Source organism: Rhododendron vialii, chromosome 8a (assembly GCF_030253575.1).
Source record: "Rhododendron vialii isolate Sample 1 chromosome 8a, ASM3025357v1".
Lineage (NCBI taxonomy): Eukaryota > Viridiplantae > Streptophyta > Magnoliopsida > Ericales > Ericaceae > Rhododendron > Rhododendron vialii.
This window is the reverse complement of record NC_080564.1, coordinates 14,349,804-14,421,237: the sequence shown is the minus strand read 5'-3', so window position 1 is coordinate 14,421,237 and position 71,434 is coordinate 14,349,804. Positions and strand designations below refer to the sequence as shown.

Below are 71,434 nucleotides of genomic sequence, written 5' to 3'. Positions count from 1 at the left end.
ATTCTCCATGAAATAAAGCAAAAAGAAAAAAAATCCATCAGGCTTGGAATAGATGTTTGTGGCACATGGTTTGGTGGAAAACATATTAATTATTTGTTTTTGTGAAAATGGTGGAAACATATTAATCATTTGTTATTGTGAAATAAATTTTTAATACAATAGTAATTCGAGCCAAGAGACATTTAGCCCAATAACATAAGGCGTGCACTTAAATGCGAGAAGAAAGGACGCCAGAAATGCAACGTTTCTTATTAATTTTGATTTGATAAAAAAATACAGGTCAAAGACACAGGTCAATAGAAAATATTCTGGTATATCTATATGATTATCTTAAATTATCTTAAGTGAATTGATTAAACGGAGGATCAAATTGGTTTGTTTTCAGCAGAGTTTAGGCCCAACTAAACATCGACAAATCGCTAACCCAACGGAAACAAAAGAACCCCCCCCACAGGCCACCTCTCTCGGAACTGAACAGACGACGAAGAATACTCCTGCGGCCCTACATGCATTCATTCCACTGTGATTTCCGAAGCTCCTTGAACAAATCAAATCACCAGTGGTTCTTTTCCAATTGGCAAAATTCGCCGCGTAGCCAGATGTACACACATCTCCAAACCCTAAAATGCGGACACCACTGACGGAGATCGCATCACCAACCTCTAACCCTACCCACCATCATAATCATCATCACCTGCTGCTATGGCGAAACATCCGGCGGGATGGGGGGTGGCCCTCCTTCACAACAAGCGCTGGCTCTTGCCCCTCCTCGTCGCCCTCTCCGTCTCCACCGCCCTCGCCTTCATTCTTAGGGCCGCGTTCGACTCTTCCTGCGATCGGCACCACTTCGAGGTCCCGAAGACGCGGTTTCACCCGGCGACCAGAACCGCAGCTGGAGCGGCGGCTCCGAGTCCGCTCGGTTTCATGAAGTCTAAGCACGTTCTACTCGTTTCTCACGAGCTCTCGCTTTCTGGTATTCTCTTTTTGCTCTCACACTCACTCCACGTTTTCAAATTAGACTTGATTTTTTGAATCGCAAATTAGGAGCGGGACCATCCAGAAATTTAGTTCAGGGCGACGACACAAACGTAAAGAGAACTTTTTGGTTGGAGATTGATATCTTTTTTCTTTTCGTTTTTTGTCAATTGATAGGGGATATCTTTATGTAAAAGTATAAACTCTGCCGGACACTACGTCAATTGTGAAAGTCCATGAGATAACCAAGCCTAACAACTTCAATACAAGAAATAAGTCCATCATAGGTAAGAAACACAAGAAAGAAAGGAATAGCCCATCTAAGGGAGAACACTCACATGCAGGTAAGAAGATTCGAACTCCTAATCTCCTAATGAGATGCAAGAGTCTAACTGAGCTAGCTCCGGACCCCAATTTGCTAATGTTGATAATAGCTCCAGCCCCCAATTTGCTAATGTTGATAATATACTGGGCCTATGATACAAACTCATGGGTAGAACTCACCCTTGGAAATCAGCTTACAAGGGGAGGGTGCCCAAGAGCTTATATACATTATGCCAAGCCCATGCTTAGGCGATGTGGGACTTTAGGATCGTAACAACCTAGTTTATTTTGTTTTCTACTTACTCCAAAAATTTAGTTGATTTTTGATTTACTTTTGGCTTCGTGCGTGTTGACAACATTAATGAAAAATCGAATTATATGTAAAGAGATACAAATTTTAGTACATTTTTTAAAATCGGTGGTTGAACCCCCTCATTATACGCTAGAGCTGCCCTTGACGCAAGTATATACATATATATTGAGTTTATCAGATTTTTGTGGTTGTAAGGGCTGATTTATGTAAATTTAGCTGATAAATGTGGTTGTGTGATCGGAGTGCTATTAGCTATGATCTTTGCTTATCATGTAAGTTGTTTTCATGTAGTTAGTCCTATGAGCTGGAACTTTATGCAACTCTCCTTGAAATCTTTTTACCTCCGAGTGTTTTAAATTGTGTATTTTTATGGTTAGAAATCGTAGTATATTTTCGTAGAATAGATTATTCATTGGTAGAATGAGGAGAATTAAAGGATGAAGGGCCCACAGGGATTTGTTTGGGAACTGAATCATAGACTGATATCCGAGAAGAAGGCAGGCCTTTGGGAACTAGTCTCTCAGGGATTTTCTGGTCCTTTTGTATGAGTTGGCTCCTTCATGTCTGTTTAGGGGTTTTTATACAACACCGAGTTTTGCAGCTGATGTATTAGCTCTTTATGCGGTAAATGCGTTTCTGCTTTGTAGAGATTAATGCCTTGTTTGGATGGTATTTTGGAAAAAAAATTCCAACTCAAAAAAACACTCATTTCCCCTACTTCCAATCATTACTCTCATTTCTCTCTTCTCTCTCCAATCATTATTCTTATTTCTCTCTCTATCTCTCTCCACTCATTACCCCTATCTCCAATTATTACCCTAATTTTTTTCTCCACTCATTACCCAAAAATCAAACTCAAAAATTTTCAAAACACCATCCAAACAAGGCATAAGAAAGTGATGTGCTCAGCCGGCTGACGAAAGTTATATCATACAAAATTAATATATAGAGTCAGCCAATGACCATTTGTGAATGGAATAGTGACATCCGTAACTACAAGAATTATGCTCATGAAGTTTTTTTTTTGACAACGTGGTCTCAAGGAAACAAATAACGAGATCCCAGGTGTCGAAGGATTGGAAGCTCCTATTTTTGGATTATGGTTTTGGGAGTTAGGGATCCTGTTCTAACGTAAGTGGTTCACTTGTGGATTCAATTTAACTCGAGCCATAAATGAGAACAGGACAAAATAGGAATGCCATGTTTGCTGTATGACTATTCATTGGTAGATTGGAAATAATTAGAGGAATAAGGGCTCACAACGATTGTTGGGGAACTCACAGATTTGTAGGACGGTTAGGGGAGAGGAGGGATTTGAACCCCCGACATGTACTTCATAGCCATGTGCTCTAAACCCCCGACACTGTAGTTCGTAGCTTGTTTGGGTCACAATCGCACCAAGGATTTAAGTTGAATGTTTTTCATCTGGTTTTCCTTCAGAATAAATCATATCGATATGCCTTAGGATCAGATAGATACAAAATACTCATGTAAACTAGGTTGGATATTGGCTTGCCTTATATTTTGTACCAATTCTAATTCAGGGAAGAACATTTTGGTTTAGAAGCTTGGATTTCTCCTAATTGTCATTGTTGAGTAAAATGTTGAAGTAATGCAACCAATCAGTACTTCATATAGTAACAATTAAGACATGATTTTTTCCTTGTTTGATCTTAAACCCGAATATGTAGATATTACGTGGCTATCAAAGAAAGAATCCAATTGTTGCCCGCACATTTCTTCTGTCCCTCCTCTCTTTAAGTTGCTTTTTAGAACACTTTTTCCTTTCTTTATAGGGCGCTTTTGGTCCTATTGCAGGTCAATATTTCCTGCTAAAAATTTCGTCGTTGAATAATTTCTTCAGGTGGGCCATTGTTGCTGATGGAGTTAGCATTTCTATTAAGAGGTGTTGGTGCTGAAGTTTGTTGGATTACAAACCAGAAACCTTCAGAAAGAGATGAGGTGGTACACAGTTTGGAACATAAGATGTTGGGCAGAGGAGTACAGGTCATACACACTGCTTTTAGCTTCTCTGACTGCTTATAATTTGAGGTTTTGGTGTTTGCATCGTCATTCACTTACCATGAATGTGTTGGAAGTTTCTTTATTGGGTATTATTATTGTTCTCTGTTTTTATTTTAAAATCTTATCGACAAACATTAGCTTGAGAACTCCAATCGTCATAAGATGCTGACTGAAGCTTGCATAGTTTCATTAGTTGCTATCCTGTGTATTAAGAGTTGAATAGTTACATAAGTTGTGGTTTTCCTGTGTATTCAGAGTTGAGGTACTGATAGATACGAAATGAATAGGCCATTGTTTATAGTGAATTTTTCTCTGAATGATTGTCTCTCAATTAGGAATTCTGGAAAATTAGATAAGCATGGTTGGCGCCATACCTTTCTTACTGTACCTAGCAGTGTCATTATGTAACATCACAGTCTTGGGAATCTGTGATGCCGTGCTGGTGTTTTGTGTTGCAGTTTGATTTGTGTTTCTTATGGTTCCTTTTTTCTTTTTATCTACTTTTCCTATCTAGGGGGCAAGGAATAAGAATTGGGTTGCGCCATATGTATGAAAGAGAGTACATTAATGATGTATTTGGTGAATCAAATACCATCGTGAGCTAATAAAGCTGTCTGATTAGCTGATAATATTAGTATTAATTAAGAATTTTTTGAAAGATCCCTGTGAAAAGTTTCATTAACTACTCATTCATATCAAGTAGACCCTGCTGTTGTGATAATTAATTAATTATTAATTCATGAGTTGTAGGGAGGGGTTTCTGGATAGGGTATACTCCTTTTGTTTACAACTTTATCAAAGACTCAGTGACTTGGGAAGTCCCGAGACCAGGATCAAGCTACAACCTGTGGATCATAATCACAAGGATTATTGGAAAACCTCCGATTGTCAAGCACAAAAATGCACGTTTAACTTTTATGGTAGCTATTTTATTGCAAATGAAGTGTTTTTTTTTTTTTTGTTGTCCACCTCACGACACCCCAGGGACAGTTTGGGATATGCAACGTGTCATGTCCATTAAATTCAGTTAGTTTTAAACAGGGTACACACTGAGAGGCAAGAACTCTCGTGTCTCAATTTGACACGGATGAAAACATGACACGGATCAATTCATAATATTGAAAAGCTTATATCAGGGGTATGATATTCCAAAAATATGAGGAAAAAACTACAAACATAAGAGCTATCAGCCTATCACCAAATAAAACCCTCGTTCAATTTGTAATATTTTAAAAGGAAACAATAAGAATTGTTAAGATACTATTGGTTTTGGTTATTTCCAGATCGAATGTTTATCTGAATAATAACTTATGGTGTATCCTAATGTGTATGCAAAATATTTGGCGTGTCGCCGTGTCCCTTGTCGTGTCCGTGTCCCCATTTGCTTAGAATTGTCGTGTCCTGTATCAATGTCCGTGTCCGTGTCCATTTCCGTATTTGTGCTTCTTAGGTTGGACTAATTGGTATCCATCTCAAGGATACAGAGAGCTGTCAAAAGATTCAAAGTGGTTTGTACATTTGTTTATTTCCTTGGACAAATGGTGTATACTTGGTTCCTTTGGGGCATATTATGCATAATATCCAAGAATTTGGTATAGTTAAAGGTACCTTCGAATTTAGAAAAATGTTTGCCAATAATGTCAAACAAAATACATGAACTTTCGAAAACCCATACCGTTTTCCGAGTGTGACTGTGCTTTCTTCATTTAGAATCTATTTGGATGGTCTCTACATGTACTCCTGTAATTATGGTGCTCGTGGTCTTGGAAGAAGCCATTATGTCTGTGATCTAAAATTTTGAAGCAGAAGTCTAAGATGAATTTCATTGCAACTATATCCTAGTAGGTAGTACCAGCTGTTGGCGTAGGTTGCATTTCCCCCATAAAGAGACTCCAATTCGCGTCATCTTAAGTTACCTATCAAAAGAATTCCTTCTATGGCTGCTATACTGTAGCCTGTGTTGCATTTTCATGCGGATTATGGTGAACAAACTTGTTTCTCTTGGAACTGTTTGATCCTGCTGTGTCGCTTTTTCACCAAGTTTCTGACTATGGTTTTCCTCTAATTGTTAGGTCCTTTCTGCAAAAGGTCAAGAAGCTGTAGATAGAGCTCTAAAAGCAGATTTGGTTGTTTTGAACACTGCCGTTGCTGGGAAGTGGCTGGATGCTGTTCTCAAGGAAAATGTTCCCCGAGTTATCCCGAAGGTGTTGTGGTGGATTCATGAAATGCGAGGTCATTATTTCAAAATGGAGTACCTTAAGCACCTCCCTATGGTTGCTGGTGCTATGATCGATTCACATGTAACAGCAGAATACTGGAAGAACAGGACTCAAGAGCGGTTGAAGTATGCCTCCAATATATTTGTTGCTTTCTGTGTGAGGGCTACACATGGTTGTGGATACTTTGGTGGAGAAGGGTTTGCTTAGGAATCTCCACCTGATATGAGCAAAACATGATCATATATGTGGCTTAGTTCATCTTTCACTTGTTTTGGTAGATTTTTGGTTTGATCAATGGTGATTATCCTTTCTCTGTAGGATTAAAATGCCTCAGACTTATGTTGTTCACCTCGGCAATAGCAAGGAACTAATGGATGTTGCTGAAGATAATGTAGCAAAAAGGGTTTTGCGCGAGCACGTTCGGGAGTCTCTTGGAGTAACTAATGAAGATATAGTGTTTGCTCTCATAAACAGTATGCCTTTACCTGTTGAGAATGCCTTTATCAATTTGTCTCCGCTTGCTGTAGATTTGCGCGTTAGTAGAAATCTGTTACCTGCATTGACAGATCCAGTTACTCCATTTAGTTAAATGTTCAAATGCTATTGGTTTAATAATATGTCAGTTCCTCCAAAAGGATCCTAAACATTTATATGTTTATGCAGGCTGCTAGCAATTTTCTATCCTAGCTATTAATATCTAGCTATGTATTTGCTAATACTTTTGACATCTATATTTTCTGATCACGATAATGTTATGAACGGCAGGTGTTTCACGTGGAAAAGGCCAAGATTTATTTCTCCGTGCATTTTATGAGAGTCTGCAATTGATCCAAGAACAGAAATTACAGGTGCCATCACTGCATGCAGTTATTGTAGGAAGTGACATCACTGCACAGACCAAGTTTGAGTCAGAACTTCGAGACTTCGTGGCACAGAAGAAAATCCAGAATCGTGTCCATTTTGTAAATAAAACTTTGACAGTAGCCCCTTATTTAGCTGCTATTGATGTCCTTGTTCAGAATTCCCAGGTAGGTTGACTCTCATTTGTTTAATATTGCGTCTTTTCTGTTTCCCTTTATATGAGGCAGTCTTGGGTTTATTGTTCATATGAATGTTTGCTTATTCGTTGATCCGCTGTGTCACTAACGTCCTTTCATACTCTGAAATTTAATGACAATCATTTTCTGATGCTGGTGAAGTTCTCACTGAGGCATGGTTAATATAGGCCTTGACCCTTTGTTACCTCAAATGTGGCTTCCCTACTGTCACTTTCCTCGTTTTGTAGGCTCAAGGAGGGATAGATCATCAGTAAGGAAATACTTGAGCACATATTACCAATGCTAACCTTATGCAAAGTATGGTTTTAGTTTGTACATGTTGTGTAAACAAGAAGCAATTTCACAGCCTAAATGGAGTTTATAAAATTAAAAACCATTTGCTGATGATACTTACACTACTTCTATTGCTTTTTCTCATATTACTTAACATGTCCTGAGAATACCAAGTGCTGAAAAAATTGGATTCTCACGATCAAAGTAGTTGGTGAAGAGATGAATGAATAACAAATTAACAATGATTTCGATACGATGAAAATGATAATGTTCCTAATTGGACATAGTTAGATGGGCTCAGGAAAATCTCTGTTAAGCAAATGTTATTTATGATCTTTGGGAGTTTCTGATGAGGCTCCTAAGGGTCGTTTTGCTCACAAGAAAGATGAAAGAGTGTCTGGATTGAAAATCTTAATGGTCTCTACAGTCTAATCTGAAAGATAAGGTTTCTTAACTGGTATTTTACTCATAACTTGATACTTGGCGCGTGCAACCTACCTCTCTGGGATAATGGTTTATCAAATGATGGCTGTTACAATCCTATATACTGGGATGGTTGAACACTTGTACTTCTGCTGACCCCACTGTCCTAGAGTAGGTGTTATGCGGGAGTTTATTTATTGGACATAGAAATTTTCAGCTTACGGTGTGTAGTTCAGAATGTTCCTGGTTAGGAGGTTGTTCTTTGTAAGAAAAATGTAGGTTGCACATTCTACCGTTGGACAGTTGCTTTTGGTTGGTTAAAACGTGACAAGAATCTGATCTTTGGCATTATGACTCTATTTAATTTTTGCCTCATTTTCTCATTTTGTAGTCTATCTTGGTATTATTCTTGGCTACTTTCTATGGTTTTAATGTTTTTTAGTAGTAGGTTTAGTCCAGGTTAGTTATTTTGGAGATTTCTTGGGGGTGCTAAAATGCAACTTACCATTGATTCTTTTGTCTTTTTCTCGTCTTTCTCTCTATTTAGGCTCGGGGAGAGTGCTTTGGGAGGATAACCATTGAAGCCATGGCATTTCAGCTACCTGTTCTGGTAATTATTGGAGTTTCCTTGTTTATTGCTTTTGTTTTACGGAAAATAGAGTTGTAATTTGTGAAGTTTGTTTTAGTTTTGGTTCTTGGTTGCATGTTTTAAGGGCACAAGATATACATGTGAATATTTATGTTACATCACATGACCGGAATACTTAAGCTTCTGATTTGGTTGATCATTTTTGAGAAAGATCACGGCCAGTAGCGGACGAAAGAATATCATAAATAGGGTGCCAAATATAAATAGGGTATATTATTGTGAAACAAAAAGCCAATTTTAAAGGGGCTAAAGTAAAACTATTGAAGGAGGCAAAGCACCATGTTATAAGGAGAATACCACAAATACATGAGGAAAATAAGGTTAAATGAATGTTTGGGGTGCTGTGGCCCCTGCTCGCACTGGTCACAGTTATAAAGGCACTGCCTGAGCCTTCACTCAATCACCCCGTGAGAGAAAGAGAGACTCTGATACTGCACTCACTTGACCCCATAAAATACCAGCCACTAATAGATCATGGAGTAAACAATCTTATGATGCCTTCCTTCATGTTAGTTTTGAAAACTTAACTCCTCTATTAACTAAGTTGACAAATCACTTCGCCAGTATCTATCATCCAGCGACTACAACTAAGAATACCTAATCAAACCAAACCGGCTCTTAAGTCCCAATCAGTTGGGATGTGCTACATGAACCAGTTATGTTCTGTTGGGGACATCATTTGCCAATATCCAAGAGATTCCATGATATCTGTTGTCTCCATATGTTGATTTTTTCGAATTACAAATCCAAAAACTGTTTCCTTCCACTTGCTGAGTGTATGCAAGGAAACTGCATTTGGATGTGTAGTATTTTCTTCGAAAGAACACAATTTGACTTTGGTTTGATTTTTTCAAGGTTCTGGATAGAATTGATGTTATTGTTGTGGGCTAGTAGGTTGCCCCTTTTTCATCGATTTTTGCAACCTTAATTGTTCTCTTCACTTTTTACTTGTCATATGTATGTTTTGTGTGACGCATGCCAGGGAACATCAGCGGGAGGCACTACAGAGATTGTAGTGAACGGATCCACAGGTTTGCTGCATCCAATTGGGAAAGAAGGCGTTACTCCTCTTGCAAAAAACATTGTCAAACTCGCCACTCATGTGGAGAGAAGGCTTACAATGGGAAAGAGGGGTTATGAGAGGGTGAAGTCGATGTTCCTAGAACGCCACATGGCACATAGAATTGATGCTGTTCTTAAGGAAGTTCTGCGAAAGGCAAAGAACCAACATTCTTAGACACCTCCCGACCCTTTCACTAACAAGCAGAGACTTTCTATTACCAGCCAGCCATGCATTGTTTCTCTCAGCAGAATATTACTATGTGATATATGGTTGGCCAGTTATTATGAAAAGAAAGCTCGGCTGGTAGAGCTTGAAGTTATGCCTATACCACCAAAACCACTGACTTTTTCAACTCTTTTGGAAGAGCTGGACATGTAAATAGGAAAACAATATCCTAGTTGCTAGTGTATAAGCTTTGATGTTATCAACGAGTTATTAGAAGCTTCTTTTTGTGTATTTGTGGTAAGGTGGTGCGGGTTTTTATAGCAGAGTAAGGAGTAGATGAAAGACTATATTATTTAGGTGGTATCATAGAGTTCGAAATTGTGACGCCATGATATGTAGGCATGGAGCGAGTTTTGGGACCTTTTTTTATAAAGAGAATGTGTATACTGGAAAATGATTAATGTTGGGAACAACTTCTAGCAGTTTGTTCTACCAGAGTTAATTTGAATCTTTACTTTGTAGAATCCGTCAGAGTCCAGAATCCAGTCGCGCACTTTTTCTTGAATGTGGTGATATCTTGCCTTCTTTCACTGTGATTTGTTGAAAACCTGACTCATTTTATGAGCTGATCAACTCATAAAAAGGGCTTCTTGGTGAATGAGACTTCCGCTACTGTAGAGCTTGCAGAAAGATTGGATGTCCACATAAGAAATCATCCTTTCTTTTTGATAAGCATGATAATGGACAAGTTCCAGCACTATGCTGGTTTACAGAAAATCCATCGTTTCTTTTTTATAAACGTGATCTGGAGATGGTTCCAGCGCTATGTTAAGCTGGTTCACACAAAATTAAAGAAAACCGTCGTTCCTATTTGATAAACGTGATCTCGGGCAAGTTATGTTAAGCAGGTTCACACAAAATTCTTCCTCTTTAATATCTTTTCCCTATCTTTGAAATTGTTTTGGCGAGTGGTGGTTCTGCAGTGTCCTGTAGCAATCTCATGAAGTTGAATGGTAAATCCGGCTGCTGTCATTGGATTGAAATTATTAGGCCGACAGGCCCAACAGTCTGTGAGCACAGAATTTTGAACGACTGGGTGGGCAAGATTGGTTAGTTTTGGGAATCATTAGTTTTGGGAATCAAGTATATACACTATCAATTTTAAAGAACACCAAACTGATTCTCTCCCTTTCCATAGAAGAGTAGAAAAATAGAATATAGGATTTTTAATTTGGAACGACGACCATGATAAGGGTAACCATGGGGAAAAAGGTTAGCTTCAATAAATAAAAATAAATAAATGTTAACTAAAGCCCATTGGACTTTGTATAATAGCAAAAAAAAGCATTAATATTTGCAAAAAATGCGTCATCAATCAATTAATTAATTCATACTCTATGCAAATGTATTTGTGCCTCCCAAAACAAACCCCCATCCCTAATTTTATTATTATTATCTTTTGTTTAAATTTTAAAGTTTGAAAACAGAGAGAGAGGACGTGCGAGGGGATGGGAGAGAAAGCGTGGAGAGAAGGTGAGAGAAAGGGGAGACAGATTTTAGGGGAATTGAGAAAAAATTATCCAAAGTCCTAATGACATTTTTACACAATCACCCAACTCATCTCTCAACCACACGTTTGTGTGATTTTCACTTCAAAGTGTTAAGTCCGCACAAATAATTTTCTCTTGTTTCATACATTGAACGGGTACAACGCTTTTAGATATTTGTCAAAATGCATTTATACGTGTGAAAGCTGTATTGGAATTTCAAGTTCTAAGGGGGTGTTTGGGAAGCCTCCTGTCCCGATTGTTTCTTCTTTTCCGTACGCTACTCCCTCCCTCCATCCCTCCCTCTCTTGTCTCTCTCTCCATAACTCTCTCTCTCTCTCCTGGAGCTGCGGCGGCTGCGGCGCCTTCTTCTCCCCGGCATCTCAGCGTTACAGCAATCGGAAGAAACGCAAACGACTTGATCGTCAGGAAATGACGATTCGGATACCGACGGCGACGGCGACAAAATTACTACTGCGAACCAATAGATAAGGCAAATCTGCAGTTTAAGTGTCAAATCCTAAAACCTTACAGCTAACCCAGTGAATGCCGAGAGAAATTGGTGCTCCCTAAGTATATTAACTCATCAATATACTTAGGGAGGTGAGTTCTGAACTACCTTTCGTCTGGCGAAATGGGGTTCGGAGAGATTTCAGGACGGGTCGGAGTGCCGGTGGAGCTCGGTGGTGGGAGGTGATTTCGGCCGGAGAGTGTTCGGTGGAGGAGGATGGAGGTGGTGACGCTGATCGGCGGTGGTGCGGACCGGAGGTTGTGCCGGCTGCGTCCTCTCTCTCTCCTCTGCCGTGTGATGCTGGGAAACAGAAAAGAAAATGGGAGAAGGGGATATAAGAGTGGGTTTGCATGGGGTAATGACCCATGGACAATATAGTGTTGTCATTGGGAGTGAATCAAGGAGAAATTTGTGAGATTATGGTACTCCCTCCATCTGCCGAAATAAAAATAAATGGGGAAAGGTTGGGTTTGGTCCGAACATGTTTCTACCAAAGTACCAAACATCTGTGTTTTCAGTTTTTACTGTTTTCAAAAAATTATTACCAAAAATGTTTTTTGTTTTTGTTTTCATGAAAACATAAATCTGTTTCTATTTTTAGTTTCTTAAAAATAAAAATTTAAAAATCAAAAAGGTTACCAAACGCATCCTAACTGTTTTGTCTTTTTGTGTGAATTATTTCATCTCCTATGGGTTTATGTCAGTCAGATTCAAAACAAGGGCGGCTGCAGAATTGTTGATGTTGACAGATCGATGAATTTTTGTTGTTCAAGTCAACTCAAACTATTCCAGTGATGGTTATAAAGGGTTACTAGAACTAGAGGTATACCGCGACGGGGAACTTTTTTGTATATTAGGGATATTAAGGGTGGTGGTATTCCTTTTGTTTCGTTTTAAAATTTTCGGCCATTTTCGGATTACACTTGGATGATCGGCTCCGTTCATGTTGTAGAGTTCGGCAAGAAACTTAATCATGCAAAAAATTATATTCATCAGATTTTAGTAGATATATGATCGACACACGTGAAAATTGGGAAAAAAACAAAACTGGGCGTGACAGCTTTTGATGAACCGTTGTATAGCACGGTTTAGTGGGAAGTGGGAACGGTCCATAACTTTTTTCTGTACTGGGCCTGGTCTATTCGGTTTTTTCTTTAGAAACCGTTGCTAGAACCCCAAAAATTTTTAAATTTATTTAGGCGGGCCACAATCCTCTTTTTTTGTTTCCCCCAGAACAAACGCGCTTCCATTGCCATGAATCTGCGCCTCTCTCTCTCTCTCTCTCTCTCTCTCTCTCTCCCCTCGGAGATGAATCGATTTCATTCCGCCCTTCTTCATCATACGTTCCCACGGGTTCTCATCCTCCCGTTAGCCATCGTAATCAGTTATCATCACACATACCCATTCATTGGTGTTGGAATCGATTGCAGCTCTCCACGACTCGTTAATCTTTACCCCATGCCCACAAACGAAGAAAGACTCCTTCCTCTCTTTCAACGTTGGCCAAGTTCGAGTCGCCCCATGGCCACGCCGCGAGAACATTCGACTCACTGAGTCCGAGAAGATCGAAGGCACTAGTAGCTGGGAGACCCTCGAATGGACCAAGATCGAGGTTATACATATTTCTGTATATATACATATATTTTTCTAGGGTTTATTTGTTCAATGATCGTAACCCTCAACCCTAACTGAATTCGTTTCCTTTTTTCTCTGTGATTCATAGCCGGCTCAGAGGTCTGTTCCCGAAAGGTTGCTAGGGTTTTTGCTTGAAGCGGAACAGGTCATAGTAGAGGTATGTATTTATACACGTACTCTTCAAGAATGCTATCATTATTCGATTATTGTGCGTAATTGGTAAGAATCCTGGTTCACTTTTAGGTAAATCGTGAATGATTTTAGTGCATACTGAAGATTATAAACAGTAGTGAGCTAATCTTGAAGTTCCAATATGTTTCTTTCGTGCGGAAAATAATTGTTGACGTGCGGTAATTCGACTAGACCTCTGTAATTTCTCCCCACTTTCTGGTTTAAACTTTAGGGAAGTTTAAGAATGATTGCGAAGATCACGAGGGGAAAAAAAAAAAGATCACAGGCTTTTCCCCCCTTCGGAATCAGAGGAGTTGTTCGGTGAATTTTACAAGTTCTTTGACTTTCTAAATTTCTTGAATAGATTTAGGCCATTTGGTTTGTATAGTTTAGTGGAAACACCTACTAATTTTGGTGGTAAGCAGCTTTCTCCAACGTAGTGTGGTGATTAGGAGGAAATAGTTCGAGTCTCTTGGGTAATTTTTGAGGAGACTCATTGCTATTAATCTCTGGCCGCCTACTTATTTGGAGTATAACCTCGGTGGGGCGGGGTCGGCTATGGCTCAATCCCATCTTGAGGAGTGTCTCCATTAATGCTATTTGTTTCAATGTTTTAGATGCAAACTTTTGAATCCTTCTTGGAATATGTGGTAAAATTATTGCATATCCTTGAATGGTATCTTTCCGTGTATTAAAGTTTCTAAAGATCCCTCAGTCTTTCTAGAATAGTTCAGTTCAATAACAGGGTATTTGGTTTTGGCTAGACTTAGAATTACCATTTCTTGCAGATATGTAAAGCATGATAATGCCATATACAAAGAATAATTAGGTCAACAAAAGAGTAATTGCAGACATGAATTACCAAGATTTGTTAACTTACGATACGCATCATGAGATGAAAATGGGCATATTGTTTTCAGGTGCATGTGAATTTGATATGCATTGAATTTGTAGTGTCTGAATATTTCTTGTATGGTAAATCATAACTGCTCTTTCTCTTGCTTTGGATGAAACTCTTCTTTTGTGTGATATTATCACTTTCGGATACAATCTTCCCTTACATACGGTTTCCTTGACAGAGTTTAGACCAGTTTGATTGTATACTTTACCCCTGCACGTTCTTCTCTAATGTGTAGATTTATGAGTTTTTTTATCATTTGATTTGACCAATATGATCTACCTACATGGTTCAAAAGGGGGGGGGGGGGGGGGGGGGGCGCGATCAGAAACAGTGCTGTAAAATGATTAGTTTATCTGATTTGAATAGTATACTCAAGGAATCTTAACTGGAATTGTTAGGAATGAAATCGAGCTTGGGTTTTGTTCATACGATCAAGGTGAAGCTAGAAAAGCCATGGAGAAATCAAAGATACCCAAGATACATGGGGCTACCAGTTCCCTTCAACCACATTTTGGATAGCAATTTAATATTTATTATTTTAAGAAAGTTCAAACTTTAGCCTTTTGAAATGAGCACTGTGGCACTGCATTTTTAATTTATTCGACCAAATGTCTACTGAGTACTTGCGAACAAGACTGGTATTATTGTAGATATGACATGACAAGATAATGCAATTAGCTTTACTGAGAGAGGTTACACGTCTGTGCACTCATATATTGTGAAGCCTTTGTATATTACACTCGTACTTATACCTGGGACTTGTCTTTGTTTGGCTTACATCGCCTTTTCGTGTAAACAAATATTAAACTGACTTGCATAACGTTGGAAACATTTATTTGACCTTATTTATGAGTGTTGATCCTGTCATGCTGTTGAGGACTTTCCTCCTTTCCTGGGTATATGCTTTGTTACTGTCCACCTTAGTATATGGCTTACTAGGTTAAGAAACATTCTAACTATTAGCTGTTCATCCGATTTATTTACTTGGTTATGCTACGAGATAAGGCTTGTTGAGTTTCACAAGTTTGGTTTCAGGGATGTGGTGTTGTTCTAGTAAATAAAGATGAGGCAGGTACCTTATTTGTAACCAATTATTGCTATCTCCTTTTTCTGGTAAGGATCTTATTCTTTTTAAACTCTCGCTTAATCTCCTTTTTTGGATCCAATATGGTTGATATCTTCAATATCTTCCTAACGTTTTTGCTTCCTTTTTAAAGAGTGAGGGATCCCGGAACATTATTCCTCTTGGCACCATTCCCTTGGCTACGATCGAGAAGTTCAACAAAATTGTGAGTCTACTTCTGTGTCGAGAGGACAATGAGGGTTCGTGGCCAATCGGTTGGGGAATCAATGTTTTCTCTGAAACCGATCGATAGTGTAAGCTCGTTCCTAAGAGGTACAAAATTTGACTTTGATTCCCTATCATCTTCACGGCTTTAGGATGTGGGTTTATTAATTTTGTTTTCTCGTATTATAAACGATAGAGGGTTTGGGGTATTCGTGGGGGTTTAATGAGTTCAATTAGTTCTTTAATGAGACCATCCCATTCTTTTGGACTCGATAGGTGAGATTAGGATAGTTTAAGGACGAAATAGGTGATTTTGGAAGTTTAAGGACAAAGTAGAAAAATGGATGATACTTTAAGGGATAAAAACATAAAAAAAAAACTCAAAAAAAGAAAAGAAAAGAACAATGAAGCCATGGGTTGCCAAATAAGCCTTGGGGAGCAGCGCCAACAGCGAGGCCCTATATCCATTTCATCTTTCCGTAAGGATGAGCAAACACCGAACCAAAAAGGAAATATGAGCAAATACCCACATCCTAAATCACAGAAAACTAGATAATAAAAAACAGACAACAAAGACATATACATGGGTCCCATAAACCAACATCCTAAAACCCATAAATAAATTATAGAACAAGGAAAAATAAAGCGCAAAAAAAAAAAAAAAAAACCCCACGAATACCCAAAATTAATAAAAAAAAAATAGGAAAAATGAGCGTAGGTAATCGACTAATACAATTTTAGCATGGGGTAGTGGTAGTTTAGTTGCAGTTTCTTGAAATTAATGTATGAATTTTTTTTTGGGTTTGGGCTAGCTTATGTTGTTTTCTTATTGGGCTTATATAGTTGGTTAGGCCAAAGTCTAATGCGTAAGGTACCCTAAGTATTTAAAGTGAATTGAATGAGAGAAGCTGCAGGTTAGAGCCTCGATTTTTCCCATTTAGTTGCCTCTTGTTTTTGCCGAGAACATTGGCTGCATATGCAGTCCACTTGCTTGCTCATTTCTTGATAGATTTCCACTAAACTCAACAATAGATTTAGGGAAAAACCAACACAGTTTTGGAGTGCAAGTACATTGAACTAGGGTTTTATTGTAATATAACGTTTTGGGAGAGGGAGAGAACAATAGCGGCGGTTGAAGTCTCTTGGGAGGTGATCATTTTGGTTTTTTTTGAGGTAATAATTCTTTTCATCCAAGCTATACCCATTTGCGGAATGGACAAACTCTTGAGTTGGACATTGGTGTTTGTCATTATATTTGTGTCTATGAGAGAGAGAGAGTACACGAAGGTGGTGCTTGTGACTGTGCGTGGTGATGTGGTGCTGCGTGCGTGTGGTGATGCAGTGCTGGTGTGCATAATGGAATGGATAAGTTGTGGGTTTGTCGGAGTTAAAACAATAACTTTCCCTCCTAGAACTTTGTTTATATCTTTTATATGGAGGCTAGGAGTTTGGGTGCTATTGGGCTAATAGAAGTTAGGCAATGACAGGTAGATTTTGGATGTGAACTGTGATTTAATATTGGGAGGTAAAGCTTGACGTGTGCGGTCAGGTGTTAAGATTCAGGTGTTGGTAATAGGATTTAGTAATTTAGTGTAGACTCTAAATTGGTATTTATGTGATATTTATTTGTGTATAGGCTAGTTTCTCATTTCGTGATTGAGTGGTTAAGCGTGTATCAGTATTAAAAATAGTATTAAGGAGATAATAGTCATTGGGCTACATAATTGCAGTGACATCATTTTTTCCTGTAGGTTTGGTGGAGAATGTTGCAAGTGGTTTTCTATATTATTGAGATAATCACACATAGTTTATACATACGTTAGTGACTGAATGTAGTTCAATTATGGTGGTATTGAATCTGAAGAAATTGTATTTGCGATAGTACGCTTGGAAATTGATTTAAGAATGTAACTTAGAGGATTGCTTCGATTTCGTATGTAGGATTGGCTAGTTTAATTGTGTGAGGTTGTGCTATAGTTTTGTTATTTATAATGCTCGCTACATCCCGTATACTTTTGAATTGTTACTCTTTGATTGGTCCATCATTTGTATACTTGGTATCTTAGTTGAGACGTGATTATGTTTTGTTAGGAGGGGTCAATAATTATGATTGTCTAATAAAATACTCTTGGAATTGTTGATATTTATTAGGTAATGAATAGTGGTAAGAATGTTCATAATTCGGATGTTACGTCGTTCCAATGAAACCAAACCAAACCAAACCGAGCCTTATGTCCCAGTCACTTGGGGTCGGCTACATGAATCCTTTTTGATGTTACGCTGATCCAATCCGATAAAAAAATAGAAGACTAAATGTTTTAAAGTGACAATAGTTGGTTATTGAAATTGTGGGTTTTTCTAATCGTGGTTGTAGGAGTTTGGTTTTTGGAACTTGACAATTAATGGATAGGTTTTGGCAAGGTTGTGTCAGCTTGATTTGAAAGGCCATGTAATGGGCTATGGCTATAACAGAATGTGAATGTTCGGGCTGGTTTGAGTATATAGAAGGGGATTATAATAATTTGTTGGGTGACATGACACTAAAGTGATAGACTGCACCGGTGGTGATTTGAAAGTTTAATGCAGTACGATTTGTGGAATTATGGAAAGCTTAGGAAAACGAAAATATGTGTGGGTAAACTTATGAGATTGGAGTTGTTATCGTGCCATGCCAGTAAATATGGAGTATTACCGACTTGATGATTAGTAGTTTTGGAGTTCTCAATGCATTTGCGGCTAATTGTTTAAACTCCTACTTTTGGGGATAAATTAGAGATGGGATTTTGAATGACAAGGGAATATTTTAATGCAAGATTCAATGCTGTTAGATTTTGGGTTAGTGCGCATGGAGTCTGTCCATAAGATGAGGGGTGAAATTCAAGGATTTTAGGTGGTGATGTTTATTATGTATTTTCGTAATGGACAAACCCCGGTGTTGGACATTCATGTATGTTATTATATTTGTGTGTGGTTTTGTGTCACAGAGAGAGAGAGAGAGAGAGAGAGAGAGAGAGAGAGAGAGAGACAGAGAGAGTGGTGCTTGTGACTGTGCGTGGTGATGTGGTGCTGCGTGTGCGGTGCTAGTGTGCATAGTGGAATGGATAAGTTGGGGGTTTGTCGGAGTTAAAACAATAACTTTCCCTCTTAAAACTCTGTTTATATCTTTTTATATGGAGGCTAGGAGTTTGGGTGCTATTGGGCTAATAAAAGTAAGGCAATGACAGGTAGATTTTGGATGTGGCTTGTGATTTAGTATTTGTTGGTAAAGCTTTAGGTGTGCGGTCTAGTGTTAAGACTTAGGTGTTTGTAATAGGATTTGGCAATTTAGTCTAGACTCTAGATTGGTATTTGTATGTGATTTATTTGTGTATAAGCTGGTCTCTCTTTCGTGATTGAGTTGCATTGCCATCGGGACCAAGCGGCTGTTTAAGTGTGTATCAGTATAAAAAAAAGTATTACGTAGGTATTAGTCATCGGGCGACACAATTGCAGTGACAACATTTTTTGCCGTAGGTTTTGGATTGGTTATTGGAGGAGAATGTAGCAAGTGGTTACTTTATTATTGGGATAATCACACATAGTTTATGCATACCTTAGTGACTGAATGTAGTTCAATTACGGTGGTATTGAATATGAAGAAATTATATTTGAGATAGTACACTTTGAAATTGATTTAAGAATGTAACTGAGAGGATTGTTTCGATTTCGTACGAAGGATGGGCTAGTTTAATTGTTTGAGGTTGTGCTATAACATTTTTATTTATAATGCTCGCTACATCCCCTATACTGTTGAATTGTTGCTCTTTGATTTGTCGATATTTTGTATACTTGGTATCTTAGTTGAGATGTGGTTATGTTTTGTTAGGAGGGGTCAATAATTATGATTGTCTTTTAAAATACTCTCGGAAGTGTTGATATTTATTGGTTTTTGGAACTTGACAATATATGGATAGATTTTGGCAAGGTTACGTCCGCTTGATTTGAAAGGCCATGTAATGGGCTATGGCTATATCAGAATGTGAGTGTTCGGGCTGGTTTGAGTATATAGAAGGGGATTATAATAATTTGTTGGGTGACATGACACTAAAGTGATAAACTGCACCGGTGGTGATTTTAAAGTTTAATGCAATACGATTTGTGGAATTATGGAAAGCTTAGGAAAAAGAAAATATGTGTGGGTAAAGTTATGAGATTGGAGTTTCTATCGTGGCATGCAATTAAATATGGAGTATTACCGACTTGATGATTTGTAGTTTTGGAGTTCTCAATGCATTTGCGGCTAATTGTTTAAACTCCTACTTTTAGGGATAAATTAGAGATGTGTTTTTGAAATGACAAGGAATATTTTTCTGCTAGATTAAATGGAATATTGTAATGCAAGATTCAATGCTGTTACATTTTGGGTTAGTGCACATGAGTCGGTCCTCAACGTGCAGGGTGAAATTTAAGGATATTAGGTGGTGATATTTATTATATCATTTCGGAATGGACAAACCCCAGTGTTGGACATTGGTGTATGTTATTATATTTGTGTGTGATTGTGTGTGTGTGTGTGTGTGTGAGAGAGAGAGAGAGAGAGAGAGAGAGAGAGAGAGAGAGAGAGAGCGCACGAAGGTGGTTCTTGTGGCTTTGCGTGGTGCTGTGTGCGTGTAGTGCTGATGCGGTGCTGGATTGCATAGTGGAGTTAATAAGTTGTGGGTTTGTCGGACTTAAATCAATAACTTGCCCTATTAGAACTGCTTATATCTTTTTATATAGAGGCTAGGAGCTTGGGTGCTATTGGGTTAATAAAAGTTAGGCAATGACAGGTAGATTTTGGACGTGTTCTGTGATGATTTAGTATTGGGAGGTAAAGTTTTAGATGAGCGGTCTTGTTTTCTACTTGGGTGTTAGTAATAGGATTTGGTAATTTAGTCTAGATTCTAGATTGATATTTATGTGTGATTGTGTGTGTGGGTGAGAGAGAGAGAGAGAGAGAGAGAGAGAGAGAGAGAGCACAAAGGTGGTTCTTGTGACTGTGCGTGGTGATATGGTGCCACGTGCGTGTGGTGGTGATGCGGTGGTGGTGTGCATTGTGGAGTTAATAAGTTGTGGAGTTGTCGGAGTTAAATCAATAACTTGCCCTCTTAGAACTCTATTTATATCTTTTTATATGGAGGCTAGGAGTTTGGGTGCTATTGGGTTAATAAAAGTTAGGCAATGACCGGTAGATTTTTGACGTGTTCTATGATTTAATATTGGGAGGTAAAGTTTGAGATGTGCGGTCTTGTTGTAGACTTCGGTGTTAGTAATAGGATTTGGTAATTTAGTCTAAACTCTAGATTGATATTTATATATGATTTATTTGTGTACATGCTAATCTTTTTTTCCGTGATCGAGTTGCATAGCCTTTGGGTCTGCTAATTCTATTTCAAAGAGAGAGAGAGACAGAGAGCGCGCGCACACAAAGGTGGTGGTTTGAATGTGTGTGGTGATGTGGTTCTGCTTTCGTTTGGTGATGCGGTACTGGTGTGCATTGTGGAGTGGATAATTTTGTGGTTTGTTGGAGTGAAAATAATAGCTTTCCCTCTAAGAACTCTGTTTAGATCTTTTTTTTGTGGATGCTTGGAGTTTGGGTGCAATTGGGCTAATAAAAATTAGGCATTGAGAGGTTCTATGATTTAGTATTGGGGGGGGTAAAGCTTGAGGTGTGTGGTCTGGTGTTAAGACTTAGGTGTTGGTAATAAGATTTGGTTATTTAGTTTTTACTCTTGATTGCTATTTGTATGTGATTCATTTGGGTATAGGGTGGTCTCTCTTTTTGAGATTGAGTTGCTTTGCCGTGGGGCCCAAGTAGCTGTTTAAGCTTGTATCGGTATAAAAAATGTATTAAGTATGTAATAGTCATCGGGCGACACAATTGCAATGACTTCTTTTTTTTTTTCCATAGGTTTTGGATAGTTTATTGGAGTAGAATGTAGCAAGTGGTTTTCTATATTATTGCGATAATCACACATAGCTTATGTATACCTTAGTGACTGAATGTAGTTCAATTACGGTGGTATTGAATATGAAGAAATTGGATTTGAGATAGTATGCTTGGAAATTGATTTAAGAATGTAACTGACAGGATTGCTTCGATTTTGTATGCAGGATGAGCTATTTTAATTGTTTGAGGTTGTGCTATAACTTTTTTTATTTATAATGCTCGCTACATCTTGTGTACTCTTGAATTGTTGCTCTTTGATTGGTCCATCAGTTGTATACTTGGTATCTTAGTTTAGACGTGGTTATGTTTTGTTAGTAGGGGTCAATAATTATGATTGTCTTTTAAAATACTCTCGGAATTGTTGATATTTATTAGGTAATGAATAGTGGTAAGAATGTTCATAATTCCGATGTTACGTCGTTCCAATCCGATAAACAAATAAAAGACTAAATGTTTTAAAGTGGCAATAGTTGGTTATTGAAATTGTGGATTTTTCTAATCGTTGTAGTAGGAGTTTGGTTTTTAGAACTTGACAATAAATGGATTGGTTTTGGCAAGGTTACTTCCGCATGATTTGAAAGGCCATGTTTTGGGCGATGGCTATATCAGAATGTGAGTGTTCGGGCTGGTTTGGGTATATAGGAGGGGATTATAATAATTTGTTGGGTGACATGACACTAAAGTGATAGATTGCACCGGTGGTGATTTGAAAGTTTAATGCAGTACGATTTGTGGAATTATGGGAAATTTAGGAAAAAGAAAATATGTGTGGGTAAGCTTATGAGATTGGTGTTGTTATCGTGCCATGCAAGTAAATATGCAGTATTACTGACTTGATGATTAGTAGTTTTGGAATTCTCAATGTATTTGCGGCTAATTGTTTAAACTCCTACTTTTGGGGATAAATGAGAGATGTGTTTTTGAAGTGATAAGGAATGTTTTAATGCAAGATTCAAAGCTGTTACATTTTGGGTTAGTGCGCATGGAGTCGGTCCTCAAGATGCGGGGTGAAATTTAAGGATTTTGTATGATGTTTAATTTATCTTTTCGGAACGGACAAACTTTGGTGTTGGACAATTGTGTATGTTATTACATTTGTGTGTGATTGTGTGTGTGTGTGTGTGAGAGAGAGAGAGAGAGAGAGAGAGAGAGAGAGAGAGAGAGAGAGAGAGAGCGCACAAAGGTGGTGCTTGTGACTGCATGCTGATGTGGCGCTGCGTGCGTGTGGTGGTGATGCGGTGCTGGTATGCATAGTGGAGTTAATAAGTTGTGGGTTTGTTGGAGTTAAATCAATAACTTGCCCTCATAGACCTCTGTTTATATCTTTTTATACGGAGGCTAGGAGTTTGGGTGCTATTTGGTTTGGCAATGACAAGTAGATTTTGGACGTCTTCTGTGATTTGGTATTGGAAGGTAATGTTTGAGATGTGTGGTCTAGTTTTAGAGTTGGACGTTTGTAATAGGATTTAGTAATTTAGTCTAGACTTTAGATTGATATTTATATATGATTTATTTGTGTACATGCTAGTCTTTTTGTCCGTGATTGAGTTGCATTGCCTTGGGTTGGGCTAATTCTATTTCAGAGAGAGAGAGAGAGAGAGAGAGAGAGAGAGAGAGAGCGAGAGCGCTTATGGAAGTGGTGGTTGTGAATGTGCTTGGTGATGTGGTGTTGCGTGTGTCCAGTGGTGCGGTGCTGGTATGCATAGTGGTGAGGATAATATTGTGGTTTGTTGGAGTGAAAACAATAGCTTTCCTTCTTAGAACTCTGTTTATATCTTTTTATATGGAGGCTAGGAGCTTGGGTGCTATTGGGCTAATAAAAGTTTGACAATGACACGTAGATTTTGGACGTGTTCTGTGATTTGGCATTGCGAGGTAAAGTTTGAGATGGGTGACACAATTGCAGTGACATCATTTTTTCCCTTAGGTTTTGGATAGTTTATTGGAGGAGAATGTAGCAAATGGTTTTCTATATTGTTGGGATAATCACATATAGTATGGTTTATGCATGCTTTAGTGATTGAATATAGTTCTATTATGGTGGTATTGAGTTTGAAGAAATTGGATTTGAGATAGTATGCTTGGAAATTGATTTAAGAACGTAAGTGAGAGGATATCTTCGATTTCGTATGTTGGATGGGCTAGTTTAATTGTTTGAGGTTGTGTTATAACTTTTTTATTTGTAATGCTCGCTATATCTTGTATACTCTTGAATTGTTGCTCTTTGATTGGTCCATCATATGTATACTTGGTATCCTAGTTGAGACATGGTTATGTTTTGTTAGGAGGGGTCAATAATTATGATTGTCTTTTAAAATACTCTCAGGATTGTTGATATTTATTAGGTAATAAGTAGCAGTAAGAATGCTCATAATTTCGATTTTACGTCTTTCCAATCCGATAAAAAAATAAAAGACTTAATTTTTTAAAGTGGCAATAGTTGGTTATTGAAATTGTGGGTTTTTCTAATCGTTGTAGTAGGAGTTTGGTTTTGAGAACTTGACAATAAATAGATTGGTTTTGGCAAGGTTACGTCCGCTTGATTTGAAAGGCCATGTAATGGGCTATGGCTATATTAGAATTTGAGTGTTTGGGCTGGTTTGAGTATATAGAAGGGGATTATAATAATTTGTTGGGTGATAAGACACTAAAGTGATAGACTGCACCAGTGGTAATTTGAAAGTTTAATGCAATATGATTTTTGGATTTATGGGAAGTTTAGGAAAAAGAACGTATGCGTGGGTAAACTTATGAGATTGGAGTTGTTATCGTGCCATGCAAGTAAATATGGAGTATTACCGACTTGATGATTAGTAGTTTTGGAGTTCTCAATGCATTTGTGGCTAATTATTTAAACTCCTACTTTTGGGGATAAATTAGAGATGTGTTTTTGAAAATGACGAGGAATATTTTAATGCAATATTCAATGTGGTTACATTTTGGGTTAGTGCGCATAGAGTCGGTCCTCAAGATGCGGGGTGAAATTTAATGATTTTAGGTGGTGATGTTTATTATATCTTTTCGGAATGGACAAACCCCGGCATTGGACATTGGTGTATGTTATTATATTTGTGTGTGATTGTGTGTGTGTGTGTGAGAGAGAGAGAGAGAGAGAGAGAGAGAGAGAGAGCGCACGAAGGTGTTACTTGTGACTGTGTGTGGTGATGTGGTGTTGCATGCGTGTGGTGGTGATGCGGTGCTGGTGTGCATAGTGGAGTTAGTAAGTTGTGGGTTTGTCGGAGTTAAATGAATAACTTGCCCTCTTAGAACTCTGTTTATAATATATCTTTTTATATGGAGGCCAGGAGTTTGGGTGCTTTTGGGTTAATAAAAGTTAGCCAATGATAGGTAGATTTTGGACGTGTTCTGTGATTTGGTATTGGGAGGTAAAGTTTGAGATGTGCGGTCTGGTTTTAGACTTGGGTGTTACACGAGACACGATAACACGACACGAACCGGACACGAAGTTAGCGGGTTAGGGTTGAACATTTCTGACACGAAACACGAAAATGACACGACTCGAGAACACGAATTCTAAATGGGTTGGGTTCGGGTTGAACACGCGAGACACGACTAACACGGTTACTAATCTGTGTCACCCATTAACACGAACGTATATACATAATATATGGTATATCTGTAATTCTATATAGAGTTGGGCAACAGACACGATAACACGACACGAACCGGACACGAAGTTAACGGGTTAGGGTTGAGCATTTCTGACACGAAACACGAAAATAACACGACTCGAGAAACACGAATTCTAAATGGGTTGGGTTCGGGTTGGGTGATTTGTGACACGACCCCGACTAACACGACCCGACCCGACCTGTTACCCAGGCCTACAGTGTTAGTAATAGGATTAGGTAATTTAGTCTAGACTCTAGATTGTTATTTATATTTGATTTATTTGTGTACATGCTAGTCTTTTTTTCCGTGATTGAGTTGCATTGCCTTGGGTTGGGATAATTCTATTTTAGAGAGAGAGAGAGAGAGAGAGAGAGAGAGAGAGAGCGCGCACACGAAGGTGGTGGTTGTGAATGTGCGTGTTGTTGTGTTCCTGCGTGCGTGTGGTGATGGGGTGCTGGTATGCATAGTGGAGAGGATAATTTTGTGGTTTGTTGGAATGAATACAATAGCTTTCCAGCTTAGAACTTTGTTTATATCTTTTTATATGGAGGCTAGGAGTTTGGGTGCTATTGGGCTAATAAAAGTTAGGCAATGACGGGTAGATTTTAAATGTGGTCTGGTTGGGGGGGGGGGGGGTAAAGCTTGAGGTGTGTGGTTTGGTGTTAAGACTTAGGTGTTGGTAATAAGATTTGGTAATTAGTCTATACTCTAGATTGCTATTTGTATGTGATTCATTTGGGTATAGGCTGGTCTCTCCTTTCGTGATTGAGTTGCGTTGCCGTGTGGCCCATGTAGCTGTTTAAGCGTGTATCGGTATAAAAAATGTATTAAGTATGTAATAGTCATCGGGCGACACAATTGCAATGACTTCTTTTTTTTTTTCCATAGGTTTTGGATAGTTTATTGGAGTAGAATGTAGCAAGTGGTTTTCTATATTATTGCAATAATCACACATAGTATAGTTTTTGCATACCTTAGTGACTAAATGTAGTTTAATTACGGTGATATTGAATCTGAAGAAATTGGATTTGAGATAGTATGCTTGGAAATTGATTTAAGAACGTAACTGAGAGGATTGCTTCGATTTCGTATGCAGGATGAGCTATTTTAATTGTTTGAGGTTGTGTTATAACTTTTTTATTTATAATGCTCGCTACATCCTGTATACTCTTGAATTGTTGCTCTTTGATTGGTCCATCAGTTGTATACTTGGTATCTTAGTTGAGACGTGGTTATGTTTTGTTAGGAGTGGTCAATAATTATGATTGTCTTTCAAAATACTCTCGGAATTGTTGATATTTATTATGTAATGAATAGTAGTAAGAATGCATATAATTCCGATTTTATGTCGTTCCAATCCGATAAAAAAATAAAAGACTAAATGTTTTAAAGTGGCAATAGTTGGTTATTGAAATTGTGGGTTTTTCTAATCGTTATAGTAAGAGTTTGGCTTTGAGAACTTGACAAAAATGGATCGGTTTTGGCAAGGTTACATCCGCTTGATTTGAAAGGCCATGTAATGGGCTATGGCTATATCAGAATGTGAGTGTTCGGGCTAGTTTGAGTATATTAAAAGGGGATTATAATAATTTGTTGGGTGACATGACACTAAAGTGATAGACTGCACCGGTGCTGATTTGAAAGTTTAATGCGTACGATTTTTGGAATTGTGGGAAGTTCTGGAAAAAGAAAATATGTGTGGTGAGATTGGAGTTGTTATCGTGCCATGGAAGTAAATATGGAGTATTACTGACTTGATGATTAGTAGTTTTGGAGTTCTTAATGCATTTGTGGCTAATTGTTTAAACTCCCACTTTTGGGGATAAATTAGAGATGTGTTTTTGAAATGACAAGAAATATTTTAATGCAAGATTCAATGGAATATTTTAATGCAAGATTCAGTGCTGTTACATTTTGGGTTAGTGCGCATGGTGTTGTTCCTCAGGATGCGGCATGAAATTTAAGGATTTTAGGTGATGATGTTTATTATATCTTTTTGGAATGGAAAAACCCATTGTTGGATATTGGTGTATGTTGTTCTATTTTTGAGAGAGAGAGAGAGAGAGCACAAAGGTGTTGCTTGTGACTGTGCGTGGTGATTATGTGCTGCGTGCGTGTGGTGGTGATGCGGTGCTGGTTTGCATAGTGGAGTTAATAAGTTGTGAGTTTGTCGGAGTTAAATCAATAACTTGCCCTCTTAGAACTGTATATATCTTTTTTTATGGCGGGTAGAAGCTTGGGTGCTATTGGGTTAATAAAATATAGGCAATGACCGGTAGATTTTGGACGTGTTCTGTGATTTAGTATTGGAAGGTAAAGTTTTAGATGTGCGGTTTGGTTTTAGACTTGGGTGTTAGTAATAGGATTTGGTAATTTTGTCTAGACTTTAAATTGATATTTATATATGATTTATTTGTTTACATGCTCGTCTTTTTTTCCATGATCGAGTTGCATTGCCTTGGGTTGGGCTAATTCTGGAGAGAAAGAGAGAGAGAGAGAGAGAGAGAGAGAGAGAGAGAGAGAGAGAGAGAGCGCACACGAAGGTGGTGGTTGTGAATGTGCGTGGTGATGTGGTGCTGCGTGCGTGTGGTGATGCGATGCTGGTGTGCATAGTGGAGAGGATAATTTTGTGGTTTGTTGGAGTGAAAACAATAGCTTTCCCTCTTAGAACTCTATTTATATCTTTTTGTATGGAGGCTAGGAGTTTGGGTGCTATTGGGCTAATAAAAGTTAGGCAATGAAAGGTAGAATTTTGATGTGGTCTGTGATTTAGTATCGGGGGGTAAAGCTTGAGGTGTGTTGTCTGGTGTTAAGACTTACGTGTTGGTAATAAGATTTGGTAATTTAGTCTATACGCTAGATTTGTATTTGTATGAGATTTATTTATGAATAGGTTGTTCTCTCTTTCCGTGATTGAGTTGCATTGCCTACGGGCTCAAGCGGGTGTTTAAGCGTGTATCGGTATAAAAAATAGTATTATGTAGGTAATAATCATCGGGCGATACAATTGCAGTCTCATTATTTTTTCATGTTGGTTTTGGATAGGTTATTCGAGGAGAATGTAGTAAGTGGTTTAATATATTATTGGGATCATCACACATACTTTGTGCATACCTTAGTGACTGAATGTAACTATTATGGTGGTATTGAATATGAAGAAATTGTATTTGTGATAGTACGCCTGCAAATTGATTTAAGAGCGTAATTGAGAGGATTGCTTCAATTTCGTATGTAGGATGAGCTAGTTTAATTGTTTGAGGTGTTGCTATAACTTTTTTATTTATAGTGCTCGCTACATCCTGTGTACTCTTGAATTGTTGGTCTTTGACTGGTCCATCATTTGTATACTTGGTATCTTAGTTGAGACGTGGTTATGTTTTGTTAGGAGGGGTCAATAATTATGATTGTCTTTTAAAATACTCTCGGAATTGTTGATATTTATTAGGTAATGAATAGTGGTAAGAATGTTCATAATTCCGATGTTACGTCGTTCCAATCCGATAAAAAAAATAAAAGACTAAATGTTTTAAAGTGGCAATAGTTGGTTAATGAATTTGTTGGTTTTTCAAATCGTTGTAGTAGGAGTTTGGTTTTTAGAACTTGACAATAAATGGATAGGTTTTGGTAAGGTTATGTCTGCTTGATTTGTAAGGCCATGTAGTGGGCTATCGTTATATCAGAATGTGAGTGTTCGGGCTGGTTTGAGTATTTTGGAGGGGATTATAATAATTTGATGGATGACATGACACCAAAGTGATAGACTGCACGGGTGGTGATTTTGAAAGTTTAATGCAGTACGATTTGTGGAATTATGGGAAGTTTAGGAAAAATAAAATATGTGTGGGTAAACTTATGAGATTGGAGTTGTTATCGTGCCATGCAAAAAAATATGGAGTATTACCGACTTCATGATTAGTAGTTTTGGAGTTCTCAATGCATTTGCGGCTAATTGTCTAAACTCCTACTTTTGGGGATAAATTAGAGATGTGTTTTTGAAATGACAATGAACATTAAAATGCAAGATTCGAAGCTGTTACATTTTGGGTTGGTGCGCATGGAGGCAGTCCCTAAGATGCGGGGTGAAATTTAAGGATTTTTGGTGGTGATTTTTATATCTTTTCGGAATGGACAAACCCCGGTGTTGGACATTGGTGTATGTTATTATATTTGTTTGTGATTGTGTGTGTGTGTGAGAGAGAGAGAGAGAGAAAGGGGACGAAGGTGGTCCTTGTGACTGTGCGCGTGGATGCGGTGGTGCCTGCGTGTGGTGGTGTGCATAGTGGAGTTAATAAGTTGTGGGTTTGTCGGACTTAAATCAATAACTTGTCCTTTCAGAACTCTGTTTATACCTTTTTATATGGAGGCTAGGTGTTTGGGTGCTATTGGGTTAATAAAAGTTAGGCAATGACGGTTATATTTTGGACGTGTTATATGATTTAGGATTGGGAGGTAAAGTTTGAGATGTGCGTTCTGGTTTTAGACTTGGGTGTTAGTAATAGGATTTGGTAATTTAGTCTAGACTCTAGATTGATATTTATTTATGATTTATTAGTTTAGACTCTAATTTTGGGGAGAAATTAGAGATGTGTTTTTGTAATGACAAGGAAGATTTTAATGCAAGATTCAATGATGTTACATTTTTGGTTAGTGCGCATGGAGTCGGTCCTCAAGATGCGGGGTGGAATTTAAGGATTTTAGGTGGTGATGTTCATTATATCTTTTTACAATGGACAAACCTCGGCGTTGGACATTGGTGTATGTTATTATATTTGTGTGTGATTTTGAGAGAGAGAGAGAGAGAGAGAGAGAGAGAGAGAGAGAGCACGAAGGTGGTGCTTGTGACTGTGCGTGGTGATGTGGTGCTGCGTGTGTTTGATGTGGTGCTGGTGTGTATAGTGGAGAGAATAATTTTGTTGTTTGGTGGAGTGAAAACAATAGCTTTCCCTTTTAGAACTCTTTTTATATTGACACTAGGAGTTTGGGTGCTATTGGGCTAATAAAAGTTAGGCAATGACAGGAAGTTGGATGTGGTCTGTGATTTAGTATTGGGGGGTAAAGTTTGAGGTGTGCGGTCTGGTGTTAAGACTTAGGTGTTGGTAATAAGATTTGGTAATTTAGTCCATATTCTAGATTGGTTTTTGTATGTCGTTTTTTTGTGTATAGGCTGGTCTCCTTTTCCGTGATTGAGTTGCATTGCCTTTGGGTTCATGCGGGTGTTTAAGCGTGTATCGGTATAAAAAATAGTATTATGTAGGTAATAGTTATCGGGCGATACAATTGTAGTGACATTATTTTTTCCTGTAGGTTTTGGATAGGTTATTGGAGGAGAATGTAATAAGTGGTTTTCTATATTATTGGGATAATCACAAATAGTTTATGCATATCTTAGTGACTGAATGTAGTTCAATAACCAATTTCAATAAAAGACTTAATGTTTTAATGTGGCAATAGTTGGTTATTGAAATTGTGGGTTTTTCTAATCGTTATAGGAGTTTGGTTTTGAGAACTTGGCAATAAATGGATAGGTTTGGGCAAGGTTACGTCCGCTTGATTTGAAAGGCCATGTAATGGGCTATGGCTATATCAGAATGTGAGTTTTCGGGCTGGTTTGAGTATATAGAAGGGGATTTTAATAATTTGTTGGGTGACATGACACTAAAATGATAAACTGCAGCGGTGGTGATTTGAAAGTTTAATGCAGTACGATTTGTGGAATTATGGGAAGCTTAGGAAAAAGAAAATATGTGTAGGTAAACTTATGAGATTGGAGTTGTAATCGTGCCATGCAAATATCGAGTATTACCGACTTGATGATTAGTAGTTTTAGAGTTCTCAATGCATTTGCGGCTAATTGTTTAAACTTATACTTTTGAGGATAAATTAGAGATGTGTTTTTGAAATGACAAGGAATATTTTAATGCAAGATTCTATGGTGTTACATTTTGGGTTAGGGCGCATGGAGTTGGTCCTCAAGATGCGGGGTGAAATTTAATGATTTTAGGTGGTGATGTTTATTATATATTTTCGGAATGGACAAACCCCGGCGTTGGACATTGGTGTATGTTATTATATTTGGGTGATTGTGTGTGTGTGTGTGTGTGTGTGTGTGTGTGTGAGAGAGAGAGAGAGAGAGAGAGAGAGAGCGCACGAAGGTGGTGCTTGTGACTGCGTGGTGCTGCGTGCGTGTGGTGGTGATGCGGTGGTGGTATGCATAGTGGAGTTCATAAGTTGTGGGTTTGTCGAAGTTAAATCAATAACTTGCCCGTTTAGAACTCTGTTTATATCTTTTTATATGGAGGCTAGGAGTTTGGGTGCTATTGGGTTAATAAAAGTTAGGCAATGACTGGTAGATTTTGGGCGTGTTCTGTGATTTAGTATTGGGAGGTAAAGTTTGAGATGTGCGGTCTAGTTTTAGACTTAGGTGTTAGAAATAGGATTAGGTAATTTAGACTAGACTCTAGATTGGTATTTATATATGATTTATTTGTGTACAGGCTAGTCTTTTTTTCTGTGATCGAGTTACATTTTCTTGGGTTGGGCTAATTCTATTTTAGAGAGAGAGAGAGAGAGAAAGAGAGAGAGAGAGAGCGCGCGCGCACATGAAAGTGGTGGTTGCAACTGTGCGTGGTGATGCGGTGCTACGTGCATGTGGTGATGCGGTGCTACGTGCATGTGGTGATGCGGTGTTGGTGTGCATAGTGGAGTGGATAGTTTTGTTGTTTGTTGGAGTGAAAACAATAGCTTTCCCTCTTAGAACTCTGTTTATATCTTTTTTTATGGAGGCTAGGAGTTTGGGTGCTATTGGGCCAACAAAAGTAAGGCAATGACTGGTGTTAAGACTTATTTGGTTGTAATAGATTTGGTAATTTAGTCTATACTCTAGATTGGTATTTGTTTGTGATTTATTTGTGTATAGGCTGGTCTCTCTTTCCGTGATTGAATTGCATTGCCTTCGGGCCCGAGCGGGTGTTTAAGCGTGTATCGATATAAAAAATAGTATTTAGTAGTTAATAGTCCTCGGGCGACACAGTTGTAGGGACATCATTTTTTCCCGGATAGGTTATTGGAGGAGAATGTAACAAGTTGTTTTCTATATTATTGGGATAATCACACATAGTTTATGCATACCTTATTGACTGAATGTAGTTGAACTGTGGTGGTGTTTAATTTGAAGAACTTGTATTTGTGATTGTACGTTTGGAAATTGATTTAAGAACGTAACTGAGAGGATTGCTTCAATTTCGTATGGAGGATGGGCTAGTTTAATAATGTGAGTGTGCTATGATTTTGTTATTTATAATGCTCGCTACATCCTGTATACTCTTGAATTGTTGCTTTTTGATTGGTCCAATATTTTTGTACTTGGTATCTTAGTTGAGACCTGGTTATTTTTTGTTAGGAGGGGTCAATAATAATGATTGTCTAAGACTTGTTTTTTCTATCGGAGGGTATTTTCTAATAGTGGTAAGAATATTGATAATTCCGATAGAAAAAATGAAAGACTTGTTTTAAAGTGGGAATAGTTTTTTATTGAAATATTGGGTTTTTCTAATCGTTGTGGTAGGAATTCGGTTTTTGAGAACTTGACAATAAATGGATAGGTTTTGGTAAGGTTACGGCCGCTTGATTTGAAAGGCCATGTAATGGGCTATGGCTATATCATAATGTGAGCATTCGGGCTGGTTAGAGTCTATAGAAGGGGTTTATAACAATTTGTTTGGTGATTAGATAGTAAAGTGCTAGACTGCACCTGAGGTTATTTGAAAGTTTAATTCAGTACGATTTGTGGAGTTATGGGAAGCTTGGGAAAAAGAAAATATGTGTGGGTAAACTTTTGAGATTGGAGTGGTTATTGTGCCGTGGAAGTTAAGATGGAGTATTACTGACTTGATGATTAGTAGTTTTGGAATTCTCAATGCATTTGCGGTTAATTGTTTAAACTCCTACTTTTGGGGTTAAATTAGAGATGTGTTTTTTAAATGACAAGTAATGCAAGATTCAATACTTTTACAATTTGGGTTATTGCGCATGGAGTCAGTCCTCAAGATGCGGGGTGGAATTTAAGGATTTTAGGTGGTGATGTTTATTATATCTTCCACTACTTACCTCGATTTCGGACGTGATGCCTATTTCATCATAGAAGCTGTGCTAGGGTCTAGCATTATTCATGTTTTGGATAGTGACGATAATCTAGTGATTTTTTTCAAACAATCTTATTATGTGGAAAAAAACCCCCTAATTGAGAAATATTTGATTTGGATAATATATACATTGGGTACTTCTTGTTGCAGGATTTGGTCCAGGTCCGAGTAACTATTCATGTGTCCCAACATATAAGGAGTGCAATAAGTCGCAGAAGCTCACGTTATGTGTATAAGTAACAACTCGGTGCAACACTGCCGAGGGAAATAAGAAGTAACTATTTAGAGATTTTTTTTTTGTGTTGATCTAGGGGGAGTACTGAGGAATTGTTCTCTAACTATCGAACGCAGTTCTGGTATTGGCACGGTGCAATTCCCCTTCATCCTCCTCCCCCTCCGCTGCCTCCTTCTCCCCCTTTGTAGCCTGATGTGGCTAGGATTATGGAGGTCATTCGGGACATTGCTCCTCATGCTGTGTCTGAGAATTTGGCTACTCATTTAGAATTTCTAAATGTCACTTGTCTCTAGTGAAGAAAGGAAATTATTAAACTCGTCCATTTCTTTGTTGACCCTATGCGTTTCCTTGGTGATAAGTTTATTAGACCTGTCCATTTCTTTCTCATCTGATTTTTTGAACAATAAATGGTAGTAGAGAAGTGCAACTAAAGCACTTAGCTCATCGTGCGGTGAAGAAGCAATTCCAAGCGGATTGTTCTAACTGACATGGTCATCCACGATTTGGATGATCTCCTTTTGATTCCCGAGCATTTGGTCTGCACTGTAGAGTCGATCAATGTCTCCTCTTCCTCATTTAGGGACTGCCTATGAATGTTCTTTTGCCTTGCCTGTGTAGTATCTTCAAGCTTCTTAGTCAACTCTTGTTTTCAAATGCGTGACTTTACCAATGGTCTTTCCATATTTAAATGCAGGTAGGTGCACAATATTAATGACTGTATGCAGGTGGCCTTTCGATTACTCTAAGGAAAATAGTATTAATGAGTTTTTTAGGATTCCAAGCTACAATGCATTGCTCTCTAACATTCCCGAAGTTGTAGCCCTAGGTTTTGGAGGTCCCAACTTTTGGTGATACCTTTATTTTATTTTATTACTATTTTCTTTTAGGTAAATTACACTAAAAATGCCTATTAGTGGGATGATTTTTTTGTGTGTTGGATGTTGTTCACTGATGTTTCTTTCCTTATCACCCGTGGCGAGGCAAAATTGGTGACAAGACAAAGCCCTCATAGGTTAACATTTCTTTCCTGGCAGCCTAGTCCATTTGTGCACTATTGTTACTCTGTTCTGAAACTTTTCTCTTTGTTGATGCCTGTCAAATGCATGGCTGTGGGTGGGTACTCGGGGAGGAAAATTCCTTAGTTGCTGCAAAGTGGCTGGATGCTGTTCTCAAGGAAAATGTTCCCCGAGTTCTCCCGAAGATGTTGTGGTGGATTCCTGAAATGTGAGGTCATTACTTCAAAATGGAGTACGTTAAGCACCTTCCTTTGGTTGCTGGTGGCATGGTGCTATGATCGATTCACATGTAACAGCAGAATACTGGATGAACAGGACTCAAGAGCGGCTGAAGTAAGCCTCCAATAACAATGGCAAGTTGTATTTGTTTCTTTCTGTATTTGCTACCCATGGCTGTGGATACTTCATTGGAGAAGGGTTCACTTAGCAATCTCCACATAATAGGGCAAAACATGATCATATATATGTGGCTTAGTTCATCTTTCGCCTTGTTTTGATAAAATTGTTGTTTGATCAATGGTGATTATCCTTTCTATGTAGGATTAAAATGCCTGAGACTTGTGTTGTTCACCTCGGCAATAGCAAGGAACTAATGGATGTTGCTGAAGATAATGGAGCGAAAACGGTTTTGCGTGAGCACGTTCGTGAGTCTCTTGGAGTAACAAATGAAGATAGTCTTTGCTCTCATAAACAGTATGCCTTTACCTGTAGAATGCCTTTTATCCATTCATATTCGCTAGCTGTAGATTTGCACATTAGTAGAAATCTGTTACCTGCATTGATAGATCGAGTAACTCCTCCATGCACTTATATGTTCAAATGCCATTGGTTTAAAAAATACGTCAGTTTGTCCAAAAGGATGCATAATGCAGGCTGCTAAGCAATCCTCTTTCGTAGCTATTTCCTGTGCTAATATCTAGCTATGTGTTTGCTGATACTTTAGACATATATATTTTCTGATCAACATAATGTTTTGAACGGCAGGTGTTTCACGTGGAAAAGGCCAAGATTTATTTCTCCGTGCATTTTATGAGAGTATCCAATTGTCCAAGAACAGAAATTACCGGTGCTGTTGTTGTATGCAGTTATTGTAGGAAGTGGCATCGCTGCACAGACCAAGTTTGAGTCAGAATTTCGAAACTTCGTGGCATAGAAGAAAATCCATAACCATGTCCATTTTGTAAATAAAACTGACCGAAGCCCCTTATTTAGCTGCTATTGATGTCCTTGTTCAGAATTCCCAGGTATGTTGACTCTCATTTGTTTAATATTGCATCTTTACTGTCCACAAATTACCCAATATTAACCTTATGCAAACTGTTTTTGGATGTGTAGTATTTTTGTAGAAAGAAGAAAATTGACTTTGGTTTGTTTTTTTGCAAGGTTCTGAACTAGAATTAATGTTATTGTTGGGGGCTAGTAGGTTGCCCTCTTTTCATCGATGTTTGCAACCTTAATTTTTCTCTTCACATTTACTTGTCATATGCATGTTTTGTGCGACACATGCCAGGGAACATCAGCAGGATGCACTACAGAGATTGTAGTGCACGGATTCACAGGTTTGCTGCATCCAATCGGGAAAGAAGGCATTACTCCTCTTGCAAAAAGCATTGTCAAACTTGCCACTCATGTTGAGAGGAGGCTTACAATGGGAAAGAGGGGTTATGAAAGGGTGAAGTTGATGTTCCTAGAATGCCACATGGCACATAGAATTGATGCTGTTCTTGGGGAAGTTCTGCGAAAGGCACAGAACCACAAACATTCTTAAACACCTCCCGACCCTTTCACTAACAAGCAGAGACTTCTATTACCAGCCGGCCGTGCATTGGTTCTCTCAGCAAAATATTACTATATGCTATATGGTTGGTCAGTTATTATGACATGAAAGCTCGGCTGGTATAGCTTAAAGTTGTGCCCATACCCCCAAAGCCATTGACCTTTTCAAACTCTTATGAAAGAGCTGGAAATGTAAGTAGGAAAACAATATTCTAGTTGCTAGTGCATAAGCTTGATGTTGTGAACGAGTTATTAGAAGCTTCTTTGTGTATTTGTGGTAAGCTGGTGCGTGTTTTTATAAGAGAGTAAAGAGTAGATGCCATATATTATATATTTAGGTGGTATCATAGAGTTCGAAATTGTGATGCCATGATATGTAGGCATGCAGTGAGTATTGGGACCTTGTTTGTAGAGAGAATGTCTATACTGGAAAATGATTGATGTTGTGAACAACTTCTAGCAGTTTGTTCTACTAGAACATATTTGATTTTTTACTTTGTAGCCTAGAATTCATCAGAGGCTGGCGACCATTTATTCAGATCTGGCCCGATTGTTTTTGAATGCAGTGATATTGTGATTTCTTCTGCCGTGATTTCTTTAAAACCTGTCATCTATGAGTTAAATCAACTCATAAGAAAAGGGCCACCGAGTGAATGAGCTCCCACGATTATAGAGTTTGGGAAAGGTTGGTTGTACGCGTAGGAGACCATATTTTCTTTTTTATAAACGTGATATCAGGCAAGTTTCTGAACGATGTTACCCGAATTCTTCCTCAAATCTCTTTTCCCCTTCTTCGAATTTGTTTTTGAGTGGTTGCTCTGCAGAGTAGAGCAGCAATCTCATTAAGTTGAATTGTAGAACCACTGGTGGCCGTCATTGAATTTTATTTATTTGGCCGACAGTCTTTGAATTTTGTATGACTCGGCCGGCAAGATTTAAATGACACTATGGGTAGGAGTTAGGACTATAAAACGGACACCCAATCCCACAAAACTGGATATGAATGGATTCCAAACGTGTTCCCAGTTAATTCTCCAAAATAGAACTTAACTACTATACGCCTTTAAGATCCATTTCAATACTAATTTTTATTCACAAATCTAATGTTTCTATAAATTTACACAATTGTTGATCATGTCTAATTACCAAATGAAAATGAAGAATTAGATGAAAATTTCAGAAGGAAGTTTTGAAAAATAGAAATAAGATGTATTCTGAAATTCACGTGAATACAGAATAGTAAAATTTCTAAACTTTAATTTTTTTACAAAATACTACTACTATTATGAGTCTCCACAAAATGGAAAATGAGTAAGAGATGCCTTACTTAAACATCCTCCTAATCTTTAACGAAAAATCTATGAGTACCGACCATTGGGGGAGAGAAAACGTACCGACGGCCGCCGGCGGGCCGTCTCCGGCCACCGGACGGCCGATCCGAGCCGTTCAAAAATTCTAAAAAATAAAACCGAGGGGGTCAACGCGGGAATCAAGGGCATCCGAGGTGTTTAGGGTGCTTGATCAAAGCACCCTTTTTTCGTGTATATATGTACACATACATATATACACGAAAAAAGGGTGCTTTGATCAAGCACCCTAAACACCTCGGATGCCCTTGATTCACGCGTTGACCCCCTCGGTTTTATTTTTTAGAATTTTTGAACGGCTCGGATCGGCCGTCCGGTGGCCGGAGACGGCCCGCCGGCGGCCGTCGGTACGTTTTCCCTCCCCGTGGTCGGTACATATAGCAACACTCAATCTTTAAATTCTGTGTACATGTTGAGAGGTGGGTGGAAAAGCTCTAAATACTTTGGGATAAAAAACCTTTAGTTCAATATCATCCTAATGTTGATGCCAAAAACATCATCCTAATGTCTAAATTCTGCTTACGTCAAAACGAGAACAGAAACAAAACAACACTTTCCACGACATGATTCAGGCAGGGTTCAAATAAAGAAGCTTCTCAGCTAGTAATCCATGAAGATCATGGGAGTTTCGGTTGAGAAGAAACATTTCCCGGCCTTGCCTGCTTGGTATTGGGTTTGGTGAACCACGTTGTATACAGAAATTGCTTGTGGGGACCTACGTGGTTGCAAATTAGCCTAAGTTTCTGCCTCTCCCTCATCCATCTAAGAATTGTTTTCATGTGCCTTTTGCCTGTCAGCCCTCTCACACCAACTTCCTGAACATGTTAGAATTACATTTTAGTCAGTTCACATAAAGATTCATGGAAGATAAATAATTAAAAAAAATTGTCGGAAACAAGTAACTGGAAATATAAATACCTAAACCAATTTTCACCAAATGCATCATTCACAGAATGAATTGCAATGCAACAATCATCATGATTATCTTGTAGAGCCATTTATAAACATGATTGGAACCACACAAATGGAGGCAGTACATAGCAACATGCCTTCTCTATACGTTACTCTCTTGTTGGACCAGGGAATGTGTTATGACTGAGGACTCAGATGGCAGTTTAAGGCGGGGCGTAGAAAGGGTTCAATTTGTTTAATGTAGGAATGAAAGATGGGACTTGAGGCAAAATTGCAGCTAAATGATGGTGCATAGCTGTGCTTCTTATACTAGAAGGTGTGGTATTGATGACGTATAGCGCAACACATTGATGATAAGAGGAATATGGGGATGTGCATTACCCATAACTATTGCAGAATCCGGCAGCAACAAAAAATTAAGAACAAGAACCTTCTGTCAAACATTAATGTGCCATATGATCAAACAAAAAACAAACAATAATGTGGCATTAAGCCACTTTGCAAATCTTGTTTCTCAATCCTAAAATACTTAAGTAAGCGTATTGCAGCATTATTGAAATGCATTTTGGTTTCAAATGAGGGTTATGTTTTTAAGTTCAAACCTCTGGTGGGGAACAACCTCTCGAAGACTTGAAGTCTATTCACTGGAAAGGAAGAAGAGGAAGCAAGCCGCACACAAAGACGGATTACTTGGTCCTGCCATGGGTATCTCTTGACTAGAAGATATTCTTTGCTGGGCTTGGACCACCCCGAATGGCTCAAACATCCTTTTTTGTTTGAGTAAATTAATTCATTGAAACCAAACCCAAGTACAGGTGATGCTTGAAATGCATTTAGCAAGCGGTCTAAGAGGTATAGTGAGTATTCTAGAATCTAGCCACAGTGAGTATTCTAGCAAATCTAGCCATTCGTTCAGAAAGGATCGCAATCATGTACAACCTTCATTTCTCAGTCGACGAGATTTAAAGATAAAACTCATAACATGTGAGAATACAGTCACTTTAATCCCCTCGTGCAGCAAAGAATGTAAGGGGAATCTCTTAAACCATTTTCCAGGCTCCAATAATCGTAAACCAGATGCAGCCTAAATAACCAGATAATGGAAGATGCAGAAGCCTTGTCATGGGTAAAGGAAAGGCGTCAAATGGAGCTACGAATGATGACAATACCACTATAGGAGCCATGGCACCACTTCAAGTGTCTGACAGAGCATGATTATCTACGTGCCCAAACTGCCTCACACACATTTCGCCGATAATGCATTCATGACAGAAGGTAAACTAAATTTTGTTTATCAACATGCATCCATTTTCTTCTCAAAAAGTAATTATTAGAAATGAAGAAAATATATAATCCATTGTTGAAATCACTGAAATATTTGAGGTAAAAAGTACAGAAAATATATAATCCATTGTTGAAATCATTGACACCAAGAGGACAGAAAAAGGAAGTAAATAAGGGAAGGTAATGCAGTATTCAAAATGAGCCTTACTTTCTTAGATTGAGATTAATTGACTTTCTTCTAGATTCTTTTTTCCTTCTTTTCTCAAATTCTGTTAAAACACTAAACTGGAGAAAGAAGCATAACCCATTGCTAGAATTTGTACAAACAAAAAATGTCAGAATCGAAATAGCCATGAAAATAAGAATATGAGAGCAGAATTGGAGGCTACCTTCAATCGTTCCCAGGTGTCTGTGATTGTGAGAGGACCATGCTCCTTTAAAACATCAAATATAACTCTAGTGATGGTTTGTGTCTGCTCTGGTGGCGTTTTGAGCTCTATCGGTTTCATCTTTGGCTTCGGTTTCTTGGCAATATACCTAATTGCAGTTGCAAACATGATGACCTTCTACTCCAGTAAAACAATTCCTTGCACTCACACTGTAAACCCGGTTTCAGTAATCTGCCCTCTTACCTGCAGCAGAAATTATAGGTCAGCTTCCAGAAAGATCAGTAACCAAATCTAAAATACATTCTTGCATAAAAGATCTCACGGAAACACTGAATGACACCTGGATAACATAAGAAAAATTAGATGAAAAGAACTTGTTCAATTGGATAACGTTGTTCGGCAACAAATTTCAACAATTGTTTTTCTTATTTAGACTGCTTTTGGAACAAGAAATTCCAACTGTGCATTAATCTGACATGATGGCAATGCCCGATATAGGCTACGTACGGGCTTATCTATATGTGTATGTACGCTCTAGGGCATCCTCCTCTAGCAAGCTGGTTTTCAAAGGTGGTTCTACCAGAGGGTTTGAGGAGAATCGGATGGAAAAGGTCCTCTTCTCTTGGCAAGATCCTCAAAACAATAACCAGTTGATGAAAAGGTCGTTACAACTTCCCTAACTTCCATAAATTACCAATGCACAACTACCATATATCAAGCATTTCAATCTCGGGAAAACTACGAAGAGAGAGAATAATCTCTGGAATACTATCATAAAATTTTAAACCCAAATCTCATGATCGTAATGTACTGATCCATATGCAAATTCACCAGAACCATAACTACACCGAGACCGCTATCTGAGCGTACTTTAAGGAAAAGCGGGGCAAACATTTTCTCGAGTCTTACAGCAGTTCTAGCCTGCTACTCAATTTCCACATATAAAGCCTTATTTGATACGAAACATCTCAAGGGGAAAAAGAATTTAAGCAAAAGCTATAAAGCATTTGCAATGTTTTAAAAGTACCTAGGCGCTAGTCCGGCGGAAGGCAACCTTCGAGCAATTAATAGGTGCATATTTAGTAATCGGCGATTAATGACGGATAGGCCCGTCAGTGATTAATCCACCATTAAGAATTTGGGTAAAAGTTTTTGATATAAGTTTGAGAAGAGAAGTGGGGAAGGATATTTGAGGCTTTTAACTCAAATTTACAAGTAGAACAGAAATTGAACACATAAACTGCTCGCGGGGAGATAAACAATAACAATACAATAGCTATGTGCATGAGAGAGAGAGAGAGAACCTTGAAGGAGAGAATCCGGAGCTCCCGAAGAGCGAAGACATGATTATTTTCTTGTGACTCATTTTTCTCTTCTATATTCTTGTAATTGCAGTTACACCCTCCAGGTTTTCCCAAATTACGAAATAAACATAGATGGATGCCTATCGTGGATTGGGCTGTAAATCAACGAGTCGTTCGTGAATTATTCGAGACTTGACTTAATACGCCGAAACTAAACCTGATGATATTCTTAATTAGGCTCGCAAACGTACAATATAGCATTATAGATGAGCGGTCGGTCAAAAAGTCTGAAATCACTCTCTTGCTTAGGACAGGAAGCAATAGCAGTTTCATCACAGGCTTCCCATTGGAAAGCCTGAAAAGCAAAGAGATGGCAACGAGCTTAATGGCTTAATGAAGTGTGGATGCTTTCGCTTGCAAGTTGCAACTGGAGCAGCTTCTTCAGTCGACTATTTACGTTCTTCAGTCGACTATTTACGTCCTGTCGTGCGTTAAACTTTTTGTACTTCCCCTTGAGCATATTTTTTACAAAATTAAAAATTTATTTGCAATTATAAACCTATGATTAGCAAAAATATTTAATATTTTGAGTAAGTTCGGCTCGAACTTAACTCGTCAAAATTTCGTTGAGCTCGAGTTTGATTCGAAGTCGTTTGAAACCCAAGAAACGAAACATTCTAAAAGCTCGCTGTTTTCTGCTCTCAGTGCTTACAATCGCGAACATCTTCTGCTCTCTCTCTCTCTCACTTTCTCCATATGTCGTCTGTTTCGCAGCGGGTGCGAGAGTGAGTCTAGACAACAGCGTAATGGTTGCCCCGTCTCACACACTCTGCGCACAAACCACACGAAGCATCTCCTTCATTCCCATCTCTCGACACACTACTAATAAGCAGCTCCTAGAATCCCAACTCATCTCTCTTCTGCACCACTGCACCAATCTCAACCACATCAAACGAGTCCACGCCCAAATCATCCGCCACGGCCTCCACCAATCCAGCTTCCTCCTCGCCAAGCTCATTCGCACCCTCACCAAACTCAATGTCCCAATGGACCCATACCCTCGCCTCGCTTTCCAACAGGTCAAACAACCCAACCCCTTTCTATGGACTTCCTTGATCCGTGGTTACTCCTTTCAACGACCCTTGAACGAGTCTATACTTCTCTACAATTCTATGAGAAGAGTTGGGACAGTTCCTGTCTCGTTTACTTTTACTGCTCTGCTCAAGGCTTGTGCTGCTGCTCTTGATGCTGATTTGGGCAGGCAGATACATGGTCAGACTATAATGATTGGTGGGTTTGCATCTGACTTGTATGTTGGTAATACTATGATTGATATGTACGTGAAATGCGGGTTTTTGGATTGTGGGCGTAAGGTGTTTGATGAAATGCCTGATAGGGATGTTATTTCGTGGACCTCGTTGATTGTTGGGTATGCGAGGAGAGGAGATATGGATTCGGCGGGTAGGTTGTTTGATGAGCTGCCTTTGAAGGATATGGTGGCATGGACGGCAATGGTCACCGGTTTCGCGCAAAACGCTAGGCCGAGGGAGGCGTTGTGTTTTTTCGACAGGATGCAGGATGCGGGGATTGAAACGGATGAAGTTACGTTGGTTGGTGTCATATCAGCTTGTGCTCAACTGGGTGCGACTAAGTATGCAAATTGGGTTAGGCATGTTGCCGAGAAATCTGGATATGGGCCAACCAATAATGTTGTCATTGGATCTGCATTGGTAGATATGTACTCCAAGTGTGGGAGTGTGGATGAAGCGTTTAAGGTGTTTGATAATATGAGAGAAAGGAACGTGTTCTCTTATAGTTCAATGATTGTTGGGTTCGCAATGCATGGGCGTGCGAATGCTGCAGTTCAGTTGTTTCATGAGATGGTGAAGACGGATATAAGACCCAATGGGGTTACTTTTATTGGGGTGCTCACAGCTTGTAGCCATGCAGGTATGGTTGAGCATGGTAGGCATTGGTTTGCTACGATGGAGAAATCTTATGGTGTTACACCAACTGCAGATCACTATGCTTGCATGGTTGATCTCCTTGGGCGAGGTGGGTGCTTGGAAGAAGCCCTTGAGCTTGTCAGAACTATGCCAATGGATCCCCATGGGGGTGTGTGGGGAGCACTTCTTGGAGCTTGTCGCATCCATGCAAATCCTGACATTGCAGAGATTGCTGCTGTCCATCTATTTGAGCTTGAGCCTAATGCCATTGGAAACTACATCTTGCTTTCCAACATATATGCTTCAGCAAGAAGGTGGGACGATGTTGCAAGGGTAAGGAAATTGATGAGAGAAAAGGGCTTGAAGAAGGATCCTGGGAGTAGTTGGGTTGAAGGAAAGAAAGGAGAAATACATGAGTTCTTTGCAGGTGATGTGACCCATGTGAAATCTAGAGAGATTAGGCAGGCGTTGGAGGACCTTGTGAATAAATTACAATTACATGGGTACAAGCCAAATCTGAGTTGCGTTCCTTATGATGTGAGTGATGAAGACAAGAAGCGCATACTAATGACTCATAGTGAGAAGCTAGCTTTGGCATTTGGGCTGCTCTCCACAAGTGCCGGTTGCACCATTAGAATTGTGAAGAATCTCCGAATTTGCGAGGATTGCCACTCGGTTATGTGTGGTGCATCTCAGATTGCCGGCAGGGAGATTGTAATTAGAGATAACATGAGGTTTCACCATTTCAGTGATGGGAAGTGCTCTTGTGGTAATTTTTGGTGATTGAAGCTGGGATCTCATTGTTGTCGATGTTTATTTCTGAGTTACAAATACACAAGTTATAACAGCCGTGTACAATAGCTGGTGTAAGTTCTTACTGCGAATATATGAAATGACAAATCACATTGCCATATTACCTCTAAGGTACTTTCTATTGGATGCAACTTTGATGCATCAGCGGCAGTATCAATCAGGTATCGTGCCATACAATTCTATTTGTCCTTTACTTTCTGTCTCATGTAACTGAATAGTTGATGTGGTTTGTGAAAAGAAGTTTTTCATAGGGTCATTAGGGTAAGTAGGAGTAACTATTACTCGCTCTCGGCTCGCATGATTCTCATAGAGGGCTTCAAAGCAGCCAAGCCAAGCTAAGCTTCAGTGTGTGTGTTTGATAAGAAAAATGACTTTATTAACTTGAGTAAGATTGCAAGAAGCTAATAAGGATATAGATAAGAGAACTGTGAACATCATGGTTGAGGATGAATATCCCAAAAATATGGCTCAAGAAGCCTGACCAATCATATGCTTTTCTAAACCCTAACAGAGTTGGTTAGAAATCAACAACCAAATACCCATTACTTGGAAGACTTGGATGATAGGTACAATACCAAAATAACACGACACTATGACATCAAAGAAAAGACAAGACTAGAGGACTTCACCACCGCTTGAAGAACCAACTTTATTCAACCCAACACCCAATTAAGCCACAACTTGAATTCTTTTGAACAACCCCAAAAAATTCAACGACAAATTTCAGCAGTAACTAATTATTTTCTGCAGCCACCACGTTTTTAAATTACCCTGATTAGGATTTAACCACTTTGATTCGTGAGAACCACAAGCTCCACAATGCTATGAAAAAATAGTTCCCTATCCCCCTCCAAATTTCTCCCATTTCAGGTAACAATTTTCAACCTTATGTTCCACTCCCTTCCCCAGACTGAATCTGATGTCTTTAGAGCTAGTCAAACAATAAGAACCCTGAAATATGAGGGTAATATTGTGGTCTTGTGCTTTCTTATGGGCCAATCTATCAACAAAATCCCTCTCCTTTCCCATTTTCTGAATGGTCTTGATTCTACATCTACAAAACTAGACTAGTAAAATCCATCTTCATAAACAGCTAGATTCGCATCTTCATCAGGTGGATCCTCGTCAGTGGCCAGGTCATCATTGACCTCCTCTTCTCCATTGCCAGAGTACTCTCGAGTTAGAAGAAAATCCACTCATGCCAGATCACATCCTTTACATTCACAAGCCACTTTCATGAAGCTTTTTACCTCCAACTGCTCGTCCATAACTCTGACTGGCTATAGTTTACCATTTGACTATTCTAAATTGATAGGAAAATAGTAGTAACATAAAAGAAGGGGTAAATCCCCAAAAGTTGGGAATACAGAAACATAGGGCTACAACTTCGGAAATGTTAGAGAGCAATGTGTCGGAGATTGGAATCCTAAAAAACTCATTAATCACAGAGTAATTGGAAGGCCACCAGTCATTAATATTGTGGCGACAGCTGTGTCTGATATCACACTATGTGACGGCTTCTTTGACTTGGCCCTCTGCGATTAGTTGAACAAGTAGAAGGCCTGAAGCTAATCAGCATTAGAGGGAGGCCCACTCCATCTAAGAGTAGTTTCAGCTCCCAAGGCTGTTCTTTGGGTGTATGGGGTGTGGGAAACTTGGGACAAATACTACTCACAAGGCTGTTCTTTAGATGTATGAGGTGTGGGAAACTTGAGAGTATGATTTACATCTTTCTTAGAAAGCTTATGGTTGAAGTATTTCAACTTTCCCTATCATTAAAGAAGTAGAGTAGTTCTCAATGTTCCTTATAAGTAGATGGAGTCCTCCCATACCTCCAAAAGGGTCCAGAACTGGGGTTAATTCTACAGGGTTGATATCAAAAGCATCTTGACTGCCCTGGCTCCTTGCATTACGATTCAACTTCTCCATCCTCTGCGTTGATGCCGACGAAAATGGTTTAAAACATAATTACTTCCGGGAGTCATGTCCTCATGCTGAGGGGATTTTAGCCAATATGATGGCAAACTTGTCTGATAGAATGCATTAGTCCCACATTGCTTAACTAAGTCATGTAACGAGGTATTAAATAACAGTGATGTGTGTTAGGGTTATAATTAACACCCTATACACTTTCTCGTATCTCTGACAACATTGTCTATTGGAGATCAAAGAGTTCCGGCTAGGATAATAAGAATGCATTTTCATGATTGCTTTGCAAGGGTGAGTAGCACTTTCAGATTTTACTTATTAGTTGTGTGTGCTGAACGGCTGAAGTACCTTTAAGTCTTTAACGAGTTCTTATACCTTAAATTTTATTCTATCGTGACACCCAGGGATGTGACGGGTCAATCCTACTTCGAACTGATTGATCAAATCAAGGAGGTTTGGAAAATGATTATCCTGGACTCCTGGTGTTGTTTCTTGTGCTGACATTCTCACTTTTGCTGATAGAGGGAGCGTTCTTCTGGTAAGCTCCATTCAAATGTGTTTGAAGCACGTTGGCAAAGCATTAATATACTTATCACGTTCTAATGATTTTGTGATTTTTTCTTTCTCATTAGTCTGGTAAGTTTGAACACTATGAAGTTCGTGGAGGAAGGAAAGATGGAAGAACTTCTCAAGAATCAGATGCTCTCCTGAATCTCCCTCCCCCTTCTGCCAATGTCCTATCACTTGCCAGAAAGGGCCCATCGCTTGAGGACTTGGTCACTCTCACAGGTTGGTCTACCAATCCTTCATGCTTCTAAGTAGCTGGATCTCTCTAGTTTCTCACCCTGCGCTTGTTTCGCTTTTCAAAAGAAAAGTTTGTGCATTTTTGGTATTCAGTCGCTGTGGCGGCTGCACATTGAATGGGTGTCCAGCTGAACACCCTAAACTTTTTCATTTTGGAAATTTACCACTAGTAATCTTATGTTTGGTTTTTTTAACACAGTGCATAATATATTACGAACACCCTTCGTCTCACGTAACTCATAGTTGAACACCTAAAACATTAGCTTCTAAACAAGGCCCACACTCATACCGATAAAAATTAAAGCAAAAAAGAGAGAAAAAAAAATCTTTTGATAATAGTATCAAATGTATTGATTTAGTATCCATAAGGATCATAACATTAACTGCTATTAAATTTTTATTTGTTTAGTTTATGAAATTATGGACAAATTTCTTTAAAAAAAATTGAACTACGTTGCTAGATTCGTCTTCTATAATGAATTTTTGTTGATAGTACCACTCAAGATTTTTCTAAGCGAATCCCCGTGGACTTGGACAATTTTCATTCATATCGAGGATTACAAAAAAATCTTATTATAATTCTAATTATAGGAAAGAAATAAGAATAATATATCTCAAAAAAGTTCCATACCAACCTAGGATATTAGTGGATTTATGTGCCGGGTGCTTGACTTACAAAATTGAAAACTCGTGAGGACAATTGTATGCATTCTTATGTTTTTCAGTTGCACTACACATTATTATTATATAAGATCTTGCGTCTCAATTGTTGGTTAACAGAGTAAGTATAACTAAAGTATTTTCTGAACGCCTATAAAATCATCGAGCCACCACTATTCAGTTGACAAACAAAATTCAACCCAAAAAAAGAGAGAGTATATTTAAGCATAAGACAGTGAGGATCTTTTCTCAAAAGGACTAAGGAGGGATACATGTCTTTCCAATGCAACGACATTGCCACCCTAATTCACAACCATGCGTTTCAGATGAACGACCTTTACAAAATTTAAGTTACCCATGTGTTTCCGTTTTTCATGCTTTCGATGGCGTGTATGCACTTTTTTTTCATTGGAGGAAAAAGTTTTGATCATGTGTGTTGGTGCATAAATTTCAACCAAAGATTGAGGAATAACATCCTATGTTGCTCGGACTCGGGTACGGGAATCGGGTGCGGGTACATATCCAAGGGTCGGACACCTCAAAGCTGAAAATAGAGGATTCGGGGATATGTATCCGAATTTGGACACGGGTTCGGGGATTCGCTGAATAGTTATATATAAATAAAAATATTTATATTATTCATATAAATATATGAAAATTATCTCACAAAAATATTATTTTCTTTGCACAAAATTAATTATTAAAATTATAGTAAATATTTTTATGTTTTTTATATAATTGTTTCGTTAATAATTTGAGGGGGTTAACTGTTATGTTAATAAACAATAAGGGTCTTAGTGTAGTTTATATATATAAACATATATACTGTACATAGTACATGTCGGTCAAAATCTCCAAAAGCAGATCAGATTCAAAACACTCTCTCTCTCTCTCTCTCCCACGCAGCAGGAGGAGGTTCGATGACGATCTGCTGCTCCTCCTCCGACGGCGGCTTTCACACATCGATCTCCGCCGACGATGATTCTTCCTCCGAAGGCAACTATCTACTCAACGACGACAACGGTGAAACGATCTGCTCCGACGACGACGACGATGTTCGTCCACGTCTCTTTCAATGATCTTCGACGACAAAACAAGCTAGTAAGCTACGCCTCTTACTTCTTCTTCTCCTTCTCCCTTGTCTTCTTGTTCTTCTTCTTCTCTGGAACGTATCCGATTGTTTTCCAATGAATCCCGTGCGGATCCCACACCCGCACCGTGTCGTGTCGACACGGGTACTTTCCCCAAAGTGGCGAGTCCGCGTAACATAGATAACATCAATGTATCATATGTTGGGATTGCGGACTAAAAGACATATAAAGAGCCTAAAAGCATGTTGACCCAGCGATCCTGCAAATCAACAAACACATGTTGGTCCGACAAGCCTAACAAGTATATGAGCATGCAGAAGAAGTAGCAGGACTACAAATCAATTGAATCATGTAAGCCCATATTTCGCAAGGCCTACAAATCAAATATTTGGTTGAACCATATAGGCCCACATTTCGCAGGCCCTGCAAACCAAATATGGATTCACGTAGTCTCAAATCAGGTGGTACGTAGAGCCCAAGAAACACTTCTGTGGAAGCAGAAGAATATTCCAAGATGGATGCCATCTGATGCAATCAACATTCAAAATTTGAAGAGACTATGATATCATCCTATCCTTTGGCAACAACTATTCAAATTCAAAGTAATTATTTGGCGGCCAAGCATCTGATGAAGGAAGCCCCTATAAATATGAGGTCCATCATCAAAGGAATAGATCTCAAACTTCATACCTCATCTCTCAACTTTTCGCCAAACTCTCAACTCTTCACCATCACACTCTCCGCCCAAACATAAAAGTTATACACACCTCTTCTCCCTCAACGTACAAAATATACAGAGAGAGAAGATATACTCCATTCAAGCAAAACCACTACAATTTACAACCACTAAACAACCTACTCGCCCACTACCACCTGCAATTTTCAGCAAACTTTGAAGATCAGTAAGAGTAAGCATACCAAGTGATAGGTAAAGGGTTCCAATCCCTCTAAATGTATCAAATATTCTCTGTTTTGATGTAAACAAGGGTTTTAAACCTCAATCATCAATAAAATTAATTTATTCTAGTCTGTTTCATGTTCTTTATTCTTCATTAATCGGAGGTTTTACTTTTGTAGTATGTAATTAACGATTTGAAATCCAAATCGGAAATAGGAGCCTACATATAAACAATCAACACTGTTCGCTTGAACAGTGGATATTTGAGATATAGATTTCAAAGTGTGGGTAAATTCTACGGTTCAAAATTTATGTCTACAGTGTGTTTTGTGTTTAGGTTTTAGGTTTCACTTCTCTCGATTCTCTCCATAAGGCTAGTAATTCATCCTCCAAGAACAATTTTCACCTGCTCCCCCATTTTGTGTTTTCTTGTTATCCTTGAATGGACTCATGAATATCTGTTGTAGGCTGTTCAAAATTGAATTCACAGGATTTTATCTGTTGTCATCCGTCAAATTTCAAAATCCATGCTAGCTTTTCATATTTATTCATATAGTTTCTGAATGGTACTACCTATGTGTCCCTAATCTGTTGCGATGATCTTGATTGTATAAGGTGTTCTCCGTTTTATAGTCTTAATAACATATTTTTCTATAAAACCTACTCTACCAACCCCCCAGAATTTCAATCAATAGACTTGAGCCACTTCTGTTATTTCTTGATCGCTGGCTATCTATTGAATTGCTAAGAACGAAAATCATTTGTCTCATCCTCATGAAATAAATTTGGATCAGTTTCATGTCACGCATGACATTGTTTATAGGAGTATCATGAAGATGAATGAGTTTTTAAAGGGTTTCTGAAGTTCCCAAAGCAGAGTGAATGAGTTTTTGTGATGCTTATTGCTAGTTGTTGCTTGATAAGTTAATATTTCCCACGAACGACTGTTATTAGCAGCTTTGGGTGTTCATTTACCAACTAGAAGAGTCATTTTGGTCTTGGTATCGAATCGTTAGATAAAGATTTCTGAGGCGCGACTAACATTCGGATCAGTAACTCAAAAATAGATTCCGGGGACTTATGGCATTGCCTCTGGAAGAACTAAACGTTGATGGAGATGTAGAGGGAGAGGAAATGGAGAGACAACGTGCTCCTCAAAGGGAGAGTCGGCTTTATAGTTTGAGAATATGGGCTTTTTTCATTGGTCATGGTTTTGAATTAGTTTTCAATTTTTTTTTGTTCTGCATTTGTACACCATCTGTTCTTCGTTCAGGTGAAGCAAAAGTTCAACGCCCCAATCAAGAGTCTCCAATTCTGTCAATATTGCTGCAGTTTTCGGGATTATAGTTTCCAGATTGTGAGCAAGCATTCCGTTTTAGAATGAGTTAACTACAGGCTCCAAGGTTCTCTAAATTGCCGATCCCACTTACCAGCAAAAATTAGAGAGCGTTCCTATTTTTGTAAGGTCTAGTTTTGGAATCTCAATAGTTAGTTTTTTAGCTGAACAACAAAGTCTCTTGACTGAAGATAAAAGGAAAAAACAAAGTCTCTTACAGAATTATTAGAAAAAAGGTCTCTAGACTTTGATCTGGATTTGATTCCAAGGGCAAAGCATGAGGAAAGAAAACCATGTTCTTTGTGTTTGGAGGTATATGTGACAATATGTTTCCCTTTTGTATACCATCTCTTCTTAGTTCCTTCATTCCTTACCTGTTTCCTTTTGTTGTTTCGAGTTTTAGCTTCTATTATCTTGTGTAAGAGATACAACTTTTGTGTTTTTATTGCAATTACTGGAAGTTAAAGCCGCAAAGATGCCAATAAGTTCCTATAAAAAAAGATGCCAAGAAGTTACTAGCTGGGAGATGATGATGTTGCCAATGTTGTCATAATTGGATTGGGGTTGCTTACAACTCTTTTTAGCCTTCCTGGTATGAAACCATTTCTGAAACCTTTGTAGTGGTTAATTCAACTTGGACGCAATCTGATAGGAGTGAAACAAAAATGAAGCCAGTCTTTCTCGGATCAAGTGTTTCTGTATGCAACACGACGGAGAGTTGTGCATTTCTAACATTGTTTACCCCGCTGGACACCTAAACAGAGATTATATGTTTTAGATCTTACAACACAGAACTTTGTAGGCTGCTTCTGTTTGTACTAGTATCTGTTATCTTCTATTATCTTCCTCTCCAGAAATTTGTTGTACTGTCTCTTTTACACAACAGCAGCTATCTTCTTTTTAGCCTGCCGCATTGAAACTCTGATCTAGAATATATCCCGAGGCACTAGAAACGTCCAAACTTATGGACCGCTATCAAGGATTGACGTTGTGCTAGACATGGGGTGAACAAAAAATGCAGAACACGTCATGACCGATGACGAAAATGACATGACAAATTCAGAAGATGCTTCAATACATAGACTTAAATGTACTAAAATGGGTTCAGGGGTTTCAGTTGTGCTTCAAAGCATGACAGCTCGTCGCTTGCTTATTGTATTTTCTGGGTTCAATAATGAAACGAAGCAATGTCTATTGACTTGCATTGATAGTTACCTATATTGTATTAAGAAAGTTTCTTGCTTCCTATGACCAAAGTTCTGATACCATAATTCACCCATCCGGTGAAAATTAAATCAGTTATCATCTTCCGGTTGTAGTGTTCATCTATCTCTACCTTTCCTGCTCACATGTAGTGCTCATCACTCCTGCATTCACTATATTGCATACAAGGATAATCACATTATCCAACAGAACACCTCAACATTTTGAAGCCAGGCACCATGGATAGACCAATTTACCAGCTGCCTTATGCCTCTCCCCCTTACGGACACAAAACCAAGAACACAAACACCAATGAGCACACGGCTACATGCAAAGCACATCGCCTAAAACTAGTACTCCACAAACCACACGTGCCAAACATACTGGTGTATTGGAGCAAATTAGGAAACTCTACATATAGCACCCACCTATGAGCGACCCATGCCGGAGCAAATTAGGAAACGCTACATATAACACACACCTACGAGTGACCCACGCCGGTACTAGGCAGCAACCAAGAACAACACAGTTCTACACTTCACTTAACAGCACACACCCTCACACAGAAGTGATTGTGGGATTTTTTACACAACACTGGAAAGTTCTCATTAGCATTGATTCATTCATTCCTTTCTTGATTTCAATTGCTGCTTCTCCGTAATCGCCTGCTTGTGGAGATGTGGTTGTGACTGCTGGGTTTTCTGTCCACCTGCTGTCTTCAAATTTATTTCCTCCTTTTCTTTCTTCTTCCGCCTACCACCACCCTCTTCCTCAGGGGCGGATTTAAGTAAAGCATACCAGAAATTGTTGGATTTATGTTTTTTTAACCGAGAAAAAAGTAATATATATAAAATTACCCAAATTATAGCAAGACAGCCTTGTACCAGCGGTAAGAACGTCGGCTTTTATACCATAGGTCGCTGGTTCGAACCTTGGCAGCTTCCTCCAACTTTTCTTTTTATTGATGATGCTCAAATGGGTGAAAAACAAAAAACCCTTGCAGTTTCGAATCCAAAAAATATATATTCACATATTATTTTTTTATTACACCAAATTAAAGTACTCATTGAATACTTTAATTTAGTGTAGGAAAATAAAAATAATAATATGCAAAAATGTGTCGTTTTTTTTAGTTCAAAATTGCACGAATTTCTGTAGAGAGCATTTAAATTGGGACGGAGAGAGTATTTCGTTTATTTTTTCTTAATGTTCTTCACTATCTATTGTTTGATCAAGGCTATGATTGAGAGGTGACTCATCTGTATACAATTCCTGGATCTGCCACTGCTCTTCCTCTTCACCCTGAAAGTGCCTTAATAGCATGCAAAAGTTTAATATTTTAAGGTAGGAAAAGAATACTCCAGTAAACACAATTCTCATCCAAACCATAGTCCAGTAATTTTCATTCATAAACTTGTGTGTCTTTGCATGATATCTCACATTGCTAGATGTGTCGGTTAAATAAAAGTGCCATAATTCTGGATGAGAAATCTCTATTTACTAATTTTGATTGTATAGCATTAGACCAAGAGTTTAAATTCTTTCCACCTTAGGTGGAAACTATGGGGTTTCCACCCCCCATTGCGGACCCTATCGTGTGATTTTTTTAGTAATCTGAACCGTTCATCTTGTAGGGTCCGCAGAGTAGTATGTTGACTTAAAAAAATCATGTTTATCGAATATCAATAGGTGCATCAAAAATTAAATTTTAGTTTATAAAATAGACGGTCATAGATTGTTTAACTTTAAACTTATCTACCGTTGATTTTGTAAACCAAAATTCAATTTTTTATACAACTTTCCATGTCTGATAAAGTTGATTTTTTTGTGAAAATATACTACTCTGCGAGCTCTACAAGATGAACGATTCAGATTACTGAAAAAATAACACAACAGGACTCACAATTGGTGGTGGTGGTGGAGAACTTATGGTTTCCACCTAAAGTGGATAGAATTTATACTCTTAGACGAAAGGGCCTATTTGTTTTGCATAGTAGGGTATAAAATTGAATCCAACCACCACTCTTAACCGATTTTTCCGCAATGTCATTTATACCATGTTTTTGGACTCTCATAATGTGACAGTTTTGACTTCCATCTGTCCATCAATAGGGCCCGGGTCAGTCACTTTTCTAGTTCAGGATCAGTAAAATATGAGTAGTCATCGACTCTAGGAATAGTCATGCACAGTGCAGTGCAGGCATTGGAAATTTAGAAGTCCACTGTGCATATTGGAGTCGCTAACTATGCGTTTGAGAAATTCACACAAAACGCCAAATGATGAATGGTTTTTTAATTTTTCGAAAGTCCACTACTGCATAGTACCAGCTTTGGACTTTTGGAAGTTCACTGAATGAAAAATCCACTACTGTTGAGTCATGCACAGTGCTGACTGTTTTGGTTAACTTGTTTAATTTTTTAGGTTAAGTTATTTTAGTTTAAAGTGTGAAGTTTTTTTTCCCTTTAATTAGATCACATCCATTGTATTATTTCACTTTGGCCCATTGAATTTAGTTTTGAAATATTATTCTCGGTCATCTTTCTTAGATAAAAGAAGAAGAAGAGGATTTAGGGCTAGTATATAGCAAAAATTAAGGAAATTTTTATTTTTTTTAGCAATGGCGAGTCTATAAGATGGGAATAATTTTTTTTTATACATAATAATTGCATTTTCTAAAATTCTTGTCATAACGGCCACCCTACTAGACCTTCTGGCTCCATCCTCATAACAATTTGATCTAAAATTTGGCCCCCCAAAAAAAACATTGGTTCAAACACACCATTAATTTTAGTATGTAGGGCAAAAGATACCCATTCCGTCCTATAACTTTTAGTCATTACTCAATTTTTTTTTGAATAAAAGGACAATTATTTGGTACGTAAAATTATAGGAGTAAATTTAATTAGTGAGGGAGCAGAGGCAGAGGCATACAGCTGGGTGGGGGTCTGAGGCGATGATGGGGATGTTGTCGACGGCGGTTGCTGTTGCTGTTGCTGCTGCTGCTGCTTAGGAACCAACGAGTCCGGTGCCGAGAGTGCCATAAGCTCCCATTGGTGGACCAATGGTAGCGTAGTCTCTCAAGCTACCAGTGGGGATCACTGGGTTCCCAAATTCGTCTATTTGCCCAGGTCGGATGTCTCCATAAATGTCTGCCATCCTTTGATTTCTCAAACCACAACCTACCAACGGTCTAAAGCAGCAAAGCAATATGTATTACCAAGGCAAATATATAAGTATAAAGAGAGATGCAAGTGGCGGCCTCTACAAGTGACAATAGGATGTAAATCTTGGCTGCCTTTATTTCTCTTAGTTTATTTTATTTTATTTCAAACGATAAGATGTTAGTGGTTAAGTTGTTAATTTTTAAAACAGGAGTACTTGAGTACATCTTCCATGAGAACTCAAACTCAAGACCTCTCAACCACAATAAGTGTGGCGGTCTCTAGTTATACGTCAGGGATTTTGCTATTAGTACGTAATGCTTTGCACACAGCTTCAGCTACAACTTTGTCACCGGATAGTTGTGTCACCCACCTAAGCCAAATGCAGGCACCCACGTCAACTGGTACCAGCTCGGTCCGGCCACAAAGCCTTACACTTACACACGCCGTTCTTACGGGCTCGGCTCATGAAACTCCAAAGCCTTCATATCCATACCGACTGTCAGCCCATAATGCAGATCATTATGGGCTACCTATCCTCAAGCCCAAAGTCCTTCCCAGTTTGGCCCACTACACAACTTTAGTTGATTTTTTTGAGCTAATTGCGTATCACGGAGTGCTGAAGTTTTTTTCCCCCCGAGTTAATTTGTCTTGAACTTTTCTTTTACTTTCACTTCATCTTAATTAATTTTAATTATCTCATGGAGAAGAATGATGAATCTCAAATAGTTTGACCGAAACTTAAGAAAAAGATGTGAAATTTCACTTTAATTCATTGTTTGAATTTGTCTTTTTAGAAGGAAATATTGATCAAACATTCGATCGATTTAGTTCTATCAGACAGTTTACAAGTTCCATCAAATGAAACATTTAGTAGGAGTTTGAACTAAATTTGACGGAAAATTCGGATTGAAAAGCGATCTCTCTCTCAACCCTATCTCTTTCTCTCTCAACCCTAGCCATCACAATTCCTCTCCTCCCTCCCCCTCCCCCCGTGGGTTCCATACCCGTGTGCGGCAGCGGGAGGGGGAGGTCATGGTATTATCGACTCTCTTTCTTTGTTTTTTTCCCTCTTTCCTTCCGTCTCTCCAAATCAAAGACTTGTCGTCTAATCTGTGAGAATTTTGTCTCTCGTTCTATGAGAATTTTGCCTCTCATTCAACAAGAGTAATTAGTTACGTCTTTGAACGAATTTTGTCGATAGATCTAGTTCTCTCAATCGAGGTTAATTGCTTCACAACGATATATGTACTTTAGCGTTCTACCCCTACACGATATCTTTGGCTAGGCAACCTGTGACGGCTTGGCAGCTCTGTGTAGTTTTTGAGAGTTCATTGGTGTGTTCATACTTTCGTGGAGTGCATTTGATCGTCTGTGTATTTTGTCCTTAACTGTGCACTTTTTCTCGTTTGAAACTCCTAATTAAATGTTGGTAGTTTAAAAGTGTCCATGTTGCGTCAGGCCATGTCTGGGTTAAGATGAAAGACATCTGAAAAATTCTTTTTCGCTATCTAAAAACTTAATCAAGTAAAATAAAAGGAATTTAAAAGCAATAAGCAATGAACAGTACCGAACACAAGATATACGTGGAAAACCCTAAACGGGAAAAAACCACGGGAAGAAAATCATGCACTATAACTCATTGTACGGTTACAAACAAACCTATACTTACAACCTAGAATCGCTCTCAGTTGACCAGGGTTGATTGCCGAATCACTCGTTCACCGCACCCAGTGCTTGACTGCCGCTGCCTTGATTCGCTCAAGCCTTCCAATAACCTACGGATTCCACCGTCGGTACCCTCCGGAATTCCACTGGAAGAATGATTCACTTAATATAATCAAAGTTTGAATTTTTCTGATTTGGAGCAAGAGATCGATAGGCGCCACAAAAATCTTCGATCCACTTGAAAACCCAACTAAACCGTATATAAATATATTGCTGGAAAACAGGAAGGTTGCTCGAGCAACTCGAAAAGAACTTGCAGGTAGTGCTCGAGCACCATGTGCTGAAAGATGTTTCTATATATGAAGGGTCTTGATTTCGTGACTCCCTTCCCTTGTCCACGAAATACTTTGCCAAATCTTCATTTCCTTTGATTTCCTTCCATACAAATTACCTTATCAATCTCAATCTTGAATTCCTTTTCCTTATTCAGCTGCCATGTGCACAAAATCCTTTGAGAGTCTTGATTTTCTCCACTCCAATTTCCTTAACCAACTCTACCAAATTTCTTTGACAAACTATTCTCTCAATTACACAATATTTGATTTCCTCCACTTCCTAAACAGACACTAGAAATAAATAAATAAATAAATAAATTACAACTCGATAAATGAGAATACAATTAATAATTATGGGAAAGTCTTCAATACACACCACTTTAAGGTGTGTACCATATGCACCTATTGTGTGGTTCATATTGTGCCACATCATAAAAAATTACTTGTAGGACCGGTCATTCATAACATTTTATTTCGTATCGTAACTTTTATACTAAAAATTCGTAACTTTTCAACAATATGATTCGTAACTTTTTAGCAATAGATTCGTAACATTTTGAAATTCATAACATTTTGGTGTATTTTAATAAGGGTGCATATGATACACACCCAAATAAGGGATGCGTATTGTAGCACTTCCCTACAATTATATGTGTGTTTTATTGTGGAATTTGCCAACACAAAAAGACATTGGACTATGGTCCTAACAACATCGATTGCCTTGTGATTTATTTGTTTTATATTTGTTAAACGATTAGTTTGGCTTTGTTCAATTTCTTTGTAATGATCTCTGTTTTGTAAGTGTCGTTAGGCGTTTATCAATATAATCTTCTCACTTTTGAAAAAAAATAAATAAATAAATTTGAAGATTTTTTGACAAGACTTATTTTCATGATGTCATTATCCTTACTCTTGTTTTGATGAATTTAATTATCAATTGTAAAATAATTTACTGATACAGTGATGCTGACAAATTTATCCATTGCTTTTTGGCAAGTAAATATTTCATTTCCTCCATCTTATGTAACGAGGTATCAACGAATATGGTATAAAAATTTCATGTACACACTGTGACTAGATTTAAACTAATTTTCATTATTACTTCTCTTGTTTGAATTTAGTTTTAAAAAGTCAAATATGTAATTTCGATCTAGATAAAGAACATAGTAAAAGGTTATTTATGGGACATTTTAAATAAGTATGTTTATTTTGAAACAGAAGAAAACAATTTTATAAAGTTGATGGCAACAGAGGTGATTGGGCTTCGGCCTAGAGGTGGACTTTGTCCCATTGGGTGGTCCTCGATTGATTTCTTCCAAATTGTTGATTTAGATCTTGAATTGAACTTATTGTTCTTCTAAATATGACGTCGTTTTCTTGCTCCCTTCAGTCTTGTATCATTTTCAAGATTAATGAAATTTTTTTTGCTGTGAAAAAGGAAAAAGTTGGCAATAGAATAAAACTCAAAGCCAGAGTGGCATGGAAGCCCATGGTAAAGCATCAAGACGCGGCGGCAACAGAAGTTACTAGTAATTAACACAAACTGAAAAACACGAAGGAGCCGTACGTATACAGGAGAGAACTAGCAAGTAACACACACACACACACACAAAAAAAACCACAATTAGACCTAGGAAGCACAATATGACAACACATGTTCGCTTATTTAGGGTTTGCTCTTTCCTAAGAGTAATCTGATTCATTGACAGACCTATGACCAACCCATTGCCACTTAAAAGCGGTGGCGTCACACATATTTGTTCGCTTATTTGACACATGCACTGAAAGACTAGTCCATGCAGTAGGTGATTCTAGTGGTGGCCAGTGCCAGGCAGCTTCTCCTTGATCTTCTCCATCATCCCTTTCTTCTCGTGATGCTGCTGATCACCTACGGAGTAGCCACCGTACCCACCACCTGCTCCAGGAGTAGTGGTGGTTGCAGTATTGTCGTGGGACTCTTTGTGCCCACCTGGTAACTTCTCCTTAATCTTTTGCGTTATCCCTTTCTTCTTCCTTCTCCCACCTTGCCCATCGTCCTCCGACTGCACACACCCACCCGGGGGGGAGCCCATTATCCATAATTAATTAACAAGCACAATTGTAGTACATCAAAATTAATGATAGCTTAACATACCTGGAAAGTGGACAATCATGATGTACGTAGTAGTTACTGTTAACATGATCATCAACTACGTACTCACCACCAACCCGAAATGTTACACTTAATTTCATTTCATGCTTTTTGTTGTCCCATATAATTTGTCCATTTTAAAAAGCCACAAGCAAAATACGCTCATTTTACCCTTTTCTCTTGGGCACAATACAATAATATTTCCTCTATAAGAGTTAGAACTTCCAAAAGTGTAACATTTGGGTACAGATAGAGGGAGTACATTACTTAAAAGCGTCGTCTTCTTTTTTGAAGATAAAGAGAGTTTTTCTTTCTGGGTAAAAGGAAAGAGACAGTAATTAATTAAGTGCATAGATAATTAGAGGGGACATACGGAGCTAGAGCTGCTGGAGCCGGAGCGGTGAAGCATCCCAGCAACACCATGATGCTCCTGCTGCTGCTGATGCCCCATGCCAGTGCCTGTGCCTGTCCCGTGCCCGAAAGCGCCGCCCGTGGTGCCAGTTGTTCCATAATCTCCCATAGTACCCGTGTGGTGAACCGGGTTTCCATACTCGTCTGTTTGGCGAACCGGGTTGCCGTACTCGTCTGTATGGCGAATCGGGTTGCCATACTCGTCTGTTTGGCGACCTGGGTATCCACCACTCCCATATTGTGCCATGTTTAATCGGCCGGAGCTAAGACCACAAACTTCAACCGAAATTCGAACAAAGGTATATATTGAGTTACTATAAATGTTTGGGTAATACAGCTTCTATGATCTGTATTGAGGAGTAGAGTATATATAAGGAAACTAAGGTGGAGATCTAGTTGAGAGTTACGTGCATAGCAAAAGAGTTAAGCTTACACGTGCCCACTTTCCAATAATGGAAGTGCCACGTTTGGTTTGTAGGATAGGGTGCGCTGTGCCAAAAGGTGGACAAGTGTAATCTGGTGTCGGTTGTGGATAAGATAATCTATAGGGGTGGGTGGGTGGGAGCGACAAGGGATTAATATATCACTGTTTCCAAGAGCCGAAGGCATGCAAAGCGACACTTCACCGCGTACAGGGAATAAGTCCAGCACTCTTATAAACAGAATAGGGTAATGCTATCCTAATGCTGATTGATACGGAGAATGATGTAGCTGGGAATTATTTCGTCTGATCCCAAGGTGTTGCGTATCGTTTATTTCATTTCAAAAATAGGTTTTTTAAGATGAAATTTTCAATTCTTTTAAGTATGGTCTATCACATTTAGACTTTCTAGGACTTGAGTCAAGGGAAGAGAAAAAGTGACCTTATTTGATTCATGCAAAATATAATCGAGATATGTTCTTTCTTCTATTTTTTGAGTTTTGAGTTTTGGTTTATTTAAATGGTCTACATACGGACATAGTTAGATGAAACGATTCAGAACGCGTTTGGTGTTCCAATTTTTAAAATATGGTGCGACTTTTTTCTCAATATGTAATCGTACAATATGCTCCAAATCGAGATATGCTATAATATCGTAGGATAAAGGCAAAATGTAGAGTCCCAATAGCTAAATGTGGGAGTGCCCGGCCAGCCCATGACTTCATTGACCACGGCAATTGATCAGTTGTACCGTGCCACGTGCTAGATGAACAATCTAATCCATACGGGTAATTATTAATGTTACGTGATTTGGCCGGAATGCCCGCTTACATGAACCAGAGGTCATCACAACTTATTCTAATCACAACTTATTCTATTCGAAATGTAAACAGATTTGATGTAGACTATGCAATGCCACCTAGTTCATTCTAGAGTATAGAACGAGGTGCTCTTGAGCAGTGGCGGATCCAGAAATTTTACATAGATGGGTCACATTCCGAGTACAAGACTGGCCGAGAGATTTTGAGTACAAATATGGGCTCTCGATAATATTTTACAATAATTAAAAATTATAAAATCACTCAAATAAAATTAAACTTTTGTAGTAACGGTGTTAAGTTTGAATTAATATCGTGTAATGGACAACAATAAAAAAATAAACTTGCTAAGAGTTCAACGAAAAATATATGGCATGCTATAATTACACATAATCGATTTTCAAAAGGTAAAAAAAGTAAATAAGTTTTAAGTTACAGGAAGGGAAAAAAAATTGAAACTATATCAAATACAGTAAAACGTATTGTGTATATATATTTGCGCAAGAAATCTTTGAGAAATTATGGAGAGAAGAACTTTTAGAGTATTAAAAATGAAGTAGAGAGGAAATTTTCGAAAAATTTTCGGAGAGAAGAACTGTTAGAGGCTTACCATTTAAAGGAACAAACAAAGTTCACTACAAGTTTTGAACCTGCGTCCTTTACCTTATATGAGAGAAGAACTGTTAGAGGCATACCATTTAAAGGAACAAACAAAGTTCACTACAAGTTTTGAACCTGCGTCCTTTACCTTATATGCATCAGTTCTTACCATTGAACCATCAGTCAGCAATACAAACATATTTATTATGGAATCAGCTGGGTCACGAGCTAGTCTTACATTGAATCCGACCCTAGTCTTGAGGGAAGGAGAGAAGGCCTAAAATGAGAGAGAAGAGTCAGTCATATTTAGCCAGCCTGATAACCAAACGAGGCCTGAAATATTACGCACCATTCCATCCCCTTGGGTGGGAGCAGGCAAGTCATTCTTAGCTACCAAACTAAGACTCTTACCTTCATGTAAGACCTCTCTTCCTCTTCTAAACAATTCTTTAATGGGCAAATTTCACTTACCTCCCCTGAGGTTTCTGACAATTACAGACACCTCCCCTCAGGTTACTGAAATTGCACTTACCTCCCCTGTCAGGGTTAGCAAGTAGCAGAACCTAACGGAGGAAGCAAAAATACTTATTTGCCCATGGTATTATACTGAATAAAGAAAGCCGGATAAAAGAACAAGGAAGAATAAAGAAAATGCAAAAAATAAAAGGGAAAAGTATACAGTGTTTTAGCTACCTACCCACCACGTGTAGTGTAGGGTTGTGATGTGTAAGGGAAAAGTTTACATGTGCCGCGTGTTTTTTAGCTTTCTGAGACCGTTTGGGCCTCCAAACGAGCCTTTGAATCATTTTGGAACACTTAACCAAATTTAACGAAAATAAATTAAGTGTTCCGAATTTCAATTCGTTTGAATGAGTGGGAAGATTTTATGTTTCTGATCATTTAATTCTAAAGGGTCATAATTAAATTTTGACTATAGGACTCTTATTGGTTAGTCCTAAGAGATATTTGATTCTACGATTTTCTTAGGGTTAATCAACGAGAGCTCTATAGTCAAAATTTAATTATGACCATTTAGGATAAAATGATCAGAAAACTAAAATCTTTCTATCGGTTCAAACGAATTGAAATTTGGAATTAATTTTTAACCATATTTTTTAATATATAAACTGCAGGTTGAAAAATTAAGTGTTCCAAATTTCAATCCGTTTGAATGGGTGAGAAGATTTTATTTTTCTGATTATTTAATTCTAAAGGGTCATAATTAAATTTTGACTCCAGGGCTCTCGTTGGTTAGTCCTAAGAAATATTTGATTCTACGATTTTCTTATGGTTAATCAATGAGAGCCCTATAGTCAAAATTTAATTATGACCATTGAGGATAAAATGATCAGAAAACTAAAATCTTTCTATCGGTTCAAACGAATTGAAATTTGGAACACTTAATTTTTTAATCATATTTTTTAATATATAAACTGTAGGTTGAAAAATTAAGTGTTCCAAATTTCAATCCGTTTGAATGGGTGAGAAGATTTTATTTTTCTGATCATTTAATTCTAAAAGGTCATAATTAAATTTTGACTCCAAGGCTCTTGTTGGTTAGTCCTAAGAAATATTTGATTCTACGATTTTTTTAGGGTTAATCAACGAGAGCCCTAAAGTCAAAATTTAATTATGACCCTTTAGAATTAAATGATAAATAAAATAAAATCTTCTCACCCATTCAAACGAATTGTAATTTAGAACACTTAATTTTTGAGAGAAAGCAGTGTCCGGGCAACGAATAATTTCTCAAAGTTGAGCAAGGGTAGATTTGTCATGGAAAAATGTCTTTATGCTGACATCATCACCTTTATTGCTTTTCCGTTACGTCAAACTAATTGATGGGCTGAACTGCAACCGACAACTAAACCAGAGGAGGTAAGTGCAATTTCAGTAACCTGAGGGGAGGTGTCTGTAATTGTCAGAAACCTCAGGGGAGGTAAGTGAAATTTGCCCTTCTTTAATTCTTACTCCAATCACACATACCAATGCTATGGCCTGTTTGGCTCTGTTTATAGCCCATCACCGGAGTGTACATACAAATAAAGTTGAGCTTTCTTGAAATCAATTTGAAACTGTTAGAAAATAAAAATCAGAGTCGGCCCTGAGTTAAAGCAAGTGTTTCAGTCGCTTTAGGCCTCCAAAAAATTTTGAATTGTAAGGGTCCTTCTTACTTTTTTTATCCCTTATTATATTCAAACAAAAGATGTCATATTTTTAATTTTCGCTTTGAGCCTCTAAAAAATCAGGGCCGGCTCTTATAAAAACACTCCCCCCACCTCTCTGTTTTCTTTTTTTTTTCCCTTTTTTCTCTGCCACCCCTTATCTGCATGCATATGAATGCCCATACTAAAAGGAACATATTCTGTTCAACATGCAGTATGGAACCAATCTGTAAAGATATTCTTCTTAACCTTATCGGCTAGCTAGTTGCCAAGTTGGGGACGTAGAATTTCAACCCTAAGGAAAAGTGCTTGAAAGACTCCTTTGATCGTACCCAAATCCTTCCCTGTATGAATTGAGACCTGCGCGCATTTCTTTCTTTTGGTCGGGCTACCTTGCGCGCGCATCCGCATTGGCCCAACTTGCACCAAAGTCTATTTGATCACATCAACTTTCAACCCAATTGGGTCGTGGACTCATGGTAAATGGGACGGAATTAGAAATTCGCTGTAGGAGGTTGCCAATCAAGAAAGTCTAAGCATGAGATACTCCAATGTAGAATGCAGTATTAAGATGCCACCGAAAAAATAAATTCTTCTGTTCCTGCTTACTTGTATATTGTATGGAAAAAAGACAATAATCGCTTTTTTTCACGGCAAAAAGAATTTATTAATCTTTGAAAAAGATAATAAAGATTAAACGGGCTAATAGCACAACGACAGTGATCATTTGGTAAGAAACCCCTATGAATTGTGTGATCATGCGTTCAAAGTGTTTTTTTGTGTGGGTACGTATAATCGTATTCTATTAGAAAAAGAATGCAATCGAAAAAAAGAAGCTCAATAAACAGTGTATATCATTTAGCTAGCTTTACTTGAAGTCCTAGCTAGTAGCTACAAATGATTTGTTAACATACACTTGCTTTTTGATCGGATGCTGAGAAAAAAAAGTTGTAATTTTCCCTTTTGTATAGTATTACATTTGATCTTTTTGGGGTATTTTACCTTTTCATTTGGTGGGTAAAATGTACTCTTCATAACATATAGATGCACCGGTTAGGAGCCCAAACTATAATTGATTTCCTACTTGATATATATATTTTTTTCTCGGCGATTTCCTACTTGATATTCCGCATATATAACGTACCTTCGTAGCTATATTTACACAATTTGATATTCTGCGTGTATATATATATATATATATCTATCTTCCATAGCCTGTGATAACAATTAACAACCGAAACCCTTGCCGTCAAAAAAAAAAAAAAAAGGGTAAGATAATGCGACGACCTGAATTTTTACGTTGTCTCAAAATTAATACATCTCCAATAATTACAAGTCCTCAAGAACAAATATACATGGTGGGCCTAAAAACCTCCAAAACAATACAAATTTCTAAAGCTCAATCTTTCAAATACTCCAACTCGGGTCCCCACTTACTTGTTCTGCACCTGAAAATATAAAACGCAGGAGTAGTATATGCAATACGAGGACAATAAACATGGCCATCGTTATGAATATGTTCAATAAACGAGGATAACAAATCAAGTAAGACCATTCTGAACGTCTTCATTTGTAGCCTCATACCGAGCTCATCTCAATAACATGCCAAGCATCACCAGGTCTAAACTCTATATTGGGCACATGGGCCTCATAAACATTCTGGACTTCCCGTGGGACAGTCCATCGTATATCTTTCATAACTCTGTGACCCGGTGGGCTTAAACATGTACCAATCTGTTCCATGGTTTTCAGCCAAATACTTTCTATGTCACGATACAAGAAGTGACAATAACTGAATCAATAAACTGAAACATCAAATGAGTACAAATATAAAAGGGTCAAAAAATACTCTTTGCAAAGAGATTTAGCTAGGAATGTATTGCATACTATTCGGTACCTCAAATAGTGATCATAACGACATGCAGGCTACACCTCCGAGAGTGAGAGTAAAATTTCATCACCACCGAAATTAAACTAATAGCACGTCTTCTCTGGAATATGCCTATTATTTTCAGTTTTCTTTCCACCATAACGCTTCAAAGTTGGGAGGCTTAATTATTCGTCCTCCAAGCCTAACAGAATTATGATTCTGTCCTCCCATTCTTAGCGATTTATGATTTCGTCCTCCTACTAGTTTTAATACCCTTTTTGCCCTTTTATTGTTGTTTTCTCTATTATATATATTATATATATAGACGAGAATTTGGGGACGAAATCATAAACCCATTCGTCCTCTCAACAATCCTGATTCCTTCGGCAAGCAATTCTGCAAAATTCTAGCGTCCTCATCCTGAGATTCTCGTTGTTGATATCAATCGCCCATATCCATCGTAAACGGAAACAATCCATTTGATTTTGGAGCTCAAAATTTTTGAAAAACCCTAGTCGGTATAAACCCAAACCAGTTGGAGAACCCAATCCCGTACGTCGTCCAATTTTTGGAATACCGGCGCCGACCAACGGCGAATGCATTCCCCCGTCCTTTCCGAATGGGGTTTTTACTGGAAAACTTCGCAACGCCAAAAATCAATCAAGTCGTACGTGGTTGAAGAATCCGGCGGAGAAGATGGTGATGAAACCGACATGGCCAGATTTCGTAAGTCTATCCCTTAAACCCAATTTTGTTCCTCGGTTGTTTTGATTGGATTTGCCGTTTGAAGAACCGATATTCATCAATTCATGAATTCGTGTTCATATTTTAGTTTGTTGTTGTTTGTTCAAATTAAGATTGATGCCAATATTCATGAATTCATGATTTCGTCAAGAATTAGATATGTCATGTTTTCCTAAAAATATTGATTCCTTTATTGTGCTGTTACATTACATGATTTCAATGTTATATCATGTCTTTTTAAACTTGGTTCGAATCTACATTTGGAACGGTAATGTAGCGTTGTAATCGTCATGGTAACATAACCATTTAATCATGTAGTACGTCACTTTTTTTTAAATTTTTTATGGTAATTTAGCCATGATACGTGAAACAAGATACATGAAAAAAATGTCTTATTGTTTCCTGGTTGGCCAACTTGAACAATGAAGAAAACATGCAAACATATGTGGTAATCTTATCATGTGATATTCATAAAAATATCGATTCCGAATGCTATATGGTTTATGTCAAATTTTTTTTTTTTTTTAACTCGGTTCAAATCTAGATTGGAACAGTAATGTAGCATTGTAATCGTCATGGTAATGTAACCATGTAACGCCATGGTAATTTAACCATTTAACCATATAACTGTTTGATTATGTCATGTTATTTCTGGTTTTAATGATAATTTAACCATTTTTGTTAAAACAAGATTAGAGGGAAATATGATTTTTTGTTGTATGGTACCTGTTGGCCAACTTGATGAATGAAGAAGTAGTGCAAATATGAGGTCACGGTATCAAGTTATATTCACCAATGACATTTTGGATGCTATATAAATCGTGTTGCATGAAGTAAATTTGACAACCTGAATTCATTGTCAAGTGATGATAGTAGGTGGTAAATTTGCCATTTTATATTGGTCAAGACCAGTCTACTTGAAAAGTAGCCAATAATTTTTTGTTAGTGTATCATAAAACACTACAAGAAAAAATATGTTTAGTGACGAAAAAGTGGCGACAAAATTTAATTTCGTCGCTAAATGAGTATATTTGGCGACAAAAAAATAAATTCATCACTGTTTTGATAACTTCCTTGACGAAATTATTTTGTCACCAATTATAACTATTTAGTGACGAAAAAGATATTTTTGTCACCAAAGGCTCTTGTTTGGCGACGAAATAAAATTTTCGTCGCCAAAAGAGTAAGAAAGGAGACGAAATTATTTTTTGTCGCGAAAGATAACTATTCGGTGACGGAAAAAATATTTTGTCGCCAAATGAACCAATTTGGCGACAAAAAATATTTTCGTCTTCTTTTTACGTTTTCAGTGACGAAAAATTTATCATTTGGTGACGAAATTTATGAATTACACTTTGTCACCAAGTATATTTCCGGCATAACTCTTTGCTCAGAACTCCGATTGAGATAATCTAAATTAGATTTGAACAATAACATAAAGAGTTACGACTTTCATGTTTATTAAAATTGCTAATTTTAATGTTTAATAGTTCAAAATAGCGTTCAAAATATATTTTAATGTTCAATGTATGTGTTATATATTAGATATTTCAAATATATGCTGAAAAGTTTGTGTGGTGTAGTTGGTTAAAGCTTGTGTGCAAAACTTAGGAGACTTGGGTTCGAAACCCCGCAGGAGCAAGAAAGTGAGATTTTTTTCACATATAAGAATGTCTTTCGCGACGAAAATTTTCGTCACCTATGGGTCACCTTTGACGAGCCAAAGGGAATAATTTGTGACGAAATTTTTTGTCATCAAAAAAGCACAATAGGTGACGAAGAAAATTTCGTCACCAAGTCATTTTTTGTGACGAAATTTTTCGTCACCAAAAGGCACTATAGGTGACGAAATAATAGATTTCGTCACCAGGTAGGAATCCTCGACAACCTTTAGTCGACAAATTTTTTTTCGTCACCTATATTATTTGTGACGAAAAACATACAATTTGCGACGATTTTCATTCGTCACCCAATGCAATTTTTCTTGTAGTGAAACATGGTAACTTTATCATGCAGGCTATAAAGATGGTAATTGTATCATGTCCGGCTGGCCAACGTAATCAATTATTGAAAAATATTGTCAAAACATTTTTGTTGGAAAAAAATCCATGTTGCATGACATAAGTTTCGCCAATACCATTTTTGAGTGTAAACAATCCATGTTTCATACATTATCTAGTCTTGTGTGGTCTTGAAACCTTCATGAACAGTCACCAATTTTACCTTGCTTTTTCTGACCTAATGGATTGTCCTACATTATTTCAGGAGTTACGCCTAGTAATGTGGAAGGGAGAGATAGGTTGAAACAAAGAGAAGTGGATCTAGATGATGGAATAGTTGAAGATACGCTACCTTCAAAGATTAAAGGCATGAGACCACAAGAAAATCATGATGTGGAAGGGTTCTCGAAGATTCGCACAAGATTTGGGAGTGTAGCACGAGAGATTAAGGCCAAAAAGCCTCGACTTGATGTGGAGGAGTCTGCGCAGAAACGCACAAGATCTGGAAGTGTAGCACGAGGAATTAAGGCCACAGATTCGAGGAAACCTCGAGATGAAAATAAGGAAGAAATACGTGAGACAGCGTATCGGGCAAGTCTGGATGTTATTTCATATTTTGAATGTACCTAACTGGAGTGTCCATTAACTTTTGGGTGGATACTTTTCAATTTGTGTGATATAATATGTGCAAGTGGTTTTGTGTAGTTGTTTCACTACTATTTTGATTGGCATTCAGAATGTATTAATTTGATTGTGGGCATTTGAGATATGGGCATCTAATTAGAAAATATGCTTGGCTCAGAACCATGTATTGGCTAACGTTTTATGGTTAATATACCACCAAAACTTATATGTAACATGGTTAATTTACCATGTAAGTAACATGGTTAACAATATTCTGCAATGATTGATAATGCTGAAATGTTCATGTACATATTTGATACATATTGCACGGTGGAATCATCGGAACGATTCATGATTAACAGGGCTTTGGCCATCTGCTTTGTGGAATATAAATGGAACGAGAAATTAGTGGCATTTTCTTTGTTGGAAATTTGAAATTTTGAAAATCCTAATCTCTTCCTCTGTTATATCTCACCTAATTCCATAGGTGCTTCCATATTCAAACCATCTGTTTCCCATAGATTTAGGAAACAGTTTTCATCCCCCCCCAAATGTGTAAATGTATGTATATTTAATATATGTATATAAAATAGAATAAAGGGTAATAAAGGTAATTTACATATTGCTAGGATGAAAACATAAGCATGAAAAAATGGAGGGATGAATTCTTACATAGTATAAAAAAAGAGGATGGATATTTAAATATTCCTTCAAAGTTTACCTATATACCAAATACATGCTTAGTCATCAAGTCTTAAATCCACCAACTCACCCTATGGGTTCCACGTCCAATTCTACAAGGCACACATGCACACAACTACATGCACTACAAGTTACAAGCCACTGAATGCCTTTCTTTTCTTTTGTTTTATTACCAAATTAAGTTGTCATATTGTCTAAATTCCCAATTCAAGAATATTACCGTTTAGGAAAATACAGGTTGTTACAGATAACGACCGAAACTCAGCTAAATTTCCTCAAAAGAAACCCAATTAAGTTTTCATCCTGGCCTCAAAACCGTATGTCTTGCAGAAAGAGCCAGGATTTTTGCATAACATGGCCGAATTTACACAAAAGTTTTAAAAAAAAGAGACACAATAATGCGAATTTTTACTAACTCAAAAAAATACAAAATAACACCAATACATATAAAACTAAACATGTTTCTCATATCTAGTGCCCAAAAAGAAGAAGGGGTTTTTTACCTCTAGATCCAGAAAATATAAAGTAATTCCCACCAAGTCTCCTATAATTAATGAAGCATTGAAACCCTATGAAAGTGCATAAAACCATAAACTTTGAAAGTGTGTAAACCCTAGGGTACTCCATAAAAGTACCTAAACCCTAGGGTACCTATAAAAATGCCTAAACCCCTAGGGTAACCCTATGAAAGTTTCTAAACAACTAAAACCTTATAATAGGAAAGTGCACTCTAAAACCCTTATAAAAGTGCCTAAACCTAAACCATAGGATTCTATGAAAGCGCTTAAACATAAACCCTAGAATATCCTAAACCCTGAAATCCTAGGGTACCCTAAAACCCTAAAAACTTAAGGTACCCTAAGATTCTAGAGTACCCAAGGGTACTAGGATACCCACTAGGGTAACCTAAAACCCTAGGATATCCTAAAACCCTACAGTGATACTTCCATTAATGGTAAATGTATTTTTGTAAAAGTGGACTTAGTAGTAATTAAGTATTCCATCTCTCCTTAATGGGAATTAAGTTCCACTTTTCTGTACTTAGAAGTAAAAAAAAGAAGAAAACAAAAAAAACCATGTTTCTCATATCAACTTAGATTGCAAAAGTATTAACGTTTGCTTAATCCTATCTACTAAAATCAGACATCTTGAACTGTGCTCAAACTCCTCATATCATCATTGTGAATGACTAGCTTTTCAGCAAGTTTTTTTAGCTTGAATACCTCTAAATTGATCATGCTTTTTAGGAGGAGCCAATGATATTAATAACAAAAGTTAGATTAGAGAAGAATTGACCCACTGATATAACCTCTTTAGATATATGCCGCTATCAATGCTCATTGGAGCCGATGAGCAAAGCCGTGAATATAATATGCAAATGGACACTCATTAAAAAATGAAGCCTGCAAATTAACCATTCTATCTTCCACGTACGCATGTTACTAGCACCATCGTATCCTTTGCAACTGATATTTTGAACATTAAGGTTATGACGAGGAATAACACTACATATTTTGAACATTAAGGTTATGACGAGC

The 71,434-nt window shown here is 38.0% G+C and overlaps 4 protein-coding genes, 2 long non-coding RNA genes and 1 pseudogene across 11 annotated transcripts; 5 read left to right on the top strand and 2 right to left on the bottom strand.

Annotated features, from left to right (window-relative positions):
• The first annotated feature begins 346 nt into the window (after nt 1-346).
• Nucleotides 347-10,011, top strand: LOC131336150 (uncharacterized). Its single transcript, XM_058371866.1, has 7 exons — nt 347-973; nt 3,477-3,619; nt 5,710-5,981; nt 6,175-6,329; nt 6,622-6,884; nt 8,158-8,220; nt 9,242-10,011. Exons 1-7 carry the CDS (start codon nt 703-705, stop codon nt 9,494-9,496), a joined length of 1,422 nt encoding a protein of 473 aa, XP_058227849.1. The 5' UTR covers nt 347-702; the 3' UTR covers nt 9,497-10,011.
• A 1,374-nt stretch (nt 10,012-11,385) lies between these two features.
• On the top strand, nt 11,386-12,018 carry LOC131336149 (uncharacterized). Its single transcript, XR_009202752.1, has 2 exons — nt 11,386-11,637; nt 11,728-12,018. It is a non-coding gene; the product is annotated as an uncharacterized LOC131336149 (long non-coding RNA).
• Nucleotides 12,019-12,791: 773 nt separating this feature from the next.
• Nucleotides 12,792-19,173, top strand: LOC131336147 (uncharacterized). The gene is made up of 3 exons (XR_009202751.1): nt 12,792-13,157; nt 13,269-13,337; nt 15,288-19,173. It is a non-coding gene; the product is annotated as an uncharacterized LOC131336147 (long non-coding RNA).
• A 13,462-nt stretch (nt 19,174-32,635) lies between these two features.
• Nucleotides 32,636-36,847, top strand: LOC131336146 (uncharacterized; annotated as a pseudogene).
• Nucleotides 36,848-38,096: 1,249 nt separating this feature from the next.
• Nucleotides 38,097-41,678, bottom strand: LOC131336145 (uncharacterized). Its single transcript, XM_058371865.1, has 3 exons — nt 41,566-41,678; nt 40,262-40,504; nt 38,097-38,491 (listed from the first exon to the last, which is right to left on the bottom strand). Exons 2-3 carry the CDS (start codon nt 40,427-40,429, stop codon nt 38,294-38,296), a joined length of 366 nt encoding a protein of 121 aa, XP_058227848.1. The 5' UTR covers nt 40,430-40,504; nt 41,566-41,678; the 3' UTR covers nt 38,097-38,293.
• A 504-nt stretch (nt 41,679-42,182) lies between these two features.
• LOC131336144 (pentatricopeptide repeat-containing protein At5g44230) lies at nt 42,183-51,964 on the top strand. Of its 5 annotated transcripts, none has more exons than XM_058371862.1 (4): nt 42,183-44,474; nt 46,658-46,791; nt 46,886-47,042; nt 50,980-51,964. In XM_058371862.1, exon 1 carries the CDS (start codon nt 42,372-42,374, stop codon nt 44,292-44,294), a length of 1,923 nt encoding a protein of 640 aa, XP_058227845.1. In that variant the 5' UTR covers nt 42,183-42,371; the 3' UTR covers nt 44,295-44,474; nt 46,658-46,791; nt 46,886-47,042; nt 50,980-51,964. The 5 variants fall into 5 exon arrangements, with proteins under 5 accessions (XP_058227845.1, XP_058227847.1, XP_058227844.1 ...); XM_058371864.1 differs by having other exon boundaries at nt 42,183-44,485; nt 46,911-47,042; XM_058371861.1 differs by having other exon boundaries at nt 42,183-44,485; nt 51,510-51,964.
• A 6,961-nt stretch (nt 51,965-58,925) lies between these two features.
• On the bottom strand, nt 58,926-60,316 carry LOC131336143 (dehydrin Rab18). 2 transcript variants are annotated; one of them, XM_058371858.1, is made up of 3 exons: nt 60,161-60,299; nt 59,915-60,130; nt 58,926-59,452 (listed from the first exon to the last, which is right to left on the bottom strand). In XM_058371858.1, the coding sequence occupies exons 1-3, from the start codon at nt 60,197-60,199 to the stop codon at nt 59,222-59,224; spliced, it is 486 nt and encodes a 161-aa protein (XP_058227841.1). In that variant the 5' UTR covers nt 60,200-60,299; the 3' UTR covers nt 58,926-59,221. The 2 variants fall into 2 exon arrangements, with proteins under 2 accessions (XP_058227841.1, XP_058227840.1); XM_058371857.1 differs by having other exon boundaries at nt 59,915-60,316.
• Nucleotides 60,317-71,434: the final 11,118 nt, after the last annotated feature.

Excerpts from the sequence above, each read along its gene's own strand:
- LOC131336150 (XM_058371866.1), top strand. The coding sequence starts at position 703 with ATGGCGAAACATCCGGCGGGATGGGGGGTGGCCCTCCTTCACAACAAG. Across the intron at positions 3,620-5,709 it reads TGTTGGGCAGAGGAGTACAG|GTCCTTTCTGCAAAAGGTCA; the intron begins GTCATACACACT and ends TCTAATTGTTAG. Across the intron at positions 5,982-6,174 it reads AGGACTCAAGAGCGGTTGAA|GATTAAAATGCCTCAGACTT; the intron begins GTATGCCTCCAA and ends CTTTCTCTGTAG.
- LOC131336144 (XM_058371862.1), top strand. The coding sequence starts at position 42,372 with ATGGTTGCCCCGTCTCACACACTCTGCGCACAAACCACACGAAGCATC.
- LOC131336145 (XM_058371865.1), bottom strand. The coding sequence starts at position 40,429 with ATGTTTGCAACTGCAATTAGGTATATTGCCAAGAAACCGAAGCCAAAG. Across the intron at positions 38,492-40,261 it reads ACACCTGGGAACGATTGAAG|GAAGTTGGTGTGAGAGGGCT; the intron begins GTAGCCTCCAAT and ends TAACATGTTCAG.
- LOC131336143 (XM_058371857.1), bottom strand. The coding sequence starts at position 60,199 with ATGGCACAATATGGGAGTGGTGGATACCCAGGTCGCCAAACAGACGAG. Across the intron at positions 59,453-59,914 it reads GCTCCAGCAGCTCTAGCTCC|TCGGAGGACGATGGGCAAGG; the intron begins GTATGTCCCCTC and ends GGGTGTGTGCAG.